Consider the following 70169-nt stretch of genomic DNA (forward strand, 5'->3'; position numbering starts at 1 on the left):
GGTTGGGTTTCTCTGAGGTTATGGTCATTCTCTCCTGGGAAAGTGGTTAGGTCTGGGTGTTTACCTTGGAGTATCGCTGCCTCTCCCCTTAAACCATTCACTCTTCACTGGGTAACTTCTGATTACTTCTATCAAAGCACACCTGTCCTTTTTATCACATTTATTGCAGCTTTTTTAAAATTACAAATATAAATGTTTACCACAGATAAAGGTTAATATTTAAACTCATTTTTGTATGATGGTTTGTATGTTGCCTTTCCACATTACAGCAGGTGTGTGTGTTGTGTGCGTGGAGTATGTGGGTGGGACAGAGGTGAGGATTGGAGGTTTTGGGGAGGGTGTAAATCCTGCATATGGGCATCTTCACCTAAAAAGTGGAGTTTTACTTTTTCTCTCTGCTCCTCTCCCACCCGGGTGTAAGCTCAGCAGTGGACTGAGGAGTTTTCTTAGCTCTGACCACCAGAGAAGATGCTTTGCTCCGACTCTTCATGAGGTTCCTGCAGAGCCGAGCAGAGTCGCAGCTCTGCAGCTGATGGGCTGCTTCTCTTTCTATCTTTATCCCTTTTAATTTGGACACAGGGGAGAAATAAATAGCCCAACACACGCTGCTGGGAGGCAAATGAATGGAAGAGACTTGTGGGGAATTTCCCAAGGCTTCAAACACACCAAAGGATCTGGAAACACGTTCTGAATGGACCAAAATGCTTGTAGAAGATTAGTTTTACACTTTCTTTTCTAAAGAAGCCAGCCTATAAACTTTCATATCTTGGACTGGTTTTTTTTTTGTGGACCTTCACTGGAAATAAAATCATTGTGTAAGTTCAATTCCTTTTTTTTATTCCATTTGCAGTAAACTTGGGGATGACAATAATTCAGCAGCTTTTAACTTTACCCTGAAATTATCTATGGAAAGCAGAAAATTCACCCAACATGAACATTTGAAACAGTTCTGATTAAATATTGCAGTGACTGACTCATTGGCTCATTGTGTGTTTTTAGGTCTTTGGCTCAAGCATGTCTTCTTTAATATTGCTTTATCAGTGGAGTCTGGCCATGTTCCTGCTGTGCTTCCCCTTGACTCTTGAAAGGAGACCAGTTGATGCACTTATTAGCAGAGTGTAAGTTTTTTCTGTACTTTCTGGAAAGTTTTCAGAATCAGTGTTAATATTTCCAAATCAGAATTTAAAATCACGTCCACGATAGTGAAAAAAAAAAAAAAATACATATAAATTGCATTTGATCAGGAAACCCTAGTTAGTGAGAGGACTCAGACATGTTTGTGCTGCCACCTGCTGTACCGAGCTTCTCTGTAAACTCGACACTGTCTAATTAAACAGCAAATATCTGAATTTAAAATGACTTTAAAACATATTTAAAAAAATATTGAGTTTTCTGCAAGAAAAAAAGCAAAGTTAATGAGAAATTGATTATTAAACTGGTGACTTTTTAACTTTCTGTGTTGTAAATAATTTGCCTCTATCTCATGGTGTTTCCATAAGGAGGAGGTCTGTGAGCCACACCCAGCTGATGCACGACCAGGGCCGTTCCATGCAGGAGTTCAAACGCCGCATGTGGCTACAAGAGCTCCTGGAGGAGGTGCACACGGCCGATAAACACACTCCTCCTGTGCAGAGCAAGACCCCGAGCCAAACGTTCAATGCAAAAACCGTCCAACTGAAGCCCCCAGGGGCCACCAAGGACCTCCCTGAGAGACTCAGTCTGGTGGAAGAAAGTCTGACTCTCCCCCAGGAGACCAACAAGGCTTTGCCTTATAAGGACCAGCACATAAAAGTTCCCATCAAAAGGAAGAAAAAGGCCCGATTAGGTCGACGCAGAGACAATGAGAAGAATAGGAGGCGAGCGCGGTCTGCCTTTAGAGCGGAACCTTGAGGGACACAGAACCCGGCTCAGAGACTCCCAGGACCGTTTTCATGGTGCTGCACTAAGACACTGTTTCACACTGACTCTAACCTGACATCACGACTGTGCTTGTATGATAAAAATGTTTGTATTTTTGTTTCTTCCCTGGAGTTATCTTCAAAAGTCCATATTTATTTGGAAGATCTTCACACCCCTGTATCTTTGATGTCCTTAAAACATGTGTGTGATGTGTTTTGTAGCCGGGTGTGTCCACGGAGCTCACGAAGAAGTATTTATTTCTTCTGCATCACGTCCAAAAGCAGAGAAGCAGAGAGATCGTCTTACTTCTGGCTCTGTATACGTCGACTATGGAGGACTTGGAGTCATGACAAACTGTTCATCTAATACATCAGTTCCAACGGTTCGGCCATAATTTATTTCACTATGAAAATCTATATTTATTTTGTGAATGTATCACAGTGCTGCTGACTGAATTCCGTTATGCACTTTAGTTACATCCTGTACATGTTCTTTTGTGGTTGAGTTTTAATTGAGTGACTTTTGTTGATGGTACTGCTTTCCTTTCTCACTTCAGACGCCTCATGGACTCATAACTTATTGGAACCTACATCAGACCCACTCTCATGATGGTTTTTGTTTCCTGGGAATGCACCAAAGTCAGGGGCTATCAGACTCAATGTTCTGGACATGCACTGAGTAAATGCTGTACATGTTTCCAGTTAATCACACATTAAAAATGTATTCATGTAGACGTAGATTTAACTTGTCTCGTGTTGTCTTTATTTTCCAACCAGAGGCGGTACCAGCAGGTGCTCCGGGTGACCTATGAGGTCAGAGGACACCTTCATTTCCTGTTGGCTGATGCTCTTTTGTTTTCATTTTTTAGATTTTTTATTGATTTTTTTGCAGGTTAAATATTAACACATCCACATGTTTAAGATCAGTAAATACTGATTGATCATGGGAGAGCTATGGCGCCCCCTAGCGTCTCCCTGGTGCTACTACTGACCTTGATGTGGCCAACAGAGGGTCACACAGGTGGTTCATGAGGTTCCACACCCCCAACGCTTCCAGCTAATTAGGATGGAAATGAACAGGACTGATGGCAGCAGCCGTTATTTTAGTAGTTTCTATTAAATGATTCTATTTATTCTCCAATGTTAGTCAGTTACATTACTCTCTTCATTTAATTTTAATTTACCCCATCAGTACCATGTATATTATATTATATTATATTATATTATAATATATTATATTATATTATATTATATTGTATTGTATTATATTATATTATATTATATTATATTATATAATAATATATTATATTATATCATATTATATTATATTATATTACAATATAATATATTATATTATATTATATTATATTATATTATATTATATTATATTATAATATAATATATTATATTATATTATATTATATTATATTATAATATATTATATTATATTACATTATATTATAATATATTATATTATAATATATTATATTATAATACATTATATTATATTATATAATAATATATTATATTATATAAAATTATATTATATTATGCTGACTAAATCTTTACAGTTTTACCTTCCCATGAACCTTTGGACTTGTTAAAATTGTGCCAAAAATGTCATCTTACCAGTGTCTAAGCTAGAAATCTACTCATGGTTGTTACTTAAAGTCATCACTTGTTAAATCCAGGGAGCCTAATCCGGCTTTATAACATCATACTGTGTAAAAAATCTCCCTCACCCCATTGAAATGGAAAACTGTTTATTTTGTTGTTTTTCAAATTTGTGTAGAAATTTTACAAAATCCCTGCAGATTTCTTTGTTTCATTTTTGTAATCATTTAGAAGTTTTCATGCTGATCAGCGTAAAATAAGTAAAATAGTTCAGCTAATGAAAATCAGCAAAAGCGTCGCAGGTTTGGGCTCCGCGATGACTCGCTGTTGGCTGGAATCACAGAGCCGGGTACCAGCTCTCTTCCCTGCAGCATGAAGCACCCTTGGATGAAAATGTACTAATATCAGATCAAAGTAGCCAAATACCAAAACACTCCCCAACAGAAGTTAAACGTTTGTCACTTTCGACATGCCAAGAACAGATCGGTGATTCTATGCCACAAAGAGTTTAAATAAACAACTTTCAATTTAATGTGGGTTAAAGCAAAACGTGAAGAAAACAAATGGCTGACATGTAGCAAAACATCAAAAGCTGAGCACAAGGAATTTACTAGAAACACAACAGGGATGTAAATAAAAACCAAGAACTGCAAAAGTGAGAATCATACCAAAACGACAGCCTAAAGGAAAATCTACGATTATTCAAGCATTTTAAACTGTCATGGTCTGCGTCTGTCTTCCCCATGTGTCTCCTTATGTCCTCCATCCCTCTTTAGATTCCTCCTTTCTGTGTCTCTTTGCGCCCTCATGTGTCCTTTGTCTGCGTCTCTATATGGTGTCCTCTGTTTGTAGACCTTTTTATCATCCCCTCAGGTCCAGTGTTCTATGTGCCCCAAGTTGCAGCTCCAGCCTCTTTTTCCCCCCAGCCAATATAGACGTGTGTGAGTGTATTTTGGTGTCCGTGTATTTGTGTGTGTGTATGTGCTTGTGTGTGTGTATGTGCTTGTGTGTGTGTGTGTGTGTGTGCGTATCTTGCCCAGTTCAGTGTGAATGTGTAGGTGTATGTGTATATGTGTGTGTGTGTGGGGGGGGGGGGTGGGGGGGTGGGGGGGGGGGGGGGGTTTAGCCCTTCCCTCTGACATTTCCCTTCCAGGTCCTGTGCTCTCTTGGTACCCTCTTAGCCACGCCCCTGTAGTTTCCTTCTGTAGTGTCTTCCTTTAGTGTCAGCTCTCCTTAGTATTTAGTTATGTTCATGATTTCTGTTTTTGTTTTTCCCTTAGGTCATTTTCCTTTGTTACAGCTTTTCAGTTTTTTCTTCCTCCTCCCTGATTTGGTAATTGCATTCACCTGTTCCTCTCCACGCACCTGCAATTCATCTCCCTCATCTTCCCAGTCTATATAAGCCCGGTCTTGTTCTCTGTCTTGTTTTGGTCCACTAATGTTGTGTTATTCTGTCAGTCTCATCTCTTTTGGATTACCAGTGTTCTTTGTCCCCTTGGATTCTCTAGAGTTTTGGATCTCCAGAGCTTTATCTGGAATTTTGGACTACTGGTCCCCTGCCTTGGACTTATTATTATTTTTTTGTTTCACCTTAAAATAAAGGATTTTTCTTATCTTCATCCCTGCCTCCGTGTCATCCTGGGTACTGCATTTTGGGTCCACACCACCGTATCGTGACATAAACTCTGAAGATGCTTTTCTTTGACTAAAAAAAGAAAAAGCATTGACTGTGTTTCAATCTACCTAAAAGCAAATGTTTGTTTTTGTTTAACAAAATGGGTCAGCTTCACAAACTAATTAGCTACTTGAACGGCGTAAACTAAGATGTTAAAACTGAGGTGGGGAGATTATTCCCAAGTTTTAATTCAGTGAGTCACACTTTGATTGCTCTGAAAAAAGAAAAGACTGCCCTCTCTGATCCATATGAGTGGATTAATCCACTTAAAGAACAGTGATATCAATGATTTGTTGACTTTTTGGCGAGTACATTGCACAGTTGTGCTGTTAAGGTCCCACTTGAGAACACGTGGCATTTTACCGCCCACTGCATGAAAGAAACAGATCCTGGTAAATGCTAGGGGTTACCAAATGTGTCCACGTCAGCTATATCCTGTGCTAACAGCAGTGCACACCACAGGCCATTAGCTGACACAGAGCCATAAAGGCCGTGGAAAAAAGCCTGATAAAGCCACTGTGAGAGGCTCCAGATCGTACTGGAGAAATCAATCAGAGCGGTGAGGAGAAACATCTGTGGAGGGGGGAGAGGAACGAGGAGGTCATGGATCCATAGTGGCTGAAATCACCAAGCATCAGATGCTTGTGATGGGGTTGGTTAAAAGTCCGGGTAGCATTTATAAATCATAAAGCAGTTAATAATCTATTAAATCATTTAGTTGCTGTAGAAAACCAAAGGCAACGTCTTTACAGTTAATTATACAGATGTGTTTGTTTTTGATCTAAAAACAAACAAGCTGTTTTGAATGTGGCTTATGTTGATTTATAGCTAAGATGTTCAAATATTATTAGAAACTTGAAATCAAACCACAAATAGTGAATAAACCTATAAGGCACAGTGGCTCAGAGGAAGGTTCTCTTTAAACCCAGTCAACTAGAATCAATTTGACCCAAGTCATGTTTGCTTTGGGCTCCTCCGTCCAGTCCTGCGAGGCTGCGTTTGAACAGGACAGAAATCAGAGGAAGAAAATGATGAAAGGTGTCAAAATGAGGATAATTCAAACACAACGGAGACCAAGCAACTGAGAAACAACAATGGTGAGTGCACCAACAGTTAGATTAGTTTTATGAAACGAAAACACCAGTTTTTGATAAAAATAAACCTACTGGTATAAATACTACGTTTTCCTTTTATACTCGCTGCTCTTGTTTTATTGATTCAAATTTGTTTTTAGATCAACTAGACAAAGCTTGTGTGTTGATGTTTAACCCTTTATAACCTGAATTATGACAGAATCATAAAAACTAAACAAGATCTATTTGTTGTTTAATGTTAATAAAACATTTAAGCTGTTAAATAATCAGTTTTACTTATATTTTATAAACATTTGTGGATTCAACAGTAAAAACAACATTGGTTCTTGCGAGGGTAGTTGACATGCTTTTAGGACTGGATGTAGCAGATTTCTGATGAAGATACTAATCTTAATACTGCATCTTTACGACGTTGGTTTGAAGAGAATTTGAGTCAATACTCCACGAGGGTTTAATATTAACTCTCTTATCAAAAATAACAGGAATACGATATATTACAACCCATCAGGTACAAAGATGAACAAAAAAATCTGTTCCAGTTCTTGGTGAAAGACTAAAACAGTTGTATTTGTTTCTGGTTATTGGACAGGTGTCGGGTTGATGAGAACATGGCGGTTCCCAACACCTATGGGCTGATCTTTGCCTGTGTCTGTGGAGTGATCATGGGTATCGGTCTCTGTGCCAACCTGCTGGTTTTCTCCTTGTTTGCCAAGAACAACACGTTACGTAAGAATCGTCTGGACATCCTCCTGCTCAGCATGACTCTAGCAGACTTCCTGACCCTTCTGCTCATTCCCCTCACCCTCCACTCAGCTGTCAGCCACTCCTGGCCTCTGGGTGAGACCTCATGTAAGGTCTATCAGTTCCTGCTGGCGTTCAGCCTGGCAGCCAGCACATACTCGCTCTGTGCCGTGTCTATGACCCGCGCCATGATCATCACCAACCCTTACCAGCCACCCACCATGGATCTGGTCATCCTCTTGTTTGTTTTGGTCTGGGCTTTGAGTTTCTTCATCAGCCTGCCTCTGAGAATGTTTGCCACCAAGGAAAGTCTGAACCCAGGCCTGGCAAACTTCAGTTTCTGCCTTCCAACCATTCATGAGCACCACTACCAAGTGGTCCTCAGCCAGTTTGTACTTTACTACTTTGTTCCAATGCTCGTCATCACCTTCAACTATGTCCGCCTGGCGCTTTTTCTCCACAAGAGTCCTGTAATGTCAATGTCCAGTGCCAGGAACACTCGCAGAGCGTCTGTCATGGTGTTTTTGGCTGCTGCCACCTTCTCGGTGTGCTGGCTGCCTGGTTATGTGTTGGAGCTGTGTGTGTACCTGGGGCAGTATCGGCACGGACAGGCCTGGGACACGTTCTACTTCATATGCACTGTGCTGCAGTACGTTCACCCCAGCATCAACCCGGTGGTGTATGTGCTGCTGTCTAAGCGCTATCGCCACAGGAGGGCAGCCTGGTTCTTCATCTGGAACAGGAACAGAGTGCAGCCACAGGTCACCAGTGTCACCACTGACAGCGTTTAGATCCCGCTGCTTTGATCACTGACTCCTAACACCCACCCATAATATTTTTACATATTTTTTGAGACATTATTATTTTGAGATAATAAAGAATCTCATCAGGACAGGTCAACACTAAATAAACCTGAAAGATGCTAAACATATTCTTCTTTGCAACAATTTGCGCAATTTATCTAACTTTTAGGAGGCGTTTTGTTTTTTATTGCTGCAGAGTTGAGCAGTCCCACAGGTTTGAATTAAAACACGTGACACCTTTCAAAGTATTGGTATTGTGTTTTGTTGGTGGACCAATTTTGTCCCGCATAAGCATCATCAACAACCTTTTAATGCAAACCTTCAGTTGTGGCTAAATGTGTAAATGATGGAAAATCCTTTCTTTATAAAACAGTTTTTATTATTTACCACAGAAAACATTTTTATGAACAAAAACACAGAGAAACAAAAGCTACATTTGCTAGAAACTGTAAAATACTAGTTGTTCAAGTCAGCACCTGATAGGCTATTAAACCAAAATAAATGCTTTGGTAAAGAGACAAATGTTTACCCCAAGGAAGGAAAACTGGAATCTCTTTAAAGGACAAATTTCTTCTAAATAGCAGAAAACAACGGTGTGGGATTTGCTGCCTCTGCAGAAGAGGACCGTTAAACGTGAGCTGTATTAAATTTCATGAAGAGTATGATAAAACTGCAGGCTAAGCTGCAGCCGCCCAGCTTCATGATTGAGCCGTCAAAGTGACATTTAAACAACCCTGCACGTAATGACAAGATAACCATCCATAACGGTGTACTTTCAGATGTTTCTGTTTTATTGTTTAAATTGGTCTAAAAGAAACAAGTTGGTCATGAAATTAGAGAGAAACAGTTTAAAGGTAAGGATGGAAGAAGATTAATTTCTACACACACACACACACACACATATATATATATATATATATTAGGGATGCACCAATACCACTTTTTTCCAAATCGACACGATGCCGATACTAGAATCTGAGTACTCTTGGATACCGATTACCGATACTTCTGCCACACACACACACACACACACAAAATGCTATGAATTGGAATACAGGTTTTATTTTCTTCTCCGTTTTCAACAGGAAAAGACTGTAAGGTAGATAAAAATAAATGTATTTACAGAAATGATCACACAAATAAAATATTAAGTGAACAGAAATGACAAGTTGCAGCGAAGCCACTTTCAGGCCACTGCATAGGTATCGGTTCCTGGTATCGGTTAGCTTTTACCGATACAGATACTCGTACAGTGTCGGTGCATCCCAGTATGTTATACATATGTAACATATTGCATGATGCTGCACAGAATACGCTGATTAAACTGGACCTTGGTCAAACTTAGAAAACAGAACATTATGTTTTTTTTTCTTGCTTTTGGGGCATCTCTAACAATAATGATTAATAAATAACCCTAAAAAGGTTAAAATGCACATCAGAGTGCTACAAAGTGCTTTTTAGACTCTTGACCATCACAAACGAACGCACGTGAGTTGTGCACACTTTAGTTTTGTGAATATGCTTTAGTAGAATACAGAAAATCTACTTTCTTAAGAAGTCCAATCTTTAACAATGACAATATTAATGCAGTTTAAAGTTTAACATCCTGAAACCCTTTTCATTTATTAGATTTTCACTCTGATGTGACCTTAGTAACTTTTTGTAAGTTGATTTGTATATAGTAAACTTCTGATTTCATCCACAGATTGATCTCACGCCTGACATTCATCCAAATGTATTTTTTGAATTCTACGGAGACCGCATTCTTGACACGCTCCGTGTGTTACTCAATGTACATAGCTGACAGAAAATAGTTGTGGCCACACATTGTCGGATCAGAGAGCTCTTGCTATGAGCTAATCGCTCCATGTGCCACACAGGCAGCGTTGAAGGAGTGTTGTCTGTGTATTTATAGGAGTCTCTAAGGTTCTAGCACAGGGGTTGCACTTTGGAGACGGATTCAGTTACAGCTCCAGTGAAGGATAAAAATAATTCATCTATTCAGACACAAACATGAGTATAAAGTCACTGTATGAAGCCATAGGCAGGGATTGTTAAGCTGTATTTCAAATTATTTAAGCAGCTGTGGCGATTTGTTTCAGTGAGCTGTCATCATTCCTAAAATAGCTCACCCCCTTTACCCAAACAAGCGCTCCAACATGAGATGGCATTCAGGGAAAACACTCAAATTTGGTGTTTTCCCACCTAATTTTATTTTAGAAAGAAGACTCAGTTTGGAAGATTTATTTTCGGTTATGCAAGCTAACAACACGTGGTGCGGACGGTCAGCACCGGCTCCGGTGTGACCCAGCAGAACAGCTCAGCGGGTGTGTTTGAACTGCAGAGCTTACTGTAACACGGCGGTACATGACAGGTGAGGTGAAAAAATAAAAAGCTCAACGTTAACACTGAGTAAACTGAGCTTCAGAACAAGCGAGGCCTTGTGAGCGCCAGTGTAAATGTGGTACTTTCTACAAAACAAATAATCTGAAAAAGTGAAATTCTGCGCTCACTTCAAATCACTCCTGCAGTTCTGTGTGTAGGCAGAACATTTCTGATGATTTCGCTGCACATGCATCTCTAAAGCAACGTCGTTTCATGAGACCAAAGCCCTGATGTTCTACTGTGACAGATGTGTAAACGACAGTAACAGCAGACAGGGATATCATCTGCTGGTTTTTATTTTTATTTATTGTTGAGGCGTGTCAGTTCCATGACACGATCCTTTGAAACCTTCTTCTAAGCACATCAAGAGAAGCTGGAAATGCTTTCAGATTTATGACGCTGCTGCACCAACACAAGCTTACCAACCTATTTGTTTTACTAGCTTCAATATTTCTTTAAAGTGGGGCGTTGCGCTGAATTAACATCTTACCTGTTGTAAAGAGCTCTTTGGACAAATAAAATATGGAAAAATAGAGATGAAGCTCTGGTGGATTGATGTGCTAATGGCTAGTCACATAGTACATTGAAACATCTCTATTCTCAAAATGTCAAGGCAGTTCATGCAAACATGGTTTAGTAGACCTCTACACTGCCAGGAATTTGCCATTAGTTAATTTTACATTGTGTTATGTAAAAGTTAGGTAACACTTTAGTTTAGAGAACACAAATTAACCATTTAATTTAATAAACCATCTGCCAATTAATATGCATATTAGTGGACTACTACGTCTGAATTAGCCATTATTAAGCTATTATCAGGTGCTTATTGTGATTCTAATAGTACAGGCCATAAATGAAAAGTTTTATCTAAATAAGCCATTCATAACGGTTTGTTAACTGAAAGTAAATGGTTTGTTGTTTTGGCGTGGAATACTCTACATCCAGAATGCTAGAAGAACTGTGTTGGTGACCGGCTATTTTATGGTCCTATATCATCACAAACATCTTGACTTTAAAGAGTAGACAGTAGAGTAAGTCCTTTCTCACTGGGTCAACCCAATTTAAGGTGTCTGCAGTGGTGTTGCGCGATTATCACAAATGAGACGCATGACATAATGTGTGGCAGAACTGTCAGGAGGGAGTCAAGAGGGCCCCATTAGAGAGGGTTGGATGCTTTTCACTCTGCCACTGTTGTTGTGGTTCTGACTTTAAAGTTTGTTGGCACTATAGGGCCCCCTTGTGGATTAGAGGCCCCATGGCATTGCCTGCCCTGCTTGCCAGCCCACTGCGTCTCTGGGTGTCTGCAACAGCCAACTGACACGTAGCCAAGAGGTCTTGTGGGTTCAATAAAATTACTCCCATTTTTCTTTTCTTAAAAGTTTAAAATTAACTGCTAGCCTCAATCGATGCTCATTAACTGCCAGCCATTTCCTGATCGGTAAAGCCCTTCGCTGCCAGCGTTTCCCACAGTTTTTACTTTTTTTTTTAAGAGTCACAGAACATTGCGCGCTAGGATGATGCCAGCGCCAAAACAACCAAAACAAAGCGGAGACTCACCTCTTACATCAGGAAGAATCTGCACGTTTCAAGCGTTATCCGTTCTTTCATAATCCGTTGTTGAATTGTGACGGCAGAAGCTTTTCTGGTTCGTGCCTCACTTTTTTTTTTTACAGCAGCGGCCCAAAACGATCTTCTAACACATGGATTTTCTGCTTCCTGATCACGTGACGTGTGACGTATGCGGATGAAGATCGGCTTTAGAGCTGAGATGTTTGTTCTCGCGGTGCGGGGGCTCGTTCCGATGCCCAAACAGTAAAAAAATGCAAATAATAATAATAATAATAATAATAATAATAATAATACATTTAATTTAAAAGCGCCTTTCAGGACACCCAAGGTCACTTGACAGAAAATACTTCATAAAATACAATAAAACAATAATAAAACCCAAACAAGAAAAAACAAAGAGAGAAACAGTTCAATAAAATCAGAGGTTGTAGGCAGATTTAAACATGTGTGTTTTGAGTTTTGTTTTGAAAAGGGTAAAACTGTCGATGTTCCTGATGTCTGGGGGAAGTGAGTTCCAGAGACGAGGAGTAGAGCGGCTGAAAGCTCTGCTCCCCATGGTAGCGAGACGGGCAGAAAGAACCGCAAGATGGATGGAAGAAGAAGATCTGAGAGAATGGGATGGGGTGTGAATACTTATAAGGTCTGAGATATATGGAGGAGAGAGGTTGTGGATTGCTTTGAAGGTATGGAGGAGAATTTTGAAGATGGACCTGAATTTCACTGGGAGCCAGTGAAGCTGCTGGAGAACCGGGGTGATGTGGTGAAAGGAAGGGGTTCTGGTGATAATACGGGCTGCTGAATTCTGGACCAGTTGCAGTTTATGAAGGAGTTTGTTGGGGAGACCATAAAGAAGTGAATTGCAATAGTAGACGGCTTTAGTCGTCATTGGCAGTGAATGAGTTAATACTGATTCAAGTTGGTCACCCCAACACATCACCCTCAGCAAAACAGTCACAATTTACAGATATGTATCTGCAATACCATGTGGAAGTATCTGTGAGTCATTCAAAACATGTATTCAGAGACATAATCTTTCAAGAATAGTACCAATCCAGAATTCTGGCATGAAAGGAGGTTGATGTGGACGCCCCCCCCCCCCCCCCCCCCCCCCCCCCCAGCCCAACGTCTGATCAACACTGCCTGCTAAAAAGGGAAAGGCTTGATTAAGGAGTGAAACCTTAATCTTTGGTAGGTGTGGGAGGAGGCATACGGAGGTGACTCCAAGGAACCCTGCCCTCTGGGTCTGAGACATCCAGTTTCATGTATTGCCACATGCCTCCTAGCCAATCAGCAAAAACATGAATACCAACTTCAGATGACACCGGGCTAAAATTGGTAGCTATCAAAATCCAAGAACTGGCAAGATGCTCAGCCAGGGTGTCCACTTTCCTGTGTGGAAGCCCTGGGTTCGGACACTTCAGTGCGATCAGACTGAGTGCTATGTTGATTTGCCGAGTGAGTAACTGCAAGGGTATGAGCATAGGCTAGAAACTTTCACACTGATAATTAGATGTACAGTTCTCACATATCTGCCGTGTTCTCAGGAAGATGAATACGGATTAAAATGCGTGTTGTCAAATCATCTGATTGTGTAGACTTCTTAGCACTGATCAGAACTCTAATAAGCACCTGGCAAAATTTAGATTTTTCAATCCTACACTTTTATTTTGCAAAGTTAATAAAAACAAGAGGCTCGCCCAACCATAATGCTGACGACACATAGCAACACAACCCCAGTGCATTCTGGGAAGGTGGGTGCTATGTTTCACAAAACCTTTTCTTTTAATTGTCTTTTTCTGTTGTGGGGCATTCAGCTTATATGCGATCATGATGCAATGCTGAAGTGTTGCAAAGTGCTGCAGCACTTCTCATATGACGTAACTGCTTGCCACAGTGGCAACATGTTGCCCTTGCTGCTGTGGATCATCTGGGAACTTTTCCAATCAGCTTACATGAAAGAAAAGCAAATCCTTCCTCAAAAGTAATTCATCCATCCATCTATTAATCCATCCATCCATTTCTCTCTGCTTATTTGAGGACAGCAGCCTATGCAAAAGAGGCCCAGACTTCCCTCCGCCCAGCCACTTGAGCCAGCTCCTCTGAAGGAATCCTCAGGTGTTCCCAGGCCAGCCGAGAAACATAGTCCCTCCAGCATGTCCTGGGTTTTCCTCTATGTCTCCTCCTCGGGGGGATGTGGAAAACCTCACCAGGGAGGTCTCCAGGAGGCATCCTAACAAGACATCTGAGCCACCTCAACTGGTTCCTCTCGATGTGGAGGAGCAACAGATCTATTCAGAGGTCTTCCCAGATAACCGAGCTACTCATCCTAATCTCTAAGGGAGAGCCCAGACACCCTGCAGAGAAAACTCAATTCAGCTGCTTGTATCTGCAATCTCATTCTTTTGGTCACTACCCACAGCTCGTGACCATAGATGAGGGCAGGAACGTAGATCGGCCGGTAAATCGAGAGCTTCATCGTCTGTCTCACTCTCTCTTCAACATGACAGACAAGTACAAAACCCACATCACTGCTGATGCAGCACCAATCCACCTATCAATCTCCCGATCCATCCGATATTTCCACCACTCGTAAACAAAACCCAGGGATACATTCAGGCAAAAACTTATTTAGTCAGCCTCCAGTTGTGCAATTCCCTTCAGTTCATCTCCATACTTTGTTATTTGCCCTTTGTTGGCAATGACAGAGGTCAAACGGTTTTCACACACCGCTGCTGGTATTTTGGCCCATTCCTCCATGCAGATCTCCTCTAGAACAGTGATGTTTTGGGGGTGCCCCAAAGTATGATTTTTTTCTCCCCCATGCTTTACACTAGGCATGGTGTTCTTTGGATGCAACTCAGCATTGTTTTTCCCCAAATATGAAGAGTGGAGATCTTTGGTGTGTTCTTAATTCCATCTTTTAGTTCTTTTTAAAACACAGAAAGGTTTTATTTACCTACTGTAGGTAAATAAAACCTTTCTGTGTTTTAAAATGAACTAAAAGATGGAATATGAAGAGTAGAGTTTTTACCAAAAAAGTTCTAATTTGGTTTCATCTGACCATTTGACATTCTCCCAGTCCTCTTCTGGATCTTTCAAATGCTCTCTAGCAAACTTCAGATGGGCCTGCACATGTACTGGCTTAAGCAGGGGGACACGTCTGGCACTGCAGGATTAGAGTCCCAGCTGCGTAGTGTGTTACTTACTGATGGTAGCCTTTGTTACTTTGTTCGCAGCTCTCTGAAGGTCATTCACTAGGTCCCCCCGTGAAGTTCTTTTGATCATTTTGACTCCAAAGGGTGAGATCTTGTTTGCAGTCCCTGATCGAGGGAGATTATCAATCGTGTAATGTCTTCTACTTTCTAATAATTGCTCCCACAGTTTATTTGTTTACACAAGGTTCTCATCTGTTGCAGAATCAGGCGTCCCAGCCTGGTGCAGGTCTACGGGTTTGTTTGTGACGTCCTTTGACAAATCTTTGATCTTGGCCATATGGAACTTGGAGTGTGACTGTTTGAGGATGTGGACAGGTGTCTATTATACCAACAAGTTCCAACAAGTGGAGAACAGAGGAGCCTCTTTCAGAAGAAGTTACAGATGTGTGGGAGAGCCAGAAATATCACTTGTTTTTAGGAGACCAAATATCTATTTTCCACCATGGTTGGCTAAGAAATTCTTAAAAAATCAAAGAGCATGACTTTCTGGAACTTTTTTCTCATTTTGTGTCTTTTAGCTGAGGTATATCAATGAGGAAAGTTACAGGCCTCTCTTATCTTTTTAAGTGGGAGCACGCTTTTGCCCCACTGTACTTAAACTCCTCCACTTGAGGCAGGAACTTGTCCCTGATCTGGAGAAGGCATTTACCCTTTTCTGATTCAAGACCACGACTCTCATCCCAGCTGTTTCACACTCGACTGCAAACCCCTTCAACAAAAGCCGGAGATCATGTTCTGATGAAGCCAACACGATCATCTGCAAGAAGCAGAAATATGATCCTCAGGCCACCAAAATGGATCCCCTCACCATCTTGGCTGCGCCTAGAAATCGCAGGTAATACAGGGACCTAACAGCCCGTATCAGAGGGCCTGGCACCCTATACTCCTGAAGTACCCCCCACAGGGTCTCCCAATCCGCAAAACTCATTTAGACTGGTTGGATGAACACCCACACACCCTCCAGGACAGCTCCCCCAAGGGTATAAAGCTGGTCCGGTGTTCCATGGCCAGGAATCTGAGGTTCGACAGTTCAGCAAAGCCTCCTCTCCCGAACACCCGAATAGACTTTACCAGGGAGGCTCAGGAGTGTTATCCCCATGTAGTTGGAATACACCTTGTGGTCCCCCTTGGGACCATCATCCCGGTCTGCCAACCCAGTGGAACTGCCCCTGATGTCCACATGATATTGCAGAGCAGCATCAACCAACACAGCCCTACAGCATCTAGAGCCAAAAGGAACTGCAGGCAGATCGCGTCCACCCCTTGCCTCCAAGAAGCTTTTAAACCACCCCAGTAACCTCGGCCCCAGAGATTGGGGAGCCCAACCCAAAGTCCCCGAACTCCTTTTTCTCACTGTAAGTCGTGATTTTGGGATTGAAGAGGTTATTGAAGTGTTGCACCCATTAATTCACTATGCCCTAAGTCGAGCTAAGCAGCACACCATCCCCACTATTAACAGTTTTGGTAGTGCACTGCTTTCACCTCCTGAGGTGCCGGATGGTGGACTAGAATGTCCTCGAAGGCAAACAAAAGTCTTGCTCCATGGTGTCACCAAACTCCATCCCATGCTCTGGCTTTTAGTCTCTGCGACCACCCGAGCGGCATTCCACTTGGTCTGCTGGTACCTATCAGCTGCCTCTGGAGTCCCACTGGCCAAAAAGACCCAATAGGACTCTTTCTTATAATCTACTTTAATTCAGCCAAAAAAAAAAAGTTTGCCTATGCAAAGTAATTTTCCAACTTCTAAAGCACTGCTCAAGCACAGCTGCACGTAATTTCAAACAAATCAAACTGTGATAACATATCTGTGAAATGTTCTTCTGCATCTACAGATCTAGTTCTGAAACGACTCACACACAACATCAAATCAGAGGTGTGGATCAAGTCACTGCCCACAATTTGATTTAGATCTGAACTCTCATTTTCCCAAGACATTCCCAAGAAAAATACATTTCTTATTTTTTTCCTTTATCTGGACTTTTCTTGGAAGATGCACCTTGATGACTAATAACGGATTTTTAGTCATGGATTAGATCTATATAGCCCTTTTCTAGTTACTCAAAGCTCACCCGGTGTGGTATGCTACTACGTAACCACAGCTGCCCTGGGACGGTCTGACAGATGCTGATGACATGGCTCCTTGTTACTCATAGGCCTATAATTAGTCCTAATGTGTTGCTGAAATTAGATAAAGTACAAGTGTATTAATGACGGATGCATTCCTTTTAGAAGTTCTGCTTATTGGCAGTTTTAAAGAACAACCAGCAAGCACAGCTGCAGCAGTGACTCTCAACCCGCGTTGATACACCTGTGCTTTCTCAATCCTGCAGGTCAAGATGTGTAATGTTCACATCTGCAGACGCTTTGTTCTCATCAGGCTGTCCTTGAGACACAGTTTGTCCTCACATCTGGATTTAGGGTAAAATAGGCGATGGGCACTAATGATCTAACTAAATGATGTAATTAAATTCAGAATCAAAGCAAAAGTGCTGTTAAACACACACACACACACACACACACACACACACGCACACACACGCACGCACATGCATGCACACACACACACACACACACACACACACACACACACACACACACACACACACACACGCACGCGTACACACACACACACACACACACACACACACACACACACACACACACACACACACACACACACACACACACACACACACACACACACACAGAGTGTAAATCCTCAGCCTGGAGTTCCGTAAGAGGTGAAAGCCAAGGAGAGCTGCTGACACAACTTGCTACTGTGATTACGACGCGTCTGAAAAGGGCCGAGATGGAGACTCGTCTGCTCATATTTAGAAAACCAAGAACAAGAAGGAAAAATGCTACAAGTGTCTCAATAATAAAATGAAATAATCCATAATTCCTACAGTAGCTTTTAGAAAATGATACTCATTTCACTCGCGGTTGTGAAAGAATAAAACTGTCCGGTTGTAAACGTGAGTGTAGCTAATCTCTAATGTTTTCTCTGTATTTAAACAATGTTTAGAAAGCAGATGTTCTCTTGCTGTGAGTGAATACACAGTATCTTGTTTCTAATGGGGGTGTGGGGGTGGGGGAGTCAAGCCATTAATAACGATGGGAGGCTCCGTACTGTCAGCAATTGTCCCTCCTGCCAGTTTTACTGCATGTGTCCCTCAAGCCTCACCCCAGGACACCAAGTCCCACATACGACCATCAAATCATCATGAATGTAAATAAAACCTAAATATAAGAAAGAGCAACCCTTAAGTGTGATAATTCCAATCAGAATATGCTCAGATTAGTATGTATATGCAGGAAAGTTTAATTTATTATTGATAATTAAAGTAACTAGCTGAATCTCAAAATCTTCTTTCTGTTCATATCAAAGTTAGCTCTTGAGCTTGTTTGTTGTGGTTTGTTGTCATGGAGACAGCCTAGCCCTGACACCTACCCAACCCGTGCTCTATGCCTATAACATTATAGCAGCAGGTGGACTGAAACTGACGCCCTGACTCATGTTGTTGTGGTAAAATCGGGCCTCTGTGGTGTTTAGTTGATTTTCACCTGATTGTGGCGAAAATCCACCTGGTCACAAATGACCTGCACATTAATGCAAAGCACCCAGATCGGTTTGGGTTACACTGATTAACGCCTCTGTTCTATTATTGTGGCGCTCTTGTGGGGTCTGAGTTTTATAAAAGCAGTGAAAGAGCAGAAAACCCAGCAGCCGTAGAAGTTTCCACGAGGATTCCTCCTCTGAACTTTTCTAATCATTCAGTCGAACTGAGATTTTCTCCCTTCTGGAGCTGTTTGAAGGTTTTATTTTCTATCTGATCCCTTTAAGTGCCGGGGGATGAATGTTATTTTGGCTTTGTGATGGCAATGTCCTCTCCCACGACTCGGGTGTCAGTCAAGCCAGCAGTTTCCACTGGCTGGGACTCTGGCCCCCTCATCATAGGCTGCAGGGTTTTGAACTTTAGGGCAATCAGGTTCATTTACACTCACTTTTTTATATCTGTCTCATTTGTCGCAGCATGGAAGACAAACCTCACTGTGCTCCTGCTTTAAATGTCTCATTCATCTAGACTCCTAAAGCTGGGAGACAACCTAGACACGGTCTGGGTACTGGAGGTTCCCCGTAGGACAAGAATAACCCCAGGACGTCCTGAATCTGGGACGCGCAGGGCGAGGAGCTCCAGTCCTGGGCTGAGACTGAAGCTGGAAGCAACTTCAACAACTCCAAGGACCTGAAAGAGAGGTGTTTGCAAGAATTAAAATTGAGATTTACTCGCTTTGGAAACGGTTGCAATGGAAATACGTCTGAGAGGGACAGCAGCAGGAGCGGCAAGAGCAAGTGTCATCCGCTGTTCCAGCATGGGGAGGGCTGTGGAGTTTAAAACGGTGTGAATATGATAGCCTTCTGGAGCCTTATGCAAGTGGAGATCTGTGTGCGCTATTGAAAGTTGTCAGTTCGGAGGCTCTAATCTGACAAGAGTCTGGTGTAAACAAACAATAGACAAAGACACTTTGGAAATCGACTAAATCCAAACAGCCGGAGAAGGAGGTGAAAAGGGGGACTTTGGTTTCATTTGGCAACGCGTATGAGAGAAAGATTCAGAAGGACACACAGGCAAAAGGGCAAGGGGAAGGTGAGGAGGTGAGCGACGGGCTTACCCTTTAGAGGGGTAAACACAAAACATGACCGTGGTGTCTCAGGACTGTAACGAAGAAGCCGTGGTGGTCACTCCTTTGTTGCAAGATGCTGCCGTCCTGGAACCAGCGGAGAGGGAGTGCAGCGAGCGGGTGGTCATCAACATCTCAGGCCTGCGCTTCGAAACGCAGCTGAAGACCCTGTCCCGCTTCCCCACCACGCTCCTGGGAGATCCGCGCAAGAGGACACGCTTCTTTGACCCTCTGAGGAATGAATACTTCTTCGACAGGAACAGGCCGAGCTTTGACGCGATCCTCTACTATTACCAGTCTGGAGGGAGGCTCAGGAGACCTGTGAGCGTGCCTGTGGACATTTTCCTGGAGGAAATAAAGTTTTATGAACTTGAGGATGAAGTGATAGGGACATACAAGGAGGACGAGGGTTTGGCCCGTGAGGAGGAGCGCCCGCTGCCTTCTAAAGAGTTCCCACGCCAGCTGTGGCTCCTGTTTGAGTACCCGGAGAGCTCAGGACCCGCGCGGACCATCGCCATCGTGTCAGTTATGGTCATTTTGATATCTATTGTTATTTTTTGCTTGGAGACTTTACCCGAGTTTCGAGAAGTCCCCCCGGAGATCGAGTATCACGCGAATGGAAGCATTCTGAGCAAGGGCCCCAGTCCCTTCACCGACCCGTTTTTCATGGTGGAGACTCTCTGTATCGTGTGGTTCTCGTTTGAATTCACCATGAGGTTTCTATCTTGTCCCAGTAAAGCAGCTTTCTTTAAAAACATCATGAACCTGATTGATGTTGTGGCCATAGCTCCCTATTTTATTACCCTGGGCCTGGATCTGGCTGAGCACCAGGGCAGCAGTCAGCAGGCTGCTTCTCTGGCCATCCTGAGGGTCATTCGTCTGGTCCGTGTCTTCAGGATCTTTAAACTCTCCAGACACTCCAAAGGTCTGCAGATCCTCGGCCAGACTCTCCACGCCAGCCTCAGGGAGTTGGGGCTGCTGATATTTTTCCTTCTCATTGGAGTCGTATTGTTCTCCAGCTCAGTTTATTTTGCTGAAGTCGAAGATCCGGAATCTGCTTTTTCCAGCATCCCTGATGCCTTCTGGTGGGCTGTGGTGACAATGACCACCGTGGGCTACGGGGACATGTATCCCTCCACCATTGGAGGAAAATTTGTGGGTTCTCTGTGTGCTATCGCCGGAGTGCTGACCATAGCTTTGCCGGTACCTGTGATTGTCTCAAATTTCAACTATTTCTACCACAGAGAGAACGATGAGGAGGAAAATTTGCAGTACATCCATGTGACATGCGGGCAGCCAGAGCAGCTGCCCTCTTTGGGTGAGAGTGACTCCATCAAAAGTAACCAGTCTCTCTCCAAAACTGAGTCCTATCAGGGGAGCGGCGACCTGGAGATTCTAACTCACCCAAAGGTGACTCAACCAGAATCCTACACAGGAAAACTGACCGAAGTGTGAAGAGGAGGGGTTTGTTCTTGGTGAGTTTTTGGTGATTTCATAAAGAGTAACCAAATATAAACTAATTAGCCTAAATCTATCTAATCGTTATTAAACACGAAAACATTACAGTTGCAGCTTCTCACTTTTCCACACACTGGAGCTATTCTTAGAACCACATGACATCAGGGCAGCGCGAAAAAATAGCGCGCCACTTTGCGCAGAGCGCATGTCATGTCTGTTTCTGGTGTCATTTGACGGTGTTACATATCAGGCGTGTCACCTTAGGGCGTTAGATGATCTATGAAATGGTTGGATCAGGGGTTAGGAGGAGAGGTCGTGGATCGTCTACCAGCTACTGTGCGTAAAATGTCACTGGGAAATAAAAGAGGGTCAAAGCTGAGCTTTAAAAATGGTGCTGGGTCAGGAAATATTATTTTTTACTTTTCGTTTTAGGAACTGCATCTGTAATAAAAAGGTGAGGTGGTTTCCTCCCCTCGATGTTATTGTTTTATTGTTGTTTAAGCACAAAAAGTGTTTTAATTCATTCTAAATGTGCTGTGGATCAGAGTCCAGCCGCGCGTCAACGCGCCCAGAACGCAAGAACGTCTTTATGCGCCACACTAGGGCTCACATCTCATAATGATCTCTAAATTGTGCAACAGGCTGTCTTGTGGCGCTCTCTCTTGCCACTTTACCGCAAATACCACAGACTTCCGCTTTAATGACGCACCTGTTTCATCACCAGGCTGTTGTGACCTAGAATTAGTTCTACCAGCTATGTGAATTGTGTCTTTAACGAGAAGGTAGACGTGAGGAATCTGTAATGCAGCTTCAGGTTTAAACTGAGAGAATGAGTGAGACCACAGCGCCCCCGTGTGGATGACTAACAGCCCTGCAGACAACAGAAAATACCGGTTTGTCAGTATTTAGCCCGGCTGAAGCTCAGGGCTGTCTGAAGCTTGATCTGACACGTGTAACACGGTGGCTTTTTTCTCTGCTTCTTGTAGGAGTCACAGCAGCTGGGATCACCTCCTCCTCCAGAAACCCTGGGTCATTTTCTCACTGCTCACCTCTGCAGCATCAGAGCTGAACCCCAAAAGACCCAAAGAGGGACATAAAGACACCCCACCTCCTTACCCCCTCACTCCATTTCTCCGTCAATGATGTGTGTAAAAGATGCCTGGTGTATATATTACAGTTTTGTAAATCTGAATGCTCCTGTCATGGTGTTAATGAAAACTTGTCATTTGTCTTTTTAATTGTCAGGAACATGCCTGGCAGCATCTTAATGCATGACCTGCTGTCATTTTAAATGTAATAAAGTGTCTATTTTTATAATTTACACCCGAACTTTATGTATTTTTAATATAAATGAATCGTTAAATGAAACAACATTGGTCCTTTATTTATTCTAAACTCAGACCTGTCTGATTAATAAAACAGACCAGAAAAGCTGAGGCTTTGGCTCTGGTTTTTTCCTGTTTTTATGAACTCTGACAAACCACAGACAGGCCAGTCAGTGTGAATCTGATTAATTCTCCTCGTTTTGTTTTGTGGAGTCTGATTAGCGCTGTCCGTGGTGCTGAAATGGTTTTGTGTAGATTTTTGTTAAAGTTGTCCCATATCCCGGTAGTGTTCAGGGCCCAAATACAAACGCACACGTTTTAAATCAGCCAGTGTCATAAATAACCAATTAGACACAGACCTCCTTTAGGTTGATCCAACCAGGTTTTTTTCGAAGTTAGAATTTTCTCGGCTGTGTAACATTTTTCTGTTTGCAGTCTTGATTGCGCCAGTGCTGGCACACGGCGCTCCTGGTTTGTGGTTTATAGGAAGAACTTCTGGTCCTTTAGTAGAGTCGGTCTGCATTGCGTCGAAACCCTCCAACTCCTCCCCCTCCTCCCTCTCCTCTCTCTCCTCGCTTCCGCTGTACTTGCAAGTTAAACGCACAACAAATCATGCTCGGCATTGTTCAGAAACCAATTGAGCGTCGCGCGCTGCTCAGATCTGCGTTTTAAATCATTTTTTTGTTTTAATGAATTTAAAATGAGAAATCGTGTTCATGGTCTTGCGCTGGAGCACGTACGTTTCTGCCCGTCATTCCGTCTTGTGGCGAAAAGGCAGCAGATTTCTGCTGATGCAGTGATGTATGGAAATGTCAAGGACTCGCTTATTGCCTCTTAAATGTATCTACCCCCGAACTGCAGCGCAGGATCTCCTCCTGCGGTAGACTTTTAGCTCTTCTCACCACCGTGCCGCCGTCAAAGCGACTTTTGCAGCCCAGCAGTCCTCTCTTCTCGCTCCTTTCCCTGTCAGGCTCCCTGCACCAGACCACTAAGCGTTAGTTTAATCTCAATGTGATGAGAAAAGCAACGTTCGAGGCTTTTATTTACTAGACGCAACTGAAAGTTCCTCACCTGACAACCACCAGTGCCCTGCTGTTGAATGATTTTACTCGAGGCTAAGACGCATTCAAGACCTCCAGAGACCAAACCTCGGTAAGTCTCTCAAACTGACTTGTCCAAAAGTTATTTGTCAGATAGCGTATTTTCATATTTAGATGCAGTGTTTCCACTGTAGACTTATTGCTTGTATCTTTATCTGAAATTGTCACTAACCCTCTGAGCTACAAGCATGCAGAAAAAGAGGAATTGACATAATGTCTGTAGAAAATGCTATGCGTCACATTACTCAACTAGACGAAGATAAATCACTCCCAGGCTTCTTGAAGACAAAGATTCCCACAGTTTCTGTATAAACTCAGCAACCTTTCCTATGCAGAAAAGAGAAAATGCCAAAAAGGAGTTGATATTTAAGACATGTAGCATGAAGATCACTACAAAGTCACCAATAAGTACTTCAGGGAGATTTTAAGTGCTGTAAAAAAGATAAAGAAAAGTGAATGAATGAATTTCTTCTTAATCGCCTCAGAGATGCAGATGAATTAAAAAAAATACAACAAAGAAACTGCAGAAAATGCTGAGCCAGCAAATATCTTGGCTGTTTGATTCCATTATCCCCTCCCTCCCTCCCTGCTTCCCTCCCTCTTTCTTGGTTGACAGAAGCAGCAGTAGCAACTGCTGCACATGCACTGGAGAGCAGCAATGGTCAAGTCAGCGAGAGCCGCAGTGGAGCTTCACTGAGGCAAAGCAGCCAACCACCCCCCAAACAACTGGGGACGCTCCAACAATCTAAGGGGTGTGGGAAGCTGAGGAGTGGAAATTTTCTCCCAATCCTGAATGCCCGGTCAGTTAAATTAACACCCCTTCACAGTTCCTCCTCCACCTCCTTCTCCCTTTTTGCCACCTCATCCTCCTCCTCCTCCTCCACCCCAAAATGACTGTAGTAGCAGGGGACAACATGGACGAGACCTCGGCTGTCCCAGGACACCCTCAGGACGCCTACCCACCAGACCACAATGACCATGAGTGCTGCGAGAGGGTGGTCATCAACATAGCTGGCCTCCGGTTTGAGACACAGTTAAAAACTCTGTCTCAATTTCCAGAGACGTTGCTAGGCAACCCCAAAAAGAGGATGCGGTATTTTGACCCCCTGAGAAATGAGTACTTCTTTGACAGAAATCGCCCCAGCTTTGACGCCATCCTGTATTACTACCAGTCCGGTGGCCGACTAAGAAGGCCAGTGAATGTTCCCTTGGACATGTTCTCAGAAGAAATAAAGTTTTATGAGCTGGGAGTCGACGCCATGGAGAGGTTTCGTGAGGATGAGGGCTTCATCAGAGAGGAAGAGCGGCCTTTGCCTGAGAGGGAGTTCCAGCGTCAGATCTGGCTCCTCTTTGAGCATCCAGAAAGTTCAAGCACCGCCAGAGGGATTGCTATTGTGTCTGTGATGGTCATCCTCATTTCAATAGTCATATTTTGTCTGGAGACTTTACCACAGCTGAAGGAAGACCCAGCGGGACGATTTGAGAAATCTGGGAACATTACTATTTATTACAAACCAAATATCCTCACTGACCCCTTCTTCATCATCGAGACTCTCTGTATAATCTGGTTCTCCTTTGAGTTGATAGTTCGCTTTCTGGCATGCCCGAGCAAACCGGCCTTCTTCAAGAACATGATGAACACGATTGACATTGTGGCCATCATCCCCTACTTCATCACACTCGGCACGGAGCTTGCAGAAGACCCAGAGAGCGAGGGAGTAGGGGAGCAAGCGACATCTCTGGCCATCCTCAGGGTGATCCGTCTGGTCAGGGTGTTTCGGATCTTCAAGCTGTCACGACACTCCAAGGGACTTCAGATTCTGGGGCAGACCCTCAAGGCCAGTATGCGGGAGCTGGGATTGCTGATCTTCTTTCTGTTCATTGGAGTCATCTTGTTTTCCAGCGCTGTCTACTTTGCTGAAGCAGAGGAGAAAGACTCGTACTTTGGTAGCATCCCGGATGCATTCTGGTGGGCTGTTGTATCCATGACAACTGTGGGTTATGGTGACATGGTCCCGGTCACTATAGGAGGCAAGATTGTAGGATCTCTCTGCGCCATCGCTGGAGTCTTAACAATTGCACTCCCAGTGCCTGTCATTGTGTCCAACTTCAACTACTTCTACCACAGAGAAACCGAGGGAGAGGAGCAGGCCCAGCTGCTCAATGTTAGCAACCCCAACATCCCCTCAGAAACCAACTCCAGCCGCCGTAGCTCCTCAACCGTCAGCAAGTCAGAGTACATGGAGATTGATGGAGACATCAACAATAGCATCGACAACTTTAGGGAGGCAAACCTTAGAACTGGCAATTGCACTATAGCCAACCAAAACTGTGTTAATAAAAGCAAGCTGCTTACAGATGTGTAGACGTCACTTAGGTAGTTTAAGGTCTCTAAGGTACTGTCACATGTGGGGGTGGACCATGAGTTAGGAATGCTTCATTTACCTCCCCCAGTGCACTCTAAGGCATTAGGCCTCCAAACATGCTCAGCTATAAACAAAGGAAACACAGCTTTTAAAGTATTACCCATGTAGATAGAATAATTAATTTACTGATCCTACAACTATATAGTTAAGTCATGTATACATGGCTCCTTAGAGGACGCAGAGCACACCCTGTCTTAGGAGACAACAGCATTCTAATTCTTATGCATGGAGTACAGATAACATTTCAGCAAGTTGCACAATGCACCAGAAATGACCGCAGACGTTCAAGCCTCTAAGCCAAGTGGTAACCGCCAAGAAGTTAGATGACCCCCCCACCCCACCCCCACACCCCCACACCCCTCTCTCTCTCCTCTCCCTGCAAAGGATCTGCTACTCAGCAAAGCACCTTACAGTAGGATGACTGACTTCTCTCTTGTTTGGATGTACACAGATGGTGATCTGCTTGCTTCACGGACATCTGCAATGCTGCTGTTCTGCAGCAGTTGCTGCAATTGTGTTATCACCAAGTGATTCAATGCCATGCCCTTTATAGATGCAACACAGCACAATGGTAAAAATAAGCTTCATGCAAGCATGATCTAGAGATTTTCCATGTTGATATCAGCATGCATGAGACATATGTCACAGGGTGGGAAAGGGTGTTCATTTCCCACTTCTCATATGTTGTCACACTGAGTGCACTGGATGAGTTGTTTTTATTTGAATTGCTAATAATTTAGAAGTATAGAAACTGAATGTTAAACCTTAAGGGAACAGTACATAAATGAGATCATAGCATGAAAAAAGTAACCTGCATTATGACTTATCGACAAAGGTACTTTTGTATCCTCGTATATTTAATGCATGATATGAGTTTTACAGCTTGTTGCAGTTCATGCATTCTGCAGCGCCCCATCGTCAGGGAAACGAAGGAAATCAAATGCGGGGTGTTTCTGAATTGTTATCACACATGTCCAAACAGGTTGAGGATGCAGAGTTTCTGATTTAACAATAAACAAATGAAAGAACCGACGAATCAACAACAAAAATGCATATAGTGACAATAAGCACCAGTTACAGTATTAGTCAGTAATGCAGTGCGTGGACCTGGTTTGAAAGAGAAAAGTTGAATCATGCTTCCATCTCCACTCATTTTAGTACAGATTTATTTAGGAAAACCAAAACTGAATGTCACATCACATTTCAGAGTGTCCTTGTAATATTAGTTGTCAGTGCCTTCAACCCCCGCCCCCCCTACACACACACACACACACACACACACACACACACACACACACACACACACACACACACACACACACACACACACACACACCAACAGGATCGTAGAAAGTGCCTCGGTGTTCAGTGGAATAGGTGTGTGATTGAGCTGGTCTGTTTCAGTGCTGAAAAGCTGTTAGTTGATGCCAGAAGGTTCAAACAGCAGGTGATGGTGGTAAAAAAAAAAGAAACATGCTGTCATGCACAACTATGTTTTCATGCTGATTTGCACTTAAATTCGCCATTGAGCAGCAATGTATTGTACTCAGCATGTTTACCATGAAGTCAAAAGGGAATTATTTATTTATTTATTTAGTTCATGCGTCCTTTCCTTTGTGCACCATTCATCCTTTCAGGGTCTCTACCTCAGTGAGGTCATTGCAAACTTGCTACAGAGCTGCAACCTTCAGAGCAGGGCTTCCTATACCTATTTACAGAATGATGTAAATGTACATAATGCAAACTAGAACCTTAAGTCACGCAATATTGAATGTGATAGTCCCAAAGCCTTTACACAAGCACTTACACACACACATAGGGCAAGTAGGGTACCACAATCACGCCCCCTTCCCCACTCTTCTTCCACTTAAAGCTGCGCACAATCAGGCCGTTCATTAGTGGAGAGTTGAGAAATGACGCTCCCCGACTGTTCTAGGAGCACGTTTCTATGGTTGTATTAAAATATAAGAGAAAAACGGAAAAGTAGACGTTGGGCATTATGATGTACTCCATCTTTTCCATGCTTGTGTTTTGTTTTCATGCATCATTTCTCTGCACGTTGTTTAACCCTCTGGAGGCAGGCGTTGCAGATTTGCAACGTTAAAACCTACCTACCTGGTCACTCCACATACGTATCTCATGAGCATTTTTTAACTCAGAAGTACCCCTGAAGGACTTAGTTGTTCGTCCTTTTATCAACACTTATTTTGAGCCTGAGAGGGTTAAAACGGGAGAGCTGCAGGTAGATTGGGACAAAATGTTACTTGAAAATCTCCAGCTACTGTACACCAATCTACTCGCTCAGTTCTGGTTCATCCACATAAAAAGTGAGACTTTGTGCTGCACTGTATGCTTTTCAAAATATATATATTTTAACACTTTCCTGGCAGGATCCTAGAAAAATAACAGCAGCTCCACTGCGGTGCTGCTCGAATGTCAGAGCTGTTTCTGTTGGTGCAATGGCCGCCCTCAGTGGTGCTAACAAGACGAACACTTTAGTCGTGCTACCAGAACTTCTGCAGCTAAAGCAAGCCTTCTTTAAATGTCCATTTGGTCATTTTTCCCACTAAGGGAGGTTATTTTAGGCAAAGTGTTTGTTGTTTTAGTTCAAACTGATCTTTGTACTGTAATCACAAAGGGCATCATCCTCAGGCAACTGCTTATCACAACAAATACTCAAATTGTGTACATTAAGTAAAACAAAATACATAAAGCATGTATAATGAATGTTTATATAGGATAAAACCAGAACATTAAAATAGCCTCAAATGCAGCTATAAAGAAATTGCTTAAAAAAGTTAAAAAAGCAAAACAAACGAATTAAACAGAAAATGCAGATGATAGCCTTGTGTTAGCCGTGAGGGCAGGTGGTGCTATGCATTCATCAGTCCAACACTAGACGCCATTCTCCACAGCGGTAGAGCAAAGTAGAGCTTTCTTTTGCGTTATGAACGTGGAAGAGTGGAACTCACAACCTCTGGCTGGTTGTGCTGGCGATGTTTTCAGGGTCAGATCCTTTTTATTTAGAGAAACAGTTTTGTCTTCAGTATCATAGTATAGAAAGACAAAGAAACGTCTCTCAGTAGTTTTAGACGTTGATTTGTTAAGCTCACTGTCAGACATCACACTTCTGCAAACAAAATGTGTAAGAAGAGCTAAAAAGGATTCAAAATACAAACTCTGTCTAAAAACTAAAGCTTTAAAGAAATCTACAGTAAGTTAGAGGAAGTAACCACGATACGCTGCAGTTATGTAACAGAAACATGTTTGATGTGAGATCTGCTTTTGTTCGGTTTGTTTATGGTGACACCGTCGCCAACAGGCCTTATGCTGGGACGTGAACACACTCCTGTAAGCCATGACCATGAAACCACTAGGAGATATGGACTATTATTATCAAAAGGGACTTTAAAAATCTGATTCACTCCTGTTTTAAATTTTTTTTGGTTTTTCAACTCAAACCCTCCTGCTGAACATCCTGCTATAATGGATCTCTACAGAAAAAAAAAACAACAACAAAAAAACAAAGTGCATGGACGATGGAGGACTGCATGAGCTTTACCTTTCAAGCTGCAGATCAACTAAACAGTTGCATCATTTCAAACAGAAACCCTTGCTCTCATCTGCACCAAGGCTTCCTGTAAAAGCTCCGTCATGAAAGTCGTTCTGAAGCGTGTCCTTTTGCCGGATCTCTCTAAAAGCACCTTAGCGCCGGCTGGGACGACGTCGGGTATCTGAGCCGTGCTCGCCGTCTCCGTGTGGAATGTTCGGGCCGTGCTTGCCAGACTCTGAATGTGAGCGAGGACAAGAAGGGCTAGATTCTTAGACTCTCAGACTCTGAAGCTCTTTCAAGAGACTTTAGTGATGCTGGTTGGTGAGAAACATGTCCGTCATGTCTAAAACTGGACACATTCAATCCTCTGTACAGACTTCAAGGGTTTTAAAAAGTCTCAGTGCTGGACTGCTTTTTTCATCTGCTGTGGAAGTGCTGTATGGGATGGAACCGTGGGACGTTGTGTTCCTTGTTTGTTTTTAAAAGTCTGATGGCTCCGAGTTTGTATTGTGAGTGAAGAATGCACCTTTACCTGCTGTTATGAAGGAGCTGGGCCCTTTCTGAGCACAGCGCCGAAGGACTGTAGAAGTCTTCTGCTCCTCTTTTCATCCACAAGCAAGTCAAACTCTGTCTAATCGAATCCAGCTGTCATTGTCATGTTGTGTTGACAAAAGGATTATGCTAGTGTGTGCAGCTCGTCGGATGATGACAAAGGCATGGTCTGTGATCTATGCAAGGGTTAATTGTTGAGTTCTTTTCTTTCGTATGTCACCTATAAATTCATCTACATTAACTTCAATAAATTTTTAAGGATCTGCTTGCGTTTGCTCATTTCAGCTCAGGGTGTGGAGGGGCGCATGCCTGCAGCTCCCCATGCACACGTTCTAAACCATGGATGCTTCTAAGCAGCAACATTCAGAATCTATGAAGATTAATACATTTGCCACCTGCAGATCAGCAGCTTTTGAAAATCTTTATTGTCTATATGTCTTTAATATGTAAATTATAACAAGTAGCAAAGATTGAAAACCCGATCAGGGGTTTTAAGTCTCAGGGAGTCCTAACAGTTTAGTCTTTGGTACTTTCCAATGATGTGAACAAAAACAACCTTTCTGATGAACTGAGGTGGAGTAAAGTACGTAAAGATCTCTGGTATTATTGCTAAGCTGGTATGTGTGGACACGCTACCTTCTCATCCCTTCAGTTAGTTTCCTTTGCTTTGGCGTGAGTGATTCAGAGTCAGACTTAAATGACTCACCAAAAAGATACTTCTGCAGAAATGGTTACATTCAGATCCATTTTGTTGCAAATGGGGGTGAAAATGAGTAGAAAAGCAACCAAAGAGAACGGTTCATCAGATCCCCGATAGAGAAAGTCTGGCTCGTTGGTACAAGAGTATAAAGGAAAAAAAAGACAATGCATGAATGAGAAGTGTTCAGTAGAAATGCTGCAGAGGTCCAGAACACGAGGTCTCCGTCTACTCCAGCTTTGATCGAAACCATTAGCAGTAATTGATGGGACCAAGGTTATAGTTCCTCACTGATCCTTCTGTCCCAGGAGGAGATCACTTACCTCTCTCACCACTCACACGCTTGTTCTACACGTCTGAAGTGTGAAAACGCTGCTTTCCCTCAGACTCACACCAACTCTGATCTGCTGAGAAGAACTCTTCCTTCTGCGATTGTTTCCAAATGTTTTCAATGATGAATCTTGTCTCACTCTTTAGATTTTTGCATTTGCATTTTGCTCTGTGGTAATTGTGATGTCACCATTCCTTTGGTAGATTGGTCTCCTGCAGCATGATAGAGGACATCCACTAACGTTGCTGCATTTCGGATTCTCTCTTTTGACAGGATGACTTCATCATCCACAAACAGAAGCGATGAAATGTTTGGTTCCGCCCTCAGCACAACATCGTTATGATTTATTTTGGTACGACGGTGGCACAGGAGTTAAGTGCTCGCCCCGTAATCGGAAGGTTGCAGGTTCGAGTCCCGCTCAGTCTGTCGCTGTCGTTGTGTCCTTGGGCAAGACACTTAACCCACGTTGCCTGCTGGTGGTGGTCGGAGGGACCGGTGGCGCCAGTGCTCGGCAGCCTCGCCTCTGTCAGTGCGCCCCAGGGCAGCTGTGGCTACATCGTAGCTCATCACCACCAGTGTGTGAATGTGTGTGTGAATGGGTGAATGACTGATTGTGTTGTAAAGCGCCTTGGGGGGTTCCAGGACTCTAGAAGGCGCTATATCAAATACAGGCCATTTACCATTTACCATTTCATGCACGAAGCTGAAGTTGTTCGATTGATTCTGAAGTTAGATCAGATCAGATTTAGTTCTTAGATATCTTCTGGTTTCTCTCAGTCAGAAGGTCACATCCTGAGGTTGTCTTAGATCATTTAGTAGTAATTTTCAGGGATGATAAAATCTTTGCTGTAGCTCTTTATTATATTAAAGAAAGCACGTTTTCAGATGCTTCTCGTTCTTAAAACTGGAAGTGGTCACCTCTTCACAATCCAGGTCAGTTCAGGTCCAGTGCACACTGCAGACCAAGCCCAGGTGAGTCTATTTGTGAATGATTCTTGTTAAAAATGTGTGCCAGTATCACGATTTTTACACGAACAGCAGATCGCCTGCAGGTCATTTGTCTGTCTTTCTCAGTTTGCCTGTTTGTGTGGGTTTTCGAGTGCACGGTGACCTGAACAGGAGTGAACCTCTTCCCTCTGCATTGCCCTCAGGAAATGCAGCACTCCTCACTCTGCAGGCAGCAGCAGTAAGGGTGGGGTAGGTTGGCGCTGGTCCCACTCTTCTCCCACCACTCGCTCTCTTCTCTCTTCACTCTGACTCTGCCCATCTTTGTCTCCCAGGCTCTTCTTGGTTCTCCCTCTCTTGAGTGCTAATAAGCTCCACTGGACTTTAATGACTAAAAGCATCGAGCAGAAGAGGAGAGGAGCTCAGCCACTGTAAGGGATATATGGAAAAGATGCTCCACCGGCGTGCAGGTTTTATTTATTTCTCCTTTCACTTATTTACACTACAGAATCAGTATTTTTTTAATGCAGCACTGTCTGATGGCCATGAGGTCACAAACAATCAACACTGGTTTTCTATAGAGTTCTAAAAGCTGTAACGCTATTAACACTGCTTGTGTTTTAACATAAATTTAATTTCATTTCATTTATTTTTAATTTCAAACAGACACATCCATCAGAATTTACTGTCATCATTAATTCAATAACATTCCTTTGTTTGAAAGGGAGTAGGCTGAAGCATAAACGTATATACAGTGATCCCTCGCTACTTCGCGGTTCATTTATCGCAGATTCACGACATCGCAGATTTTTTCTTTGGAGCCTTATTCAAGTGAAATTTGCATATTTGCGGTATTTTCTATGCGAAATATCAAGAAATTCCTGTTTTTTTTCATCAATTTTATCATAAAATGTTCTTTTTGTAATAAAACTATAAAAAAAACAAGTAAAATTTTTTTCTATGTAAAGGGAGGGTTTTAAAAGTCTGAATACTGAATACGTACCTGTTAAATAAATACTGTAAATATGGTGTCCCTACTTCGCGGATTTTCACCTATAGCGGCCAGGTCTGGAACGCATCTTCCGCGATAAACGAGGGATCACTGTATCCCTAGCCCTTCTTACATATCTGTTACTTGTGTGTTATGTTGTAACATCACACTAAATCATAACCATATTACACCTTCCTCAGAGTAGAAGTAAACCCACACTGGTCATCGGTTTTCTTCTTTATAATTACTTAAAATGTGTTTCTGATGACTTTTAAAAACTGGTTTATGTTTGTATTTGGTTTTATCTCCTCTTCTAAGCTATTCCATAATTTAACTCCTACTATTGCCATACCCATACTCTTTAGCGTTGTTCTAACCCTTTAAATGTTATCTTCCTCTCAAGTTATATCCCCCTTCTCTCTCTCTGTGAACAATTTCTGTTTATTGTTTAGTAGTGTAGCGTAATGGTTGCGTAGCGTAATACTACTATATATATATATATGTGTGTGTGTGTGTGTGTGTTATTAATATGATGCCCTTTTTTCTGCTTGAGAATGTGTTTATAGTTTTGCCCGGTAAAAGCAGTGGCGGGCGGTGCGTTCCACCCCTGGGCCTTCAGTGATTTCCTATTCAGTCCAATCTAATTTAATACACCTTAAAATACCATCAATAGGACATCACAGCTGGAGAAACCTCACACACACACACACACACACACACACACACACACACACACACACACACATACACACACCAGTGGCTGGTCAAGACACATAATTTCCAGAGTCTTTAAAATCAAACTCGCATTCCCAGTTGAGAGTAGGAAACTAAGACCACGGATACTGTCAAATCTCAGAAATGAAAGATGGGTTTACGAGATGAGACAATAAAATAAATAAGTAAAGCAAACACATTATTTGCATTTGTTTTGGAGAAAATTGTACCGCGAAACAATTGAACATTGGCGCAGCTGCACACACCACGTCATTCACAATATAAATTGCATAGAAACAGAACACAGAATAATTTCATTTTGCCATTTTATTTCGTTACCATTTATTTTTTTATTAACAAAATAAAATGACAAAACATTAAAAAAATACTAATAAAATGTTTCTACTCACCAACATAAATGTCCAGCATGGATCTCCTCCTCTCCTGCTCATTAGAAAATAAAATCCATCCGTCTTTCTTTCCTCAGGAAAACCTCATTGGCTCTGTACAGTTTATCTGTGCACTTCAGGTCCATGAGTGGATCCTTTTCTATGGACATGGAGGCTAATGCTGAAAGACGTGTCTATCCGATGGTCCGGTCGTGTTTCTGGCGTACATTTTAACGTGCTTTAATGCTACCAAATCCATCTGATGCGAGCAACAGGCATTCCCAGCAGAATAACCTGCAGCAGTTCTCTGAAGCTGTTAGCCATGGGTACCGTTCATAGTTGCTTGCCTGAAAATGACGAACAAATCCTTTCTCCTGCTGGGACAAGCCAGCTAGCATTGGAGTCCGATGATCTGTTCTCAAAAGATCCATTTTTTCTTGAAAGGTCCGTCTTGAAAGTGGTGTGGCAAGTTAATCTGCAACCAAGTCTGTCTCTTCTCCTCTTTCAGCCATCATGTGTTCAAAAATACACCGATAGCTGCCTATAGATACAAATCTCTGTGTTTAGTTTTGATATTTTGCTTCGTGCCGCTAGAAAAGTTCTAACTACTGCTTATCCAATCACAGGATGCGTTCATGTCAACTTTTGCGTGAGGCCAGCTAGCTGGCCTGGGCCAAGCTGACTCGTGAGCTGATTGGCTATCGCAACTGGCTCGTCTCTGTTCACTTACAGCGGACAGCGGGCTTCTCGATTGATTCTGAAGGCCTAGGGCAGACTTAATCTGCCTGAAAACACAAGCTAGCTTAAATCTGATTGGATAACACCCAGCCTTGGTATTTTAACACTGGAAGCAGTGCAGCCAAGTGGGTATAATAGGATATAAAGAAAATAGACCAGTAAACATTTTTTTTATTTAAAAATAATTACCAAAGGAAAAAAAATACATTTACGCTTTTGAGTATGTTTAGGCCAGCAGAGAAGGCTTTGCTGGCCCTGACTGCCCACCACTGGGTAAAAGTATATAAAAATGCGTTTTTAGGTTGAGGAAAAACATATTGAGCTTAATGTAAAAGTGAACGTGATTGAAATTAAGTGTAAAATCCTAAATGAGCTTCCCTGCTCCAGGGTTTCATTAAGAGTCATAATGAAGATTGTGAGAATGTAAGATTAAACATGAAAGAATTAAGCTAAAATATAATTTGTGTTTATGGTTTACACAGCGTCCCAACCATCCGGGACATGTTTTGGCCTCGACAAGAACCTCGTCCCGAGGAACACCGTGTCTACAGGTCAGCATCTGTTTTTCTAACCAACTTTAGCACCACTGATCCTTTGTTTCTGATCCATTAAGTTAAATAACCTGCAAATCTGAGTTGGACAGTGAAAATAAGTTGGCAGCAGCAGAAATCTTTGAGAGAAAACAGGTCTGATGCATCTGTCCTTCAGGATCCAGAGAGGAGTAGTGATGTGACCTTGATGCTGGAGCTCCCTCGAGCTGAGGGTGTGGAAAAATGACTACATGATACCAAGAAATGAAATGTGTGTGTGTGTGTGTGTGTGTGTGTGTGTGTGTGTGTGTGTGTGTGTGTGTGTGTGTGTGTGTGTGTGTGTGTGTGTGTGTGAGTGCGTGCGTGCGTGTGTGAGTGTGTGTGTGCGTGCGTGCGTGCGTGTGTGTGTGAGTGAGTGTGTGTGTGTGCGTGAGTGTGTGTGTGAGTGTGTGTGTGTGTGTGTGTGTGTGTGTGTGTGTGTGTGTGTGTGTGTGTGTGTGTGTGTGTGTGTGTGTGTGTGTGTGTGAGTGCGTGCATGCGTGTGTGAGTGCGTGCGTGCGTGCGTGTGTGTGTGTGTGAGTGAGTGTGTGTGTGTGCGTGAGTGTGTGTGTGTGTGAGTGTGTGTGTGTGTGTGTGTGTGTGTGTGTGTGTGTGTGTGTGTGTGTGTGTGTGTGTGTGTGTGTGTGTGTGTGTGTGTGTGTGTGTGTGTGTGTGTGCGTGTGTGTGTGTGCTCTGTCTTCTCAAACACCCAGTGAGTCACAGCAGACGTCTGCTCACACTGGTTCTTTTGGAGGTTTCTTCCTGTTAAAGGGGAGTTTTCCTCTCCACTGTCGCTACATGCTTGTTTAGTTTGAGGATTGCTGCAAAGACTCTGATACAACAAGTCAGTAACTCAATTTAATAGGAAACTTTTAACTAATTGGCTAACTTTTAAATAATTAAATGAATTCAATTAGAATGTTAACTTGAGACAACTTTTGTTGTTGCTATAAAAATAAAATTGTTTGATTTGGAACTAAATAACTATTGGAGTCAACCCTTTTATTTTAGTACAGTAATGTCTAATCCAGGGCCTTGAGCAGTGAACTCTCAAGTTTTCAAAAAAAAAAAATACTTTATAAAAACTGTATCTACATAACTAAATGTAAAACGTTTTGGAGTCCTCTGTCTCTGAAAGGCGCTATGCTAGTGCGGGCCATTTATTATTTATCATAAATACCAAACAATTTGTAATCTGACAATGAAATAGCTAAAAACCAGAATGTTATGTAAAAATCTAAGCTCAATATTATGAAATATGTTTCATTCTTCTGTTAACATTTTCCCATTAATATGAATCTGTATTTCAAAAGGAATTTTAGCTGATTTATATCATCATAATGAAACTTTTCAGCAGAATGTCTAAGTCTGTCAGTCAAAGCAATGTCATTTATTTGTGTTACTTTCATTTGCAGTCTGCATAATTATTGAGATCACCAAGAAAAACTTTCATGACGGAGCTCTTATCATTACTGAGTCAATATCATGGCTTTTTCACACAAAATGCTAGCTGTTACTATTCACTTACATTGCTTATGCTAAGCTAAAAGAACACTGTCAGATTAGGAGAATGATTGGGCTCGTTTAAAAAAATACACATTCTCACCTCTCTAATTGTGGGGAATATGGCTACATATTAAATTTCACTCAGGGGTGGATTATCTCTTTAAGGACCAGGATTGGACATTATTTTTAAAACATGTACTGTTTATTGTTTAGATGTTTTTAAAACTCGTGTCTCTATAGGTTTGGTAGCATGCTTCAATGAGATACAGGGACTAAAATGAGCTGGACTGCTGGCTGAAGAAGTGATGAAACTCAGATTATCATCACTGAGACATCTACAGCTGCTTCTTTTTTGGATTTAGATTTATAGCATGAACGTAGTTAAAAAATTTTTTTTCCAAAGTCAATTTTTGTCCCCTGCACTTTTTACCATCCCAAAGCAATATTACGTTATATTAAATAGACACTGGTTGAGCTCTAGAACCAAGTGGAAAACAACCACTCGTGTTGAAGCCTGTTTCCCATCAGAACCATCCATAAGCTCATCTATTGGCTCTGCTGATACTTGCTAACGTGTGATTGGCCGTTCCTGCCACCTGTGTACTTGACAGTTTAGCATTCCTAACATTGCATTAAAGAGGCTGTAATTTTTGTAATGTTACACATATTTTCTGTATACTTACTGTAAAGACCCCCCCACCCCCACCCCCACCCCATTCCTCGTGCCGGTTGTGCCCCCTCAAACACACACACACACACACACACACACACACACACATCTAAAGTCAAAACTACATCCACGTTTATAGATATTGTGCTAAATCCCAACAAACTTTGTAGCCATATCTTCAAAATGTTTCTATATTAGATGATTTAGAGCAAAGCCATGAAAGGTCAGGTTAGGGTTGCACGGACCGCAGTATGCAGGCAGTTTGCATTCGTTAAAGGATTTCCAGGCCTTTCATTAAAGGTAACTGTTCATTCTGGACAGTTATCGTAAAGAAGAGCAGAGAACAGCAAGATTCCTCCTGCAGAAGGTTAACAGACTGACCAGCACTTGATTTGGTTCTGAACGGAACTGTGGTGGTCTGAGTCGATATCTTGGTAATCCCTGGTCAGGGTGTGTAGGGTCTGTCCTTCTGTGGTGCAGACCGTGTTGGATGACCTCAGCTCCTCCTCACTCCTTGGTGAACTCCTCCTGAATGAAAAGTCACCTGTCAGCTGTTAGTTACACGTGTTCAAGACATCAGGTGTATTCTTTTGTGACTGCTTTTACACACACACATATGAATGCACACATGCGTGCACACGCACACACACACATACACACACACACACACACACACACACACACACACACACACACACACACACACACACACACACACACACACACACACACACACACACACACACACACACACAAAGGGCTGGCCAATTCGCCTGAGTCAGGCTTCTTGATGTTCTCAGATCGATTTCTGTGAAGACAGACACTCATCCAGTGTCTCCTGTATGTCGTTCCTGTTGAAGTCATCTAAAGTGTGGCTCAATGGCTCTTTCACTGAGGCCTAATCAGCTGTGCATGCACAGTATCAGGTGATTATATCAAATCACAAGTGTCCTCTGGAGCTGACTTCAGAACAGCACCATAGAACCAAATCTTTGCCTTTTACAGTATTGCTACTGAATATTAACAATGTTTAAAAAGTCTTTGATGGCACTATTGGATCTGCTTCAGCCGAAGCCCTGGGGTTACACCACCCCACGCTGAGGTCCAACCCCCCGTCAATCCCTGAGGCCCTCTCCCAGGCCCACTTCCTCTTTGCATTACCTCCATCAGGCCAGGCTGCTGACACACTTGTTTAATAATTAAGGGGAACGTCCATAATTTCCTCATCCTTGTGGAAGTCCACAAATGGTCTCAGCGATACTCTGGACAGGACGGTAAATGTTCCTCTTTACTTCAGGACTCTGACGGCTATTCAGTGAGACAAGACGTAACAAAGCCCAGCGAAGGTGGAGGCAGCAGAATGAGAAAGATTTGATTTGTTTATTTCTTTGGGAGACATTTGTTGGACTAGTCTCAATGAGAGAAATAAGTCATGCCAATTGGTGCAGATGCATTTAAAACAGAAATACCACAAGAAACTCAAGTTTCCCAAGTCTCCATCTTATCTGAATGAAATTGGAGCTACTGCTATAACTGCTGTAGCTAGCCTTAACAACGAGCAAATGCTGTGAGCCAATGATAAGATGAGATGAGATGAGATAACATTTTGTAGTATTGTCAGTCTGAACACTTTTAAAAAACAGTTAAAGACCATTTTATTTAACCCTCCCACTGTCTTTATGGGTGACCCTGCAAGGAAAGCTGACCACTGAGCAGGGTTGATGGTTTATCCCTTGAGGTCCACGTGGCAGGGGTGAGGTGGTGCTCATTCCTCACCCCTGCCACGTGGACCTCAGGGGATGAACCATCAACCCTGCTCAATGGTACACTTTCCTCATGGGGTCACACCCATTAGGACAGTGGGAGGGTTAAAGCAGCTTTTACCAAAATCTGTTATTGTCTTATTTTTAACTCACATTTGTAATCTTTCATCTGTTTATGAAATTTTGTAATTTTATGACTTTCTTTTTTCTGATGTTAATCTACTTCTGTTTTGAGATCATTATGATTTTATGACTTGATGTTTTATTTTGTTTTGATTTATGTGAATATCTGTGATAAGTGCTATATAAATGAAATTTACTTACTAGAATAAAGAACTAACAAGCAGTACACTGTAGTACACTGATTCAAGCAATCTATAAATATAAATATGTATGAGTGTGCTGAGAAATTAAATAAATAAACCACAAAGAAAAAAGATCCACACTATTGTACAACAACTATTACTTACAAGTCCAGGAGCAACAAAGCCAGGTCACTATCAGTCTGTGACTTCATAAGCCTCCTTCCCTCGAGTCTACGCTGCACCAATTTTCACCGGTAAAAACCTTCCACTAGCAAAAACAAATTAGGAAAACTCCTTAGCTTAAAACGTCTTTCTCGTGCCTCTAATCAATGTTCCAAAATAGTATAGCTATAAATAAATTGTTGAGATAAAAAAATATATCAATAAAATGGCTTTCTGGCATTTGTCTAGAAACCTCCACCAATAACATGGCTTGGATCGAAAGCAACCATGCAGCTGTCGGTCTCACCAAACCGTCGCACTTCTACACTTCCCTGGGCCCTGCGTTCATTCCACACACGTATTTCGCAACAGAACACCACTGATGTGAGAGGTTCTCCGCTCAATAATATCAGAGAAGAAGAAACAGCCAGCTGCTACCACTTTAACTTCAGGACAAACTACCAGAGTCCCAAATAGAAAAACACCATTTGAGGTGATGGACAACAAAAGACTTGTCGACGTAGAACAGGGTGACTGGTATTTAGCGCTCTCTCGTTACCTCCTACATCCCGGGAAGATACGCGAGTGGAGGTGTGAGTGTTCTGTGACCGTGTTTGCATTCAAAACCTAGCTTGTTCTGTAAATTCGCTATAGCAGCTTTAAGTAAAGTTTCTGGTCAGCAGAGGGCTACAGAGTTCTGTCCAGTGTGAAGTAGCTCAAGTTTCTGGCTAGAAAATCACTGAAACCAGTTTATAAGCAATATAAATGATGCTAAAACAGGAGTTGCATTTCTTCTTTGGCCTTCTGGATCAACGGAGGATTTTTAAGGGAAGTGTTTTGATGATCCACTAAAGCAGAATCGCTGAGGTCAAGTCTGCAAAGGCAAACAGAAGTGTTTCTGCATCACAAGGATCCAGATGTTTGAGATACTGTGAAAATAACAGAAAGCAGAGCTGAAAAGGAGTTTGTTATAAGTTAAAAGACGATGCTCAATGTTTCCAGCAGATAGACTTGCTGCACAAGTCAAGTTATTAAAAAATACTGATGATGAAAAAGTGAGTCTCTGGCTGTTTAAGAGCCAAGAACAACCTCTGTAAAAGTTTTCCAGTCATCCTGCCTTTCACAAGAAAGGCCTGCCATTTATGTAACTGGTGAGAGTCATCGGGTTTCATTCATGGTTAGAAAGAAAAGACGAGTAATTAAACTGATTAAATGTTGCCTTTTCATCTTTGTCAGCTTTTTGTAGTCTGTCATCATCCTGGACTTGTCCTTGCAGTTTGGGTTGATACAGATCTCAGTTTACATTCTCCTCCCGTCCACCGTGCAGCATCAGCATCCCCGTCTGGGTGAGAAAAGTTAACATCAACGACTCGTGCCATGACCTTCCTGCTTCAGTTACATCACACCGCTGTGCCCAAGGAGGCTGGAAAACACTAAACCATGGACGGGATGGGAATCACCGTGAAGCACAAAAACACGACTGAGGCACGCAGACACCGAACGCCATCTCTGCAAAGGTCACCAGAATGCTTGGAACCATACTTAATGCTTTACTCTCTCTGATTTTTGAGTTTCATTTTATTTACCTGTTTCAAATTTCTATTTCATTCTTACTGAGAGGCGATGCACTGCTGTGCTTTAAGGACAAAAGGTGCCCCAAGCACATACAGTGGAATATTTTCAACTAAGTGACTAAATTGCCGTATTTCAAGTGACAAATAATCTAGATTGTTTAAGATTGAAAAGAACTGTTTTGCTATCGTGATAAAAGGGTTGTCGGGAAATTTGTAAAGTTTCTTTAAATGAGCATTGTTAAGCATGGGAGTGGTTTGATCATGATTTGGGGTTTTCACAAAAGTTGTGCGGTGGAATTTTGGGAATTCTGGAAATGTTCATATTTCAGTTTAGAGGAATGAGAAACTCATGGTTTCTGTGCTCAGAAGTTCAGCATTTAAGTGCAGACCTGTTACAGAACACCAGCTACCTTGTTGAGGCTTTTTAACGGAGCTGTTGCTGATATTTCAGACTCTTAAATCCAAGTTCACAGTTTTTACTATGTATTAATTTTTAAATATGATCCGTCACCGAGTTTAACATGCAGGCTACATGTGAAAATAGTCTCCTACACCTATCTCCTGCATTAACCTCTGACAGAATATAGATGTTGAAATACTTGCTTCGGAAAAGCTTGAAAGATCTACGTCACACTGTCACTTGACATTCATGGACTCACCCATCTTGGCTTGCGACGGGACGGCTGTTGTTGGTTTAGCATCCAGAAAACAGCAGAGAAGGACTCAGCAGGTAAAAGTTAACCGTTACCCTTAGCATCTCCACCCCGCAGCAGAACTTCTTCAGGCTTGTGTTATTCGTGGAGATAAAACCTCAACATTACAGAGTAAACAGAGTCAGCGGTAGAGTCATGTTGCTGTTAGCCAATCAGAGGAAAGACGTCCAAATATCAGGGAATAAGACTCCAAGTCCTGCCGTGCTTTACCACTTTCTCCTCCGGTACACAGAGATCGACTCACAAGACATTAATTTATACTAGAGACTGCAAATGAGCTGAGAAAACAAGTGAACTTGGTCTTTAAACTACGTGTTGATGGTGTCAGTCTCCACTTTACTCAGTGAGCTGGTTCAAAACTTACCACAGCACCCAAGTCATGATACAGCCGCCTCCATGCAACACTGTTGAGAGTGATGGGGGTTTACTACCATGAGGGGTACACTGTAGATTTGTGTTGCTGTCTAACCCAACCATCAATAAAAATCTAAAACTTAGACCTCAGAAGAGATTACTCAAACAAAAGAACTAAAAGATTTTTGCACCTTTTATTTACTTTGTGCTCTCAGTGCTTTTATTTTCAAACAGTTAACGATGAAAATAAAATGAGCAGAGTGTATGATGAAATGGAATTAATGTAATTTATCTTGTTTTCCTATTGGACAATTCGTCAGTCTTTCATTCTCACCACTTGTGCTCAAACGTGGAATCCAAAATAAACACCTAAGTGAATCATATTTTTGCAGATTGTGAAAAGAAGCAAACAGAAACTCGTGTCCCCGTCCACTGCATACGGATCCGAAACTGCAGAGCTGTTACACGCTGTTCTGTCTGGTGATAGAAGAGCTTTCCTGGTCAGGACGCATTAACTGAACTGCTGCAGGAATTTACAGTAAAGGCTTGTGTGAGTCAGACACACACTGCAAGAAATATCCACTTGGCTGAAGCACAGTCTCATCTCAGCATGTCAATACGTGACTTAATGCTTATTAATTATAAAACTAAGCTTTGATCACCTCCATGCATTTATTATAAACAAGGGTTCAATTTTATCCAAACATGCAAACCAAAATAAACTATTATAATCGTAAAAAATCAACATTTTCAGATATGATGCCACGATCATTTTTAATTTAAAGTTATAATTAGTTAAAAATATATTATTTGTAAAACAAGAGAAAGATGGTAAATTCTCATGTAAGATAATAATTTTCTTTACTTGAAACAACAATTATCACAATAAATCAGTTGAAATGTCCTTCTAGGGGTCCTTCTAACGGACTCAACATTTGTTCTCTGGTACCAACAGCACACTCTGAGGATGAATAACTGGTGAAAATGATTTTTTGCAGCGCCTTCAGCTCTGCTGGTGAGAAGGCCTGTCAAATGAGCTGACAAATGGTGAGTGTGCTTCTGCTAAGAGAGGTCCCTGCAGGATTTCCATGCAGGCAGACAACCACAGAGCTGGGAAATCATGTACATATACTGTACAACTCTGACTATGTAGCAAGAAAATGCATTATGTCTTTGCTCACGTCTGACACGTTATAGATCACCTCTCAGTCCGAACAGGAGTAACTGTGTTGTTTAATCTTGATGAATCAGAATAAAGTGTTCAGTCAGATTAAAAGTGGAGAATAAAAATGTTTCTATGTGAAGCTGCATTCATCTGGCAAAGACGGAAAGTAGGAATAAATGTTGTGACTCATGTACAATTTCTCCTAGATCAGAAATAAATGTACCGTGTGCAGAAGTTTGAAACCACTTCCAGTTTGTTTTCATTTTGCCTCCAAGCAGCAAGACTTTTCTTGTTGTAATTAAATGTGGTTTGGATTCATTTTTCACGGTTCTCAAAGATTTAATGGCTTTAGCTGCTTTTTCCTCATTAAATGGCCCGTTCCTGTATTTAATCAAGGTACATCTGTGCAGTTTGGACTTTGGAATGAAGATATTGGATTAATAGGGACCAACAGAGAAAGAACACAGCCTAGAAAAAAAGAACATTTACAGCAAATTAATGGTATATTTAAAAAAATAGTTAAAATCAAAGTCCTGAAGTGAAACCAGAGTGATCCTTAGATCATCTATGTTTATGTTTATTTATGTGGCAGACGCTTTTATCCAAAGCGATGTACCTTTTGTTTTTAACCTATAGGACATGTAGCGATCATTTGCATTTTTTGAGTTAGAAAATCACATTATTGGTGCCCTAATCCTAATTTAATTACAGTAGTTTAATTTTTTCATATTATTCTTATTAGATTTCCAGTGAAAAGCTGCTGATAACAAAAATATATAGTTTAAACGTGTTTTCTTGGTGCTTTTCTATTATTTACCAGTACACAGTGCTGTCGATTCCCTTCTCAGAAGTCTGTTTTCTGCAGGACTGATTTACAAATCAGCAGCCCAAGTCCAAATTAAACCTTCATAAAAGCTTCAAGCTAAAGAATTATCCATCAAGATCACTTCTAAAACATCAAGAAAATGTGTCTGTTGGGAACAAAGAAAAATCCCACCAAAGGGACCTTGATCCATGTAAGTAAACATTTTGAACAACCACATACCCGTTTCTCTCAGCCGTTTGGCACCACTCAAGTTTTGCGCAATGCTTTTAAGCAAACATAAAATCCACCTCAAGCTCTCCTTAAGAGCTGATTTTACTGTTTTCTTTGCTGAGATTTATCTCTGGTGGAACTTTGTCATCATCTGTCTTTGGCTTTCAGCAGACACAGCTAACTTTTAGCCACTGCGGCTCCCGTGCCCTCTGAACATGCCCTCATCCTTCAGCTGCAGTCCTCCAGGAACACCAGGCTTCAGCAGTTTAACAGCTTGAGCTCCTGCAGAGGAATTCTCCATGGAAGAGTGCAAAAGTCTGATGTAACACCTGATCCTGGCTGAAGGCTGTTTGTTTAATTGCATCTTCTTTGCTTACTTTAGCTGCAGAACATAATGAGCTCCGACACTTAGAGACATGAATTTACAGCCACACAACCCCGGGCTGATACCATCTCATTGCTGCTTTGAAATGCAGAAATCGAAGCAAGAACCAGTTTGCTTGCATGTAAATCCACATTCTTCCTCTCCCCTTTGTGGAAATGACCAGATCAGGAGTAAGCGGATGAATCACTAAACCTGGCATCGTGTTCCACCAGAATCCCAACCTCTGCTGTTGTTTCCTGTGGCTGTGGAAAATAAACAGATGGTATTCCTGCATACTGACCTTGGGTGTCCTGAAAGGCGCTTTGAAATAAAATGTATTATTATTATTATACGTCAGGCATGCATCATCCCCCTGATCAGTCACCCCCACATTCCTTCTTGTGTTGTTGCTGACTCACAGTTACAGCCCCTGAATCTGCAGCCAGTCTGCATTATTTACACAATCACCTTCCTGCTGCTGGTGCCTCCTCAGCACACCCACACAAACCGCCCCAGCTAGGGACACCTGGCTGGGAACAAGACCCCTATCATGTAATCCGGATGTTGTTAACAGATATAAACAGTTTTCTGCGGGCGATCTACTGAAAACTGTAAGATTTTAACTTGAAGCTGTCAAGTTAATTATCTAATATTGAGTAACCTTTTTTTTTTTTACTGTTGATACCGTCAGGGCCTTTAGGGCAGCAAAGCAGCCCCACAGCATGATCACACCTCCTCCATGTTTTACTGGAGTGTCATTTCATCTCTTCCTTCCAAAACCTGTGAATAAATAAAGAATCTGCAGCCTCAGAGATATCAGTTTAGTCCAATGGCAGACCTATGGAAGAAACAGTCTCACCAGAATATGAATTTTTGTACACATTTCAATTTATTGGCCAAAGGCCACGTGATTAAACTGAGTGCCAGTTACATTGGCTTGGGTCACCAGGTCACCTCCGTTGTTGAAATTCTGCATTTTTGATTTTACAGATGAAATTTTTGCAGGAGCATTTTAGGTCATAAACAAATATACATAATGTCACAGAATAAAAATTCTGTCCAAAAAAAAAGACACATTCTGGTGAGACTGTATTTCTTCCATAGACGAGTGACAGGACAGAGGCACTTGAGAGGATCAGTCATGGTTCAGCAGGGACCAACGCCCCTGTGGCTCCGCCCCTAGAACCACCAATGTCCATCTTCCCAAACACCACCACATACATGACGAGCATGGACTTTTATTTGTTCTTAATCATCCATCGCATGCAGGAGCTGCTGAAAGGCGTTTCACCACAATCCCACCAACTTTCACTCTCATTATGAGAAAGATGTCCTGAATGTATCATCTGACTTGCGACTCCTAAGATTATTTAAAGCAGGTTCATGAATGAAGATGGCTTCAGACTGTTTTCTTTTTGAGTTTCAATCGTTCTCAAAATATTAAACATAAAATAAAGCACTATGCATTTTAAATTTGTTGTTAAATAAGTCATTATAAATACACAGAAAATCATCTTAACAGCTCACTTTTGTTTAATTTAAAGAACGATTTCAAACCTGATCCATTACTCTGTTCTTTTTTTTTAAACACAGATCAGTAATAAAATAGTTGTTTACCTTTAAACAGACATGTTTCGAATAGAGACTCTAGCATCATCAGAGCTCAGGTGGCGTCACTTCCGTTTATCACTTCTGGATAAAACTTCCTTTTAACAGGAAGGAAGAAACCTCCAGAGGATCCCTGGGGCTCAGTATGAGCAGCCATCCGCCGCAATACCCCCCCCCCCCCCACACACACACACACACACACACACACACAGACACAAAGTATATAGCTAAATTGCGATTTCTTAGTAGATAATCTAGTTATTAGGAGATAAACGTCATTGTCTTAATCTTAGTAAATCTATAAGTGAACTAGTAACAGCACATTCCACTTCAAAGAAGTAAAATGTTTTTATTAGGAGAATGTGGTTGGCAGCAGTGCGCCAGCCGAAGGCCCCCTCAACTCAGCAGAAAACCATTGTAGCTTCTTCCTCTGTAAAAAACACGTCAGAGAGAACACAACGTTGTTACAACCCCAGGGGTAAACCCGCACACCTTCCTGCCTGCTCACCATATCGCTGCTGGTCAGCTCTGTCAGGTTCGGCTCCATGCAGAAGCCTGCTGAAGGCTCCACCCAGCTGCCCCCATCAAGCTAATCAGCTGCTGAACTCTCATTCAGGGAGGGTTTGTAGAGTCGGAAGAAGGTTGTAGAGCTGAAAGAGAGAGTAGCGAGAGCAAAGAGGTGGAGCGGAGGAGTTGGTTGGGAGCTCATGTGTTGGATTAGTCTCCTTTTGAGTATTTGGAGCCTTTATCAAACGTAGCTGCTTTTGTTTAGTCTCTTTGGCGTTTTATGAGAAATAGTTAAACTGGTAGCCTTCATTTTTTTCTTTTACATAACTCAATAATTTGATTAATTAGCTCTTGACTGGAAGCCTGTAGTGAGGCCTTGTTTTTACTTCTTTTCAGACAGAGAGTGTTGCCTTTTGGTCGTATGGGTTCAAGTAGTACTACCCGATAGCTCTATTTTGGAGAGCATTTCCTTTGGTTGTTTTTTATCGTTTACTTGTTTTAGAAAAGAGTCACTTTTTGAGTCAGGCCCTTTTGGTTAAGGTCAGAGCCCTTTTAGTAGAAGGCCTTTGTTGAACTTCCCTGTAATGTAGCTTCCTCTCCTAGTTTGTGACCCCTGTGTTGGTACTATTGTAGAAGAAAGCTAAGTCCAATTAGGACCTTTGTGTAAACATATTTGGGTTGTGGTATAGTAACCCCGGTGACACTCAAAAACCAAACAACTTGTTTAACTTCACAGAAGAGTCTAAATATTGGACATCCCTCTCAGAACCTCCTAGACTCCAGAGTGGGATGGAACAAAAGGTAATAGCAGAAATAATGCAATCAGAGAGAAGTGGTAGAAAAAGGTAGAGTGGAAAGTGGTCAATATGTCCTCCAGCGGTCTACGCCTATAGCAGCATAACTAAAGATAACTCAGGATAACCTAGCCTTTTAAACAACCCAGAATTACCAATCAAACTATTAATGTGAGCATTTGTTATTAAGCCCTGTATGGACTAACGACCGGTCTGGGGTTTACCCGCCTCTTGCCCATGGAGGAGCTGCTGGGGTTAAACATCAGCTGAAAAAGAATGAATATTAAGTTTGTGTCCAAATCCAAATAAATAATGTTCAGAACCGGCTCCGTTGAAGCTGCTCTTGCAGCACCGAGTGAGCCAATAACTTACTAACACACTTTATGCTGCTTAGTTACTTAACAATGACCTAATTTTTTATGATTTCAATGAAATCTTGGGATATAACGCGTGACCAAAAGGCTGAATGAAGTGTGTGAGACTTCTATATTAATAGCATCAGTCAGACATAATAAAAGGTGTGTGTGTTTCTGCTGCATTGTGCGCTAGGAGAGAGCAGAGCAGCTTCCTGCAGCACCAGATCGGACCCTGATAAATGTGCCAGACCACTCTGCTTCCAGATAACACTCACTCAGCTACACACCTCCAGTGATTTCAACAATGATCAGATTCGTATTTGAAAATCTGTCAAGTGTTGTTCAGCGTCCCCCATTGTGTCACCTTGTGCTCAGGCCGGAGTTTGACTGCAGAGATTTGACTCAAGACAGAAAAACAATCTGCCCCCTTGTGGAGGAGATAGGTAAACACAACTACACTGAATCCATGAGCGACGAAGGCTTTCATGTTTGATCCAGGCAGCGAGAATAAACACAAACACAAAGTCTGAATTCTCTGTTTTATTTAAGGTTTATTTTCCCAGGCCTGCAGAGGACAGTTCACTTCCTGTAAGCGCCTTAAAGGTGTTTGAATTTTCCTTGCGACATGTTCAAACCCACTGTGACTGTTGGTTTCTCCTGGACGACTTTTGTTCATCTTTGTGAATACTGTTAAATAGGGGAAGGACGGGCAGTGGGGCGGGGTCAGAGAGAGAAAAGAGAGTGAACACCAATCAGAATTAAGACTTTAAAGGAACGGCAGCAGCGAGGTGGATCTGGATTCTCCTTGATTTGTTACTTCAGTACTTGGTTTGGTCTTACAGCACCATCTTTTGTGATGCACACTTACACACGGATGCTGAAGTCACATACGGTCTTGCATATTTCTCAGCAGTCAGACACTCCAGCTCCTTTCTCTCAACTCTCTGTGTAAGGCCTCGTTTAAGCCCTCTGGGACCTGACACCCTCCATTACCCTCATTAGTATTTGACTCGAGTCCTGTCCATGTGGTGGCTGTCCATGTTAGGGCTAGTATGGTAGGTACCACACAGTGGCACTGTTAGAGTCTAACCCTAGTGCTCAGGATGTGTGCCATGAGTTCCCACAGCCCCGGCTCCCTGTGGTAAGGCGCTGCTCTACCCTCTGATACAGAGGTTCAGCTAAATTCTCCCTCCAGCCGGATGGGGCCCATGGGGGCCCCTCACTAAAGAGAGCATGAGCCAAGTGGCCTCTGATGCAGGCCATTTGTGTCCCTACCTAACAGGGAGCCCATGCATAGCCTGTGCTCTCAGATTCGGTGGCATCTTCGTTCTCCCTCCAGTCCAATCGGATATATTTTCAGATTATATTGATTTCAGTAAAAGGCTAAGTGCTGACCTCTCTTATCGCTGTCTAACCTTGCTTTAATCACAACATGGCTGTAAGATTTAACCGTTTGTCTTCTCTGAAGGGGGGGTGGGTGGGGGGTACAATGAGAGTCTTTGGGGCAAAGCTTCAAAGAGCAGATTCACAGCTTGCTTTTATTCCTCAAAGACTGATCGCGACTCTCCAACAACACAAAATGTTTTCATGCTTAATCATTAGTTACATTTGTTAAAATTACCTCACTTCTGCTAATTTATTTCATTGCCAGCTTGTGGGGTCAGCTGGAGTCACCGCTGGGCCTCTTTAATGCTATGCTGATTCTTGTGCTCTGGTGACATTAAGCTACACGTTGAATCTCCCGTTTGCTCCCAGTACTAGGTCTAAGGAGTCGTGATGGCAGCAGACAGAAAGTACTGGGAACCAGTGTGCCGCAAACAAAAACCAAACAGGGCTTTAGGGGAGACGCATGGGAGGAGGAAGAGGGGAAAAAAGAAGAAGAAAGCAAATTAGTTATTTAGTTAATTTTTCCCATACTCTGCAGATTGGTGTGTTTTTGCATGGGGGAAAGGAAGCGGGACAACAGGATGAGTGGGTAGAAAGTTGGGAAACAGGTTAATGGATCTGCTCCAGTCTGTGTTCAGTGGCGATCCACGGCGGCGCTCTGTAGTAGCTCTGTGGCGGGCTGTCCTGGGGGTCTGAAGGCGGTCTGGAAGCCTGGTGGAGGGGAGTGGAACTGACTGGCAGGGTTGGCTGTGGGAGGGGGCAGGTAGGGAGCCCAGCCACTGGGGGCTCTGTGGTGGAGAGGGAGGTGGCCATCGAGGAGGCCGCTGTGGAGGGGCTGGGGTGTGGGCACGGCTGAGCTGGCAGGGCCGTCCATCTCTGTAAGAGCCTGCAGCGATTTGAGCCAGTGTGGCGGGTTGTCGTCGTGGAGACAGTCTAAACTGTTGCCTGCCGAGGCCGGGATGCCTGGGGGGGGGAGAGATGGATCATCAGATACAAGCAGTGGCAACGATGCAAAGAAGTTTTCAGTGACTGATACTTTAGAGACTCGGGTCTTTACAGAAGCAGCTGGCTGTAGGTGAGTCCTGGTGGGGTGTGCTTACTTATGACATTATTATTATTATTATTAGCAGTATTATTGTCTGGATGTAAAAAACATGGTCTAAAGCCAGTTTAGGGTGACAGAATTAAATCTTTATGAGTTTTCACAAAAAAGTATGCAACAATATCAGAGATGATGCTGATATGAAGAATATTTCACTGTGAGAAAATAAAGTTTCATCCTGTAACCTCCTGAGACTCTGCGGCCACATGTGAGAACATTGGATTCATGCACTCGTTTTATTCTCTTCAACTTAGACCTATTATTTTAATTTTTTACTTGATATTTAAGTTTTAAAAAGACATTCTTATTTTATTAAACAAGATTTTTTATCCAAGTGATATTTTGTTCACGTCTGAGTCGACTAATCTGCAATAGCTAGAATTTTATTTTTTTAAATCACACCAAAACAAATTAGGGTCTCAAGAGATTAAAGACCAAGTTCACTCGTTGTTTCAACACATTTGCAGTGGTCTCTAGTATAAATGAACGCCTTGTGAGTCAATCTTTGTGGAAAAAAAGCTCTGGTGCTCCTGTTTCAGGAACTAGAAGTGAGCCAGAGCAGAGGTGAGCACAACATTGAAGAATTTGGAGTTTTGTTTCCTGATACTTTGACATCTCGCCTCTGATTGGCTAACAGCAACAAAACTGACTGTTTGCGCTGCAATGTTGATGTTTTACTTACACAAATAACACAAGAAGTTCTGCCATGTGGTGGAGTTGCTAATGCTAATAGTTAGCTTCTACTAGCGAAGATTAGGGATGGGTACCGAATTCGGTACTTTTTAAGGTACCGACCGAATTCCATAGTACCGGCCGAGCACCGATTCACGTCATTTCAAACGGTACCTCGTTTTGGTACCCGTCCATCATAACGAGAACTTGCCAAGACAGCTGCGCATGCGCAAGAGCGTTATGTCGTCGCTCGCTACGAGCGTGTTGTAAACATGGGTAGAAAGAACGCACGCTAAATCTTGGGTCCACTTCACTAAATGTGATGGGTAACTGGGTGATGATGAAACCAGCGACAACGATCTAAGTGAGACATCCTCATCTTAATCTGCTCCGGTAGGTAAATATAATTAGCTTGATATGTTAGCTTCCATTCTGCTAATGGTGCGTTTGCTTTCTCCTCGGAACTCCGAAATTCCGACTAGAAGAACATGAACGCGCTCAAAAGTTTGGCTTCACTTTACTAAATGCGACGGGTGATTGGGTGAAGATGAAACCAGCGACAACGATTTAAGTGTGAGGCATCATCGTTTTAATCCCTCCAGCAGATAAATAAACTGTTTAAGATAACGTTAGCTTGATATGTTAGCTTCCATTGCCACCGTTGTTATCAGCTAATGGTGCGTTCGCTTTCTCCTCGGAAATTCTAACTTCCCAGTAGGAAAAATCAAATGAAAAAAGACGGCAAAAGGAATGAAGATACACAGTAAATTTAGTTCACAGTAAAGATGTTTGCTTCAGTTTAATTATCAACTTATAAAACTACAAGGACGATGTTAAAATACAAACAGTTGAATGTTATTTATCGTGATATTTATCAAATATGGTTATATATTGAGAAAAATATATATCTAATTATAAAAGAGAATTAAAATAATAAACACTCAAAAGTTTCGAATATTGGTACCATTAAGTACCGGTATCGATTCCTAGGTACCGGGAATTAGTACCGAATCGATTCAAATGTCAAAGGTACCCATCCCTAGCCAAGATGTTCTTTGCCTTTTTCTGGGCACTAAACCAACAACAGCCTTCCCCGTCGTAAGCCAAGATGGTAGAGTCCATGAACGTTAAGTGACAGAGTGACGTTTCCTAGAGTTTCACCGCTTATTTTCTATTCAGCAGATTTTGCATGAAATAGGTGTGGAAGGCTTTTCACATTTCACTCAAAGTGACCATCGCATTCTGAAAATGAATTTAAAAAAATGTTTCTAGGTGAACTTGGTCTGTAAATCAGGCTACTTTTGTGTCCTTTTGCTGCTGAAGGACAAAATACCCTGCCAGGCTAATGACCACCTTTAGGAGCTAATATGATTGAGATGAAAAGAGCTAAACTACCTGTGATGATAGCAGGATCCATCCAGCTGGCTGTGCCATCCCAGCTGAGGCTGTGCGACATTCCTGTTGGCCCTACTGACCCGCCAGTGTGGTTAACACTGTTGGAGGATGAGGAAGATGAAGAGGAGGAGGAGTTTGGGAGGCCACCAAAGTTGATATTGATGTTGGGCAGAAGAGCCCTCAGTCCGTCTTGCCACTCTTTCACATTTAATCCGTCTATAGAGCCGCTGTTTTCTGCAGGAGAAAACAGAAAAAATGTGTTTAGATCACAGAGAACTGATTTAGCCCAGAGCTGATCTATTCTCCTCTCATTTAAAATCAATACACACTAATCACGTCTAGCTGTGACTCTCCTCCCATCTTCATCTTCAGTCTCTGTTTTAATGTGTTGTTCTAACATTGGGAAGCACAAAAGCCACCAAGGTGACCCAGGTGTCTGATACCTGAGATGGGGATCCCTCCCAGCCCCGTATTGTGCTGAGGGGGCAGATTCAGGTCCAGGATGTTACTGTGTGAGGCAGCACTGACTGAGTGGTTCAAATGTGTGAGGTTATTTCTTGTGGGGACGCCCATCCAGGGGTGTCTGGCGGCTGGTGGCTGCTGCTGACTGGCCTGGCTGTTGTGACCGCCGGGGAAACTGAAGGAGCTGTAGATGGCTCTGTGGTGAAGGTGGTGGACCCGCGGCAGGCCGCTGGAGAAGTGGTGGAAGGAGCCGGGGTTTGGGTTGGAGGGTGGCAGGCCGGGCCCGTGGCCACTGCCTTGGGTGAGAGGCCCGGGGGACGAGGGGCTCTGATCCTGCACCGACAGCTCCTTCTCTATTAGGTCGGCTAAAGCCTTGCGGGTGACATCAAAGGGATCGAAGCCCAGATCATCATCCTGCTGTTTACTGGACGAGCCGAAGCCGAAGGCCGCCTGCCAGTCTGTTGAGGAAGACACCGGTATTGTGTCTGACGGAGGAGAAAAAAAACAACAACATAGAAGGTTAGAAGATCAAGACCAATCTACTGTTACCTCTATGTTGAAATAAATAAATAAGTAAACAATTTACTCCACCTAAACCAGTTGACATCTCTGCCACAATTACAGCGATGAAACGAGCGAATACCTGATGTAAAGAGGCTCTGTGGTTCGGGAGTCATGGGCCAGTCAGAACTGCCGCGGGGGGAGCTGGGGAAGGGGGGCAGGCCAGCAGGGAGAGGGTTAGGATGTCTGAAGTTGCTGTTGTCTGAAAAGAGGGACTGGGACTCTGCTGCAGCTCCTTCGAAGGGCGAACGGGCCGAAATGTCCGACAGGCTGATAGGCACCACCAAGATGGGTTTGGTTAGACCCGGGGGAGGGGAGGGAGAATCACTGGTGGGTATCTACAAAACCAGACACATACGTTTGAGATTCCCGCTAATCCCACTCCACTTTGCTTCGTCGTTTATTCAAACAAACCAAACAAGCCTCGTCACCTGTTGTAAAGTCTCTCCATTCACCAAAGCCATCGACTCAGAAGGTTTCTCATTAGGACTGAGAGCAGAGAGCACACACACAGATCAGAACATTTCATACACACAACATGTAAACCCTTTTCTAACTAGTGGCATTACCTATTACTGTCACAGGTGGAGGAGAAAGGGGACAAGGCAGGACGCTGGCCAGGAACCAGCTCTGATTCTAGCCCGTCTGAATTACTAGCTTCCTGGTCTAGATAGTCTAGCAGCGGAGGGGACTTGCGGTCTTCTGAAAGTCCGTTGGCCAATTTGTTATGTCCGGACAGTGTAGGCCACCCGTCTTTACCATTGCTACTGTTGGATCTGTCATAAAGCAGGAGCAAATGAAAGCATCAAGCACTACGCTGTGACCGAGCGACGAGCCAAAAGCAGAACCGCACTGACCTCTGTGTGGAGTTGGGTTTACTCTTGGACTTCTCCGCTCCACAGGCTGGAGGTTGTAGAAAGCTAGGGTTTATTTTATAGAGGTCTTGGAGGAGTTTCTGCTCGTATTCTTGATGTTTCCCAGCCTTGAAAAACAAAATTGCTTAAATAAAACGTCCAATTTAGGTCAAGGAAGAAAACTTCCATCTTCTGTTCACACATACCTGCATCTCCTCTTTTGTAAAGCTAGCTGCTTCATCCCCTAATTCATGTAGATACATACAGTCAGGTTTGGGGCATTGCATACTTTTGAGGAAGTAACTGCAGTATTTAGTTGTTCCTAAAGAAGCCTGTGAGGGGAGAGCAGGATATTCTTTATGTGATGCTTCAGAATGATGCAGGAAAATAGAAGCTACACCTGATACTTCTCTTTTACACACATACAATGTATCCTAATTGTAGTAAAAACGATGGAAACCAGAATAAACCTAAGAAAAACAGAGGGTAGCTTCTTACCTTGAGTGTCCTGCCATCCACAACCACATTGTTAACACACTGTATCGCTCTTAGAGCATCTTCAGAGCGGATGTAAGTGACGTAAGCGCTGGCACTGGGCCCCTGAGGAACAAACACAAAAATGAAGGTAAACATGGAAGTCAAACAAAACTTCTACGTCCGTTTGTGTTCAGGTGCTTTCTGCTGCAGGAGGACCCATTATTAATGTGATCGTCTATTTACTAATTCAGTGATAACTCCTTTAACACCTCTCACCTGTGACCCTGCGTAAGATGTGCTATTGTTGATGACCACTTTATGGATTTTCCCAAATCTACCAAAATATTCTGGTCGTTTCAGGACCTGCGAGGAAAACAAAATCATTTAGGACATGCAGTTTATCGTTTTCACACCCAGGACTTGTGTACCAACTCTGAGCTGAGATAACACTAGCTGCAGATATTCGTACTCACCTCCGGGTCAGCGAGTCGCTGCGAGAGCCCCACCACAAACACCAGGTTTCTCTGCACCACTCTGACACTTGCCAGATGTTTGCGGTTTTCTGTCACCTTCTGTTTTTTCTCATTCTGTTTCTGCTTCTTTTCGTTCTTTATCCTTTGGATTTCCTCCTGTGACAGAGGCTTGTACACAGCCGGGTCCTCTGGGTACGGCTACACACAGACACAAAGAGCTAGCTCAAAACTTAAGACTGGAGCTGGAATCAGTAAAACGTGATGAGCTGCAGTTAAAACTCCCAACGCTGACACAGATCCTGGTAAACCGAACATCTTCCCCTCACCTTTCTGCAGGCTGGGCAGAGGCCGTTCTCGTCTGTGCGAATGCGGTGCCAACAGAAGCGGCAGATCTGGTAGCCGCAGGTGCAAGGGAAGAAATTGACGTCGTCAATCTCCAGCGGCTCCATGCACAGAGGGCACTCCATGGGGTCGTCCTTCATTTCAGGGCTGTGGGACATCCTAGTGCACAGTGAGGTTGAGTTGTACTAAGGCTGGTCACAGAACACGAGGCTACAGGGAACAGACAGAAAACAACGTTACTTTCATTAATAGTAGGTTGGACCGGTTTATCAGCAGAGTTCTTCATTACAAACTCCAAATATTCTGATTTGAGCTAACCTGGGCGGGCCACAGGCTGGGAATTAAGATCCTGGTTCAGTTTCATAAATGTGCCAAACTGCACCGCCACAACTATTCCTGATGCTGGACTCAACTTATTTACGCTACATGAAACAAAATGTTCCTCCAGTGACAAATCCACATTATCCATCACGTCCAGAGGGACGCAAGCACGAAATGAAATTAGTCAACATTTTCTCACACTTAATGTTATGCTCACAAACTCAACGTTAACCACATTTTTACTTTCTCAAAAGCATTTAATCAGAGCTGTAAGAAATTCATTAAAATCCTTTTCAGAGTTTGATTTTCCACCACTAGATTCTTTTTGTTCCCAGTTTTGTCTTTCAGAATTCCTTAATTCCTACTAAAAGATTTGTTCTGAAAAATATGACCACAAATAAATACAAGATGCTCTAATTAGCAATAAATAAATAAATAAATAAAAGGTTTAGAACAGACTGTTTCAGGGGAAAACCTCGTTAACCTGGAAATAGGCACAGTTTGTTAATGCCATCATTCATAAAATAGCAGAGAGGGGGGAATGAGCCTGATGGAACAGAGTTACAAGTGTGCCATGAGCATGACCCGAGGTGAAATCTACCTCATCAAGAAGCAGGCTGACAAAAGAAAACCCAAACAACGTAAGTCAAATCACCACCTCCAATCAATCTACAGTTTCAAATGTATAATCAAAGGCAGAACAGCGGGTGATCTTTCTTTGAGGAAGTCAAAGAGCTATTCAGTCCATGAAGTGTAGGGTGGTAAAGAAATAGAAAACTGTTAGAACAAGCATTTCATGCACAAGTCAGGAAACTGGTGTGACAACTGGATCAGAAACGTCTTAAATGAACCTCTGAAGAAACGCAACATTAAAAAAAAGAACAGCAATACATGAGAGGCCTGAAGTGTGACAGGAAGCAGCTTTTTATTAAAATAAATATTGGTCTGATGGTGTAAAGAAAGACTATAATGGTGCTGTTGAATGATGCATGTAGGAGTATTGCTGCTGCAAATAAAAACAGAATAAAACCTGTATATGGTAGAAGGTAGAAACACAAATGCAGAATCGAAGGAACACATGTTTAAATATAATAAAACACATTTTTGCAAAATTTTAGTTTCCAAAATGATTGTTATGCTTGACTAAAACCATCACAGCTCAATAGTGTTGGTTTATACGACACTCCTTTCTGCCTTTTTGATAACATCTTCAAGGCTCTCACTCTTCTTTGCTACTTGGCTTTAAAACAAACAGAAAAAGTGTTCACAGTGATGTAAAGGTGTATGGGTTTGTAATGCAACTCGTGATGTCAACAAACACTCATTTATGGATTTTCTTTGTATATTATATGCTGCTTTTCTTTAAATAAAAATTTGGTGGCATAAAACCCCGAAAATCTGAATTTTTTTTTTTTTTTACCAATTTTAACGAGCACCATTTCATACTGGCCAACTATTACTTAGGATTTCACATCAGTACATTTAATAAGCTTGAGTTTAGAATTGCTGATGGAACAAGACGGTCTGAAAGCATCACTCAGGTCTATGAACCACAGTGATGCTCTTAAAGCAGAACAAACACATTCATCATGTTCTGGTGTTATCTTCATGGGTTTAAAATTTGCTGAGACAGATGCATTTTGCTGGACGTCTTCATGAACAAATGACCACACATCAACAAGGTGAAAAAACGAGCTGAAAACTCAGCTCGATAGGATGCATCTGTAGGCTGACAACACTGTCGTGACAAACGTTTGATGGGAGACATTTCACTGTGGTTGATTTCTAAAGGAAACTCCTGATGGCATCGAGACTGATTTCTACATGACAACACTCACGCCAGTTGATTCCACTTCGTGACAAACCCAGACGGACAAAAGCCCGCACGGGGGATGTTAACTCAGAAGACATGCCAGCGTTTAAGATGCTTGTCAGTACGCTGTTAACAAGCAAACATTCACAAGACGCTGTCCGTCTCTCTGCCTCTCTGACACCTCCGGTGAAGGAGGCAGATAAACCAGGCTGGTAACTTTAGCCGGAGACTGCTCCTGTCTTTTGGATCGTACATTATGACAGATGTTACCTGACAAAGCCGGTCTGACTATTAACACCGTTTGAACTACTATTGTAATCACAACAACAAAACACACACTAATGATAGCTAGCTTAGTAGTGAAGTCCGCTATTATAAAAAAAACTGACATGACGCTACGGTGCAGATACAAGTGACAGCTTGGTTTTTGCTGCGCGATTAGCTTCTATGCTACATTCTCATTAAAATGTACGAGGTTTTGGAGCCGAGCTTACGATGCGGCCTAGCAAAGCTAGCGCTCATCTGGAAGCAAGTTGTTGGCCTTATAAACAACTGACATCGCTCAAAGTCATAAATATTACCTGTAGAATTGTTCAACAGGCATGGAAAAGAACATTAAGTTAGTAAATAAGCTCATAAGAGGCACGCCTGCCCTTTATTCGCTGAAGTAAGACGGAACCCGACTTGTTCAGCTAACGTTAGCGTTACTTACCCTGTCCGTATTTAGCTGAGGATTCCACTCCAAAGGAGTCACACCAAATTGGGCGGGGGCTGGAAGCCAATCTACGTGAAATGGCAAGATTTCTATAAATGGTCACTTACGATAACTGTAGACGGGTTGATCTGCTATAATCAAAATGCTATAAAGATATTTTGCCCCTTTCTTTTCTTGGTATTGTTAAGAGAAATTACGCTCAAACCACCATCTTAGCTAGCATTATAGTAGGGAGGAGGGAGAGGGGCAAGTATTCGTTAGTACTGAGTCTGCGCAGATGAAGAGATGCAACTTGGGAAACAGAGTTTTTAAACGTGTTCCACCCTCAACCCTGAGGTCAAGATGAGATTTGAACCAGAAAAGGGACTGGTTTGACTTTTGTGTTTATTAGAATGACATGTATTATACACATTGTGTTAGATGCATAATGCAGCATATAAACAGTTCAATTATAAGCACCAATAAGTTCTCTTAAACAACAAAACATCTGAAATATATTGACATTGAATAGTGTTCAGGAAAAAGATTATTTTTATAATACGAGTTTTCATGAGAATGTCTTAAATTTTGAAATGCACGATTTTAATGTGTAGCATGCCTTCTATTTTTTAAAATTTGATTTTATTATATAGTTATTTTATTGTTTTTAAACAACAAAAAAAAAAAAATATATTACAAGCTGCATATGGGTTGAAATAAAAGCAATGGGGAAAAAAACGAAAATAAGTATAAATTTATTGTCTTTATGTTATATATAAATATAAACATTTAATTAATACAATTATTATGATTTCCAAAATATATTTTCTACCCATTACAAAAATATATATTTTATGATGGCATAAAAGCTTGAAAAAAATGATAAATTATCTTCTTATAAAGATTTATTTTCTTATATCACACATCCCAAGTACCATGCCAACACCTGAATCAGTTTATAAATGTCAAAGTTTCATATTTCAAGTGGTCACATCACCCGTTATTTTTCTCCGAGCATCTATTGGATCAAGTAGATACATAATTTGTTACGGTCCTATTGTTTGCCCAATAAAAGCAGCCTGTCTAACGTAACCGCTGTAAAAACAAGACTAATTCAAATACCAATATTAACAAAAATAACTGCATGCTGAGACATTGTATGCCTCTGAGCTAAAATGATCTGCTAATATGAATTTAAGGATTTGTTGTGCATCCCAGTGAAAGATGAGTCAGAGTAACTTCAAGTATTTTATTACAGAATAACAGAAAGTATCAAATCTGAAAAGATAAAACTTACTGTATTAAAATTCAATAACACAGTTACAATTTAATCCACTTCTTGTATGATTTTAAGTTAAACAAGATTTGATTAAAATAGCCCACTACAAGTAAAACTCAAAAATGTATGCCTGAATCTTGATCTATTTTAACAAATGTTGGCTTTTGCCACTTTTGTGTCTGGATTTTGTTGGGATCCACAGAGTCTAAGGTGAGCATCGGGGAGATGGGGTGTGGTGAGGAAAGGGACATCCTTGCAGCCAGGAGCCCCATCTGAACACAGGTGTCAGTGTCTTTCCCCTGGAGAATCCCTGCTATTAAAGCTCCTGCAAGACTGCCAACAAAGTGAAAATTAATGTCCTAATTTAAACTCTTCTGAATATTTTCTTATCTTAAAGAATTAAAAAAGAATTAGAGAAGTTCACACACCTAAAGAGAGTGTGTGAAAACTAAACAGAAATATTACTCAGAAGTGAAAGTAAATTTTAGCACCTGTCTCCTGCGCCTGACACGTTCAGTATCTCCTCTGGGGTCACAGTCATCGCTGGGTAGTGTAGAGCACAAATCTGCTTCCTCTGCAAATACGAGTGCAGCAAAGATATCTCTTACTAGCGACCATCATCATCAAGTCATATTGATTAGTACTCACTTTCTTCAGTTTTCTTGGTTGCAAGTTAATGGTGCCTGCTTCATGCTCTCCACACAGCAGCACACCATGAGGTCCAAGAGTCACCACTAAACAGTGAAGATGCTCCAGAAGAGGGCGTGAAAGAGCCGCAGCAGCTTTCAGGATCTCATCGAGAGTGTTTGGCAGCTCTGCCAAGAGATTACAGCCACAGCTTACATTAAATCATTTGCTTTCTTTGCAAGAACCCAACTGTGGAAACTGGGTTTGACTCATGAATAGACAATTTTGCTGTAAAAATGATAAAAACCTAAAAGAAAAGAAACAAACATTTTACCATCTGGGGTGGAGATACCCAAGGTTTTATTCATGATGCACAGCTCTGCCAAGTTTGGAGATGAATAGGACAAAAACTTCCAGGCATCAGACAGGAAGGGTTTACGAGCCTTTTCTTTGTCCGTAGGTTCAAACCAAACTGGGGGTTTAAATCAGGTAAAACACCTTCAATAATAGTCATCTAAATTCAGATGATTTCTTTATATTTACCATTTATGTTGTGCTTTTTTGCAAGCAAGCAGACATAGTTGATGGTGGAGATTGGGATGTTTCCATCAAGACACACAAGAGGAGCTGAAGAAATCTGCCTCTCAAACTGTGACACCTGTTAAAGTGGCAGTGGATAGCTGTTTATTTACAATTAGAAACAGTGCTTTGAGCCTCTGTATAGCATGAGAAATGTTGTTGGTGCTCACAGTGACCCAGAAGCACTCATACGTGGCTTGACGAAGACCCAGTCCCAATGCTCACTCTTTCACCCTTGTACCCTTCAGATGTGCAGTCCGGACCAGGGGTGCAAATGTCCCGATTATCAAGTGCAGAAGTTGATCACGCCCCATTTGCACCCTTGATCCACACTTCACCCAAGTCTGCATCAATGCAAACTTGGGCGAAGGGTAGTACCCACAATCCATTGCAGCGGGAGACAAGGATAAAGTCCCTTTTCTGAAAATATGTATTTTCTGATGAAAGTGGTTCATTTTAGGATGATTAGTTAATGCTCTGAATGTTTTAGACAAGCCAGCAATGAATGTAAATTTATTTCAAATAATTGTTTGGTTGTATGTTTGAAAGGTGTTAATAAAGGTTTAAAAAAAATAAAAAATTGCACAGCAAGCAGGGTGCCGGCATGCGTTACAAGCAATGATGAAGTGCTCCCAGTCTCACTTCAACACATTCTCGAAGCGTCGAAAACTGACGAGGGTCACCAAGCATTTGTTTCCGACACGTTGGGATTGCAAGAGCATCCGACGCCCGCGGTAAAACCAAGCCCCCACAATGTGGGTGAAAAATTGAGGCCAACGCGGAAGTGACAAAAATTGCAATTCCACCCTCATCCGCTGGGGGCTGGTGTCAGAAGCGAGCAAATCCTCATTGACTTCCATGTTAAAAATACCCATTTCAAAGCAGAAATTAACATGTTTACAGCCTGGTACCAAAACATGTTTTTGGTTTAAATGATCTAGTTTACACTCATGACAACTCTGAGGGGGGTGAATTTTTTTTCTCACTCTTCTGTTTAAGTGCATTAAAAGCCTAAAATTTTGAATAATTAATGATCATCAGACCCACTTGACCACAGAGCTAGCTCCATGGAAAGGCCTCAGTAGAGCCTTGTCTGGCCTGGAAACTGCTACAGCATTTTGATTCTCTGTGTTTGTGTAATCTTTTTTGACAATTGTGCAATTGTTGGACAAAATGACTTGCTTAGGCATGAATTGCACTAATAGAGCGTCCAAGGAGTCTCCACTTCATTTTTTTCGGTAAGTAAAATTATATTTATGTATTTTAGGTCACTGCCGAGCTGAGTTAGATGTTAACATGTACTTTTTAACCATGAAATTTAAATGTAATAGGGTAAAACCCAGTGCATTTAACATAATGCTGCACTTTAGAAAATGGGTTGAAATATAACATGTTGGTGGAGCTGGGTTCCGACTATCGGCTTGTGGAGCTCTCGGGAGACCTTTGTTTTCCACCCGGTTCTCCCCTCCCCGCAGCTCGGCGCATCTCTGTCTGATCGCGCCTTCTGTCTGCTGCGTGGGCTGTCGGCTTGTGGAGCTCTGGGATGGAAACCTGTCCACCTGGTTCTCCCCAGCGGCAGCTCTGCGCATCTCAGATCGCAGCGGCGCTTGTCTGCTGTGCGGCTGCCGGCTTGTGGAGCTCTCGGAGACCTCTGTGTTCCACCCGGTTTTACCCAGCGGTCAGCCCGGTGTATCTCTGACTCAGAAGCTCTGGTGTTGTGCACAGCTCAGTGACCTAGTGGTAGAGTGTCCGCCCTGAGACTGGGAGATCAGGGTTTGATTCCTGGTCGGGTCATACCAAAAACTTTGAAAAAATGGGACCCAATGCCTCCCTGCTTGACACTCAGCATTAAGAAGAAGAAGAAGAAAATATCATTTCTATAACACCTCTCAAGATAAAAATCACGAGGCGCTTCACAAAAAAAAAGTAAAAATATAAAAAAGCATTTAGAAAATGTCAAAAAATATATTTAAAATGAGCAAAAATAAGCAATTGCGATTTAAAAGAAAAAATGTTAAGAAAGAGAGAGAGTGAATAGGAAAGAGGGAAATCAGTGGATCCTGAGGAAGGTGGAATAGGTAGGGAGAGCAGAATAAAGAGAGAGGGGTTGAAGAAGTTCATACAAAAGCCAGCTTGAACAAGTGAGTCTTCAGCTGCTTTTTGAAGGAGACCACTGAGTCCACTGATCTCAGGCTCAGGGGGAGAGAGTTCCAGAGTCTGGGGGCCACAGCAGCAAATGATCTGTCACCTTTGGTCTTTAGTCTGGTGTGCTGCCCAACCAGTAGGCTGTGAAGGAGTTGGATTGGGGGGTTAAACCACCAAATGGTTCCCGAGCACCGCTGTGTCTGCAGCTCACCGCTCCCCCAGGGGATGGGTCAAATGCGGAGAACAAATTTCGCACTCACATCAGTGTGTGTGACAACTAATGGGACTTTAAGTTTAAGTTTAACTTTAACTCTGGTTGTAGCTAGGTTGCTACCTCTGTTAGCTTAGCTCCCACCTCCGCGTTAGCTTTGGGTTAGCTTCAGGTTAGCTTGTAGCTAGTTCGACCGGGTATCGTCAGTTGATCCCATCAACATATATATACTGGACATCTCCTTTCCATAGGCTCCAATATCACGTTTTTGAGGCCAAATGGGAGGTGGCCACCACCGCCATTTTGACCGTATCACAGGTTCCGTCAAGCCCAGACAATTCCACAAAAGGGAAAAGAGGAGGAGCTGAGGGTGGAGCTGTAAGGCTGGGATCAACTGACGACACCCGGTCAAACTAGCTACAAGCTAACCTGAAGCTAACCCTGGCTAACCTAAAGCTAACGCGGAGTTGGGAGCTAAGCTAACGGAGGTAGCAACCTAGCTACAACTGGAGTTAACTGTGCACAACACCAGAGCTTCTGAGTCAGAGATACGCCGGGCTGACCGCTGGGTGAAACCGGATCAAACACAGAGGTCTCCGAGACCTCCACAAGCTGGCAGCCGCACAGCAGCGCCGCTGCGATCTGAGATGCGCAGAGCTGCCGCTGGGGAGAACCGGGTGGAAAGGTTTCCATCCCAGAGCTCCACAAGCCGGCAGCCCGCGCATCAAACAGAAGCCGCGATCAGACAGAGATGCGCAGAGCTGCAGGCAGAAACAGCCGGCAATCCGCGCAGCAAACAGAAGCCGCAAAGCCACGGGAGAAACGGGTGGAAAACATCGGTCTCCCGAGAGCTCCACAAGCCGATAGTCGGAACCCAGCTCCACCAACATGTTATATTTCAACCCATTTTCTAAAGTGCAGCATTATGTTAAATGCACTGGGTTTTACCCTATTACATTTAAATTTCATGGTTAAACAGTACATGTTCAAATCTAAGCTCAGCTCAGCAGTGACCTAAAATACATAAATATCATTTTACTTACCAAAAAAAAAATGAAGTGGAGACTCCTTGGACGCTCTATTAGTGCAATTCATGCCACAGCAAGTCATTTTGTCCAACAATTGCACAAATAATATACAAACAAGAATACACAAACACAGAGACTCAAAATGCCGTAACAGTTTCCAGGCCAGACCGAGGTTCTACTGAGGCCTTTCCACGGAGCTAGCTCTGTGGTCACGTGGGTCTGAGGTGGCGATCACGTGGGTCTGATGCTCATTAATTATACAGAATTTTAGGCTTTTAATACACTTAAACAGAAGAGTGAGAAAAAAAAATCACCCAGGCTGTAAACATGTTTATTTCTGCTGTGAAATTGGTATTTTTAACGTGGGAGTCAATGAGGATTTGCTCCTTCTGGCACCAGCCCCCAGCGGATGAGGGTGGAACTGCAATTTATTCCATTTCCAGGTTTGCCTCAATTTTAGAGCTGCATTGTGGGGGCTTGGTTGATCCCAGCCTTACAGCCCCACCCTCAGCTCCACCTCTCTTCCCTTTTGTGGAATTGTCTGAGCTTGACGGAACCTGTGACACGGTCAAAATGGCGGTGGTGGCCACCTCCCATTTATCCTCCAAAACATGTTATTTAATGTATGGAAACCCATTGTCCAATATTTATATGTCAATGGGTAAAACGCACGTTTCACTGACATTCAACCTCTAACCTCCTGCTATTCAACCAGAGCTGCATTGGGGGAACCTCACCCCCATCCTAACATTAACTCTGTTTCTCATTCTAAAATTCCCGTTCACCATGGTTGAGAGAGATGTTAAAACCAGGAACAAAGTTTTGCATGAGGGAGCAGGATTGGGGTGAGGGGAATGTTAAATAGCAAGAGGGTAAAGGTCAGGATTTGGTCAAATCTCCGTTTTACCTCAGGCGTCGGAAACCGACGCTCTGGCGCAGCGTGTCGCCCCCCCCCGACGCGTTGAGACTCCCTCCCCATTGTCAATTTTCGATACTTCAGGTGTGAGAATGTGTTTCTCAATTTGGCAAATCTTTGCACACTTGTGTAACACGCACTCGAAGCCTTACCGCACACTTCCTCCAAGCGCACTTTGCTGAAAACCGCAGGGTGCATTACGAGTTTTAAGATTGGGCCTCAAACTCATGAATTAACCCTACAGAACCACTTGTTTACCCCATCCACTCAGCCAAGATATGAGTACAAAATGAGCGAAATGTTGTTTGTTTTTTTTTCAGATGGCTTCACAATGCTAGTTAAGGCAGTAAACTCTGTAATTTGTGTGTAAGGGGGCGTGAGGGGTGAAGGATGGTTGTGAAGTGGGAATGACCTACTGAACAAGGAACCTTCAGCCTGCAATATTACCATTATTTTGCCAGATGTGAAGTGGGGATATGTAGCGTTCAGCCAAATGACTGTCCCGCGGCTTGCAGAGCAGTTGTTTACTGAAAGTATCACAGTAAATACTGGAACGTGAGTGCTTCAACAGTTGTTTTGTTTTTTGTTTGTTTTGCATCCACAAGGACGTTACCAGCAGTTCAGCTTAGTGTGAACAGTAGTTTGGCCTAGCATTAGCAGTGGCTCAGGCTAGCGTTTGCTGTAGCTCAGCCTAGCGTTGTTCTGCGGTTAACATTATTGCGACCAGTGTTCACACATCCTAGACATCGAGTTGGGTTAGAACTTGCAGATGTGGCTTAATATGAAACTTTGGTCAGAAACAACTGTTTGTCCCTTGCCTTTCATGAATTGCTAATTTACAGATAAAGCAGGTTAGCCTCAGCTCTGACTTTTGCTATGCTACATTTGACCACCCAAGTTGCCTTTATTCAGCAACATTAAAGTTAACGTGGTTTTACATTTTACTGCCCTTTTAAATATTCTCAAAATTACAATGACATTTATGAAAAGCTGCAGACATTTGTTTACTATAATAATCCTATACGAAAATAGGAAACAACCTAAATTCGGTCATGCTGTTAAGAGTATTCCTTTTGCATACGTTTTTCTCTTGCAAATGCTTATTTTAATTAGAAGTCATTAAAATGGTTTAAAATGAAGTGAACATTAATAAAAAATACTCTACAAAGTTAATGTGCTTCTACAAATATACATGGCATCAAAACAAGTCTTTTAAATGTATAATCCATCAGTGCAACTTACATATCGCTCTGTGATTTCCTGATGGATGTCCATGTCTCCCAGTCCAAGACTCAGCTCTCCATTTTCATTAATAACAGCACAGTATGTTGCTGTGGCGTGCATATCTAGCCTAGCCACACCACTTGTGTTCTGAACAAAAACAGGAAAAACGTGGTTTTCTGTGTAAAACGGAAAATGTTTCACCGTGCTTAGGTCTGACCACTCACCATATGTTTACAGTAGTTTAACTCAGCATCACCGTTTGCATCAGCTCCAGTGGCTGAGATGAACAAGGGTTTGTGGCCTAATCTACTCAGAGAGTCTCAAAGAAAGGACAAAAGCAAAGTGTGAGACAGAATCAGATATACTGATGAAAACGTGCACAAATCAGATAAAAAGCAAAAAAAAAAAAAAAAAAAAAAAACAAGACACCTGCGATGTTTCGTCCCACACCACCAAATGACTGAACCACGCTTCCTGGGTTGGTTTGTCCAAACTGAAAGATGCAGGAAGTGTTCTCAGAAACCACTTCTATCATCTGCACTGCCAAGGATGAATGATGCAAACAAACTCACTTGAAGTTCTTTTGTTTTGCCTTTAGCTATGAAGTCAACATTAATTCCTCCAATGACAACCTGCAAAACAAAACCACCATCTTGCTGCACCACATATGACTTTTAGACAATGTAAAACATGTTCTTACTCACAACATCTGAGTCTGCTGTTACTTTTCCAGGTTGACTGATTAGACTTTTTGATGTTTTTTCTCTCACTTGTTTTGACAATGCACAAGCGATCTGACTGCCAACTTTAGCATTGTTACGAATCAGAGCAATGTCTTCAAACACGAAACATCAAGGACAGAATAGTTACAGATTGTTGGTCAGTGATATTCAGCAGATGCTTGTTCTGCTTCGTGTGGTTAAGCTCTGTGTGCAGCTTTGGAGTGATTCAGCGATTTGAAAGGATACTGGATTGCAGGGACTTTCCTTGAGTCAGATCACTGACCTTTTGAAGAATGAAGGGTGTTACATCTTTACCTGTGATGCCTTTGAGACTGAGAGGAGAGAAAAGAAAGCTATAATCAGAAGGAAAAGTTCATCTGACATTACAGATCAGTATCTTAAAACCAGATGGCTTTTGCACACTGGTTGCACACGGCAACGTGAAACAAGCTTTCTGCACCTCGCCTCAGTCGCTGCAGCTTGTATAGCTTCCTCTATCTGCTGACCTGCTGCCGCATGCTCTTCTGGGATGGGCACTGCTATCAGGACACCATTTTGAAGACCCAGCAGCAAGGCGCTAGCTGATGACATAGACATAGTTGCTTTAGTGAGTTAGAAGGAAACTTGTAGAGTAGTGGTTGTTCTGAATTGAAGAAAACTATTTAAGTGAAACATCTCAGAGTGTTAGCACAGTCGATCACTGTCCAGGATTTTGAGTTGTGTTTACCAATGAGCTTTGCAGCCTCACTAGGGTTGTGAACATTGTATGCAGAAGTGAATCCACTGTGTGGAGTGAAGAAGGCTGGGAAATCCTCTGATGGTCCGTAAGTGGCCACACACACACCCTGTGTCTCCTATTTATATTGAAATGTTATAATATGTAATTATTCAAATGTGAGCAGCTGTTTCAAGTCCAATGTCCAAAACGTGTTTTCTTACAAGAAACTCCAGGGTGCGCCCAATGTCCAAGATGGACTTGACTCCAGCAGAGACCACGGCGATAGGAGTTCTGCTGAGCTCTGTCAGATCAGCGCTGATGTCCAGGCCTGGGGACATGATCCTTCAGTCAAAGACAAGCCTTCAAAGAAGATTTTTGTGAAATGATCTGAAGTTGGTGACAGTTTTTGTGACTAAGTGTAAAAGTCACAGTTCAGCTCACTGTTCTGTCCATCTCTATGAACTCCTCCAATGCCTCCTGTGACAAAAACAGAGATGCCAGCTCTGTGTGCTGCTATCATGGTAGCTGAGACTGTCGTTCCTCCAGAGAGACCCTAAAAAAGAGTTGTGTTAAAATTTAAATAAACCACTAAAACATTACAAGCTCAGGTAGTTCACTTTTCAGTAAAAATAACATTTCCATTTTACACCATGATACAAGAGCCTCATGCTTTAGACTCCATGTGTCCTGATGTACTTATTGAAGGGTGATGGCTTTAGGAAGCACACAGCTCCACCCCCATAACTCTGTCCAGCTACCATCATGATGGTGGACTCATGTCGCTTCCTGGGCACCACCATCACCCAAGGCCTCTAGTGGGATTCCACCATCACCTCCATTATAAAAAAGGCCCAGCAGAGGATGTTCTTCCTGATGCAGCTGAAGAAATTCAACCTATCAGTACATTTGGTGAGGCAGTCCTACACCGCTGTCATCGAGTCCATCCTCACCTCTTCAATCACCGTGTGGTATGCTGGAGCCACCATCAGGGACATGAAAAGACTGCAGCGTGTCATGTGCTCTGCTGTGAAGGCCATTGACTGCAAACGGCCCTCCATACAGGACCCAGCAGACCCATGTCAGACTAGACACAGTCTCTGACTCGCTCCCATCTGGCAGGAGGCTCAGATCCATTTAGACCAGAACCTCTTGTCAGTAGAGCAGTTTCTTCCCTTCTTCTGTTGGATTCATGAATGACAATCCGGCTGCGCAGTCGCTTGGTTTCAGTCACATGACCCTGTGTTGTGCTTGTACCTGAACTGGTCTGCTCTGATCCTCTACACGGTCTTATATATAGTAGACATTTCTCAAATATTTATTTGTTGTTTTTTTTAATTAAGAACTTTTACAAGCAAATAAATGTATGTTTAAGTTCCAGACATGATCCAAAACACACATAATTATTTTTCATTTAAACTGTAGTACAAAGGTACATTTGTGTGATTCAGGGTGTGAAGTCAAAACGCCGAGAAAATCACTTTTAAAGCTTACATTCTTTTTTTTTTTTGTTCAGGGGACCCATGAGCCAACCAGAAAGAGAGGAGACTTATGCTCTCTCTCCAACAAATGGAGTAAAAGGTCTTGCGAGGAGACTGCATTTGGTCCTACAACAAATATACCTTTATATTTTGTCTTTGAGATCTTACTTTGCTAACGACATAAGGGAGATCACGTCGTGAAACCTTCAGCAGGCTCTTGGACTGGGCGAGATAGTTGAGCTCATCAGCCGATAAACCAACGCGGATTTCCCCATCGATCACTGCAACCGTAGCAGGAGTGGCTCCTTCAGCTCGTACAATAGCCTCCACCTCTGTGGCAGTGCTGCA

The 70169-nt window shown here is 42.5% G+C and overlaps 6 protein-coding genes across 8 annotated transcripts in view; 4 read left to right on the plus strand and 2 right to left on the minus strand.

Moving 5' to 3' along the window:
- Positions 1–415: 415 nt before the first annotated feature.
- Positions 416–2643, plus strand: LOC107388472 (parathyroid hormone-related protein). 2 transcript variants are annotated; one of them, XR_008559629.2, is made up of 4 exons: positions 416–815; positions 1000–1118; positions 1500–2281; positions 2456–2643. XR_008559629.2 is itself a non-coding variant. In XM_015964019.3 (3 exons), exons 2-3 carry the CDS (start codon positions 1015–1017, stop codon positions 1888–1890), a joined length of 495 nt encoding a protein of 164 aa, XP_015819505.1. In that variant the 5' UTR covers positions 416–815; positions 1000–1014; the 3' UTR covers positions 1891–2643. The 2 variants fall into 2 exon arrangements, 1 of the variants encoding a protein (XP_015819505.1); XM_015964019.3 differs by having other exon boundaries at positions 1500–2643.
- A 3525-nt stretch (positions 2644–6168) lies between these two features.
- Positions 6169–11909, plus strand: LOC107388417 (galanin receptor 2a). The gene is made up of 2 exons (XM_015963942.3): positions 6169–6284; positions 6871–11909. The coding sequence occupies exon 2, from the start codon at positions 6890–6892 to the stop codon at positions 7811–7813; it is 924 nt and encodes a 307-aa protein (XP_015819428.1). The 5' UTR covers positions 6169–6284; positions 6871–6889; the 3' UTR covers positions 7814–11909.
- A 5843-nt stretch (positions 11910–17752) lies between these two features.
- LOC107388475 (shaker-related potassium channel tsha2) lies at positions 17753–22571 on the plus strand. Its single transcript, XM_015964021.3, has 2 exons — positions 17753–21152; positions 22122–22571. Exon 1 carries the CDS (start codon positions 19693–19695, stop codon positions 21130–21132), a length of 1440 nt encoding a protein of 479 aa, XP_015819507.1. The 5' UTR covers positions 17753–19692; the 3' UTR covers positions 21133–21152; positions 22122–22571.
- Positions 22572–22806: 235 nt separating this feature from the next.
- Positions 22807–30354, plus strand: LOC107388473 (potassium voltage-gated channel subfamily A member 1). The gene is made up of 2 exons (XM_015964020.3): positions 22807–23612; positions 24177–30354. Exon 2 carries the CDS (start codon positions 24451–24453, stop codon positions 25924–25926), a length of 1476 nt encoding a protein of 491 aa, XP_015819506.1. The 5' UTR covers positions 22807–23612; positions 24177–24450; the 3' UTR covers positions 25927–30354.
- Positions 30355–48867: 18513 nt separating this feature from the next.
- Positions 48868–59400, minus strand: cnot4a (CCR4-NOT transcription complex, subunit 4a). Its single transcript, XM_015964022.3, has 13 exons — positions 58913–59400; positions 56051–56276; positions 55725–55922; positions 55528–55614; positions 55273–55374; positions 54981–55106; positions 54778–54902; positions 54490–54696; positions 54352–54409; positions 54003–54258; positions 53341–53844; positions 52898–53131; positions 48868–50691 (listed from the first exon to the last, which is right to left on the minus strand). Exons 2-13 carry the CDS (start codon positions 56222–56224, stop codon positions 50363–50365), a joined length of 2400 nt encoding a protein of 799 aa, XP_015819508.1. The 5' UTR covers positions 56225–56276; positions 58913–59400; the 3' UTR covers positions 48868–50362.
- Positions 59401–60129: 729 nt separating this feature from the next.
- The window catches only part of zgc:136858 (uncharacterized), a 10917-nt gene continuing 877 nt past the window's right edge, over positions 60130–70169 (minus strand). The window contains exons 4-19 of one of the 2 annotated variants that reach the window (XM_015964023.2): positions 69990–70164; positions 68785–68896; positions 68565–68671; positions 68353–68479; positions 68086–68206; positions 67872–67957; positions 67608–67738; positions 67476–67535; positions 67333–67396; positions 67128–67222; positions 66922–67050; positions 61344–61458; positions 61135–61272; positions 60822–60988; positions 60665–60747; positions 60130–60506 (exon numbers count right to left, since the gene is read on the minus strand). In XM_015964023.2, coding sequence (XP_015819509.1) covers positions 60290–60506; positions 60665–60747; positions 60822–60988; positions 61135–61272; positions 61344–61458; positions 66922–67050; positions 67128–67222; positions 67333–67396; positions 67476–67535; positions 67608–67738; positions 67872–67957; positions 68086–68206; positions 68353–68479; positions 68565–68671; positions 68785–68896; positions 69990–70164 — 1927 coding nt within the window. In that variant the 3' untranslated portion in view covers positions 60130–60289. The remainder of the gene's footprint in view (positions 60507–60664; positions 60748–60821; positions 60989–61134; positions 61273–61343; positions 61459–66921; positions 67051–67127; positions 67223–67332; positions 67397–67475; positions 67536–67607; positions 67739–67871; positions 67958–68085; positions 68207–68352; positions 68480–68564; positions 68672–68784; positions 68897–69989; positions 70165–70169) is intronic. The other variant, XM_015964026.3, reaches the window with a different exon arrangement.

Source organism: Nothobranchius furzeri, chromosome 4 (genome assembly GCF_043380555.1).
Source record: "Nothobranchius furzeri strain GRZ-AD chromosome 4, NfurGRZ-RIMD1, whole genome shotgun sequence".
Lineage (NCBI taxonomy): Eukaryota > Metazoa > Chordata > Actinopteri > Cyprinodontiformes > Nothobranchiidae > Nothobranchius > Nothobranchius furzeri.

What these genes read in the sequence shown, in the direction of transcription:
- LOC107388475 (XM_015964021.3), top strand. Translation starts at nt 19,693, where the DNA reads ATGACCGTGGTGTCTCAGGACTGTAACGAAGAAGCCGTGGTGGTCACT.
- LOC107388472 (XM_015964019.3), top strand. Translation starts at nt 1,015, where the DNA reads ATGTCTTCTTTAATATTGCTTTATCAGTGGAGTCTGGCCATGTTCCTG. An exon ending in GATGCACTTATTAGCAGAGT is followed by an intron (nt 1,119 to 1,499) that starts GTAAGTTTTTTC and finishes TGTTTCCATAAG; the next exon opens with GAGGAGGTCTGTGAGCCACA.
- LOC107388417 (XM_015963942.3), top strand. Translation starts at nt 6,890, where the DNA reads ATGGCGGTTCCCAACACCTATGGGCTGATCTTTGCCTGTGTCTGTGGA.
- LOC107388473 (XM_015964020.3), top strand. Translation starts at nt 24,451, where the DNA reads ATGACTGTAGTAGCAGGGGACAACATGGACGAGACCTCGGCTGTCCCA.
- cnot4a (XM_015964022.3), bottom strand. Translation starts at nt 56,224, where the DNA reads ATGTCCCACAGCCCTGAAATGAAGGACGACCCCATGGAGTGCCCTCTG. An exon ending in TTACAAAAGAGGAGATGCAG is followed by an intron (nt 54,903 to 54,980) that starts GTATGTGTGAAC and finishes TTGTTTTTCAAG; the next exon opens with GCTGGGAAACATCAAGAATA. An exon ending in GGGAGGGATCCCCATCTCAG is followed by an intron (nt 53,132 to 53,340) that starts GTATCAGACACC and finishes TTTCTCCTGCAG; the next exon opens with AAAACAGCGGCTCTATAGAC.